The 72,089-nt window shown below is 43.8% G+C and overlaps 1 pseudogene; it reads left to right on the top strand.

Annotated features, from left to right (window-relative positions):
- The first annotated feature begins 12,272 nt into the window (after positions 1–12,272).
- LOC147958068 (uncharacterized) lies at positions 12,273–67,999 on the top strand (annotated as a pseudogene).
- The last annotated feature ends 4,090 nt before the right edge of the window (positions 68,000–72,089 follow it).

The raw sequence follows: 72,089 nt of genomic DNA, 5'->3' as shown, positions 1-72,089 counted from the left end.
CCAAAGAGAGAGAAGAAGCCATCTAGCTAATAACCATGGACCCGTAGGTCTGAAATAAACTACTCACACATCACCGGAGAGGCCATGGAGTTGGTGTAGAGGCCCTCCGTGATCAATGCCCCCTCCGGCGGAGCTCCGGAAAAGGCCCCAAGATGGGATCTCTCGGGTACAGAAGGTTGCGGCGGTGGAATTAGGTTTTCATGGTGCTCCTGGATGTTTGGGGGGTATGTGGATATATATAGGAGGAAGAAGTACGTCGGTGGAGCAACGAGGGGCCCACGAGGGTGGAGGGCGCGCCCAGGGGGGTAGGCGCGCCCCCTGCCTCGTGGCCTCCTCGATTGTTTCTTGACGCCCACTCCAAGTCTCTTGTATCACTTTTGTTGAGAAAATCATGTTCCCGAAGGTTTCATTCCATTTGGACTCCGTTTGATATGCTTTTTCTGCGAAACATTGAAATAGGCAAAAAAAACAGCAATTTGGGTTGGGCCTCCGGTTACTAGGTTAGTCCAAAAAATGATATAAATGTGTAAAATAAAGCCCATTAACATCCAAAATAGATAATATAATAGCATGGAGCAATCAAAAATTATAGATACGTTGGAGACGTATCACGCCGCAAGGCGCCACCGCCCGAGCGCCGCTGTTGCTGCTGCCCCATCTCGCCGTGGCCGCCTCCGCCGACAACCGGCCGCCGGAACCGCCGTGGACCGGTATAAACCAAACCATAGATCGGTTTCCTGGTTTTCTCGGTTTTTCTTTAAAAACCCGGTTTTTATTAGTCTAGTTATTTAGAGAACGTTCGTCGTTTTGACCTCTGTAGCGAACGGTTTTCGTCGGTTTAGGTTCTGTAGCGAGCGTTCGCTCGATAGATTTTTTTCTTTTTCTTTTTAATATTGGCTAGGGACCTAGATGCAATTATTTTATTTACAGTTTAGCCCCTGATCTTTAAACCCTGACTACTTTTTACTCGTTTGTCCAAATTCAACGGAACCAACACCCACTTCTTCGTTATGATCCCCTCTATCTAGTAAAATAACTTAAACATATTTTTGAAAGTTTTAAAATTTGAATTCAAACAGTTTTATATTCAAACTTCGTTTGATCGTAACTCGAGTTTAATAACTCCGATTGAGTTGATTCTTTTTGCAAATTGAAGCTCTTGACCTAAACTTTCTGATAAGGCCAAATTCACATAATTTTGGTGCTGTTAAATTTTTTTTATGTTGCAAGAGTTATTTGCTTGGTTTTGATGTTGTTTGAATTGTCTTCTTCGTTCTTTCCGATCTTTTGAGTGATTGCTTATGTGTGGTTACTATTGCTTGCTTATGATAGATTGACTGGAGTGTGACGAATAGAACTATCAGGAGTTATGAGTGTGAATCATCTAGATCAACAGTACAAGGCAAGTTCACACTTTGATCATATCCCTTTCATACCCAGTTTTTATGCATTAGTTTCACCCTCAAACATTGCATGAGTAGGATTGATAACATGTGGGTATTGGGAAGTAGTTGATGAGGTAGGGACCTATTGTCTTGCATTCAAACCCTGGGATTTACTACGTTATGCTTATTGCCATGCTATGCTCGTAGACGTGGATTGGGTTTGAGTGTATCCATGACAGATGTGGGATTGTTAATTAAGGTTTAACTTAAGGTGGCTACTTTAATACACATCTGGGTGGATTGGTTGGGGCACCCTGGAGTACCCATTGGTTTGCGTGGGGCACCTGGAGAACCCAGTGCTTGCCCAAGGGGATCGCGGAGTACCCATGTGATCACCCTATGGAATGCCACCCAGGCTCAAAGGGATCATAAGATTATTCATGCTAGAAACTTCCGTGTGCAGCCACGCGCTATTATGGGCTCTAGCATAGTGGAGTAAGTTGCATGACCTCTTCCAGTTGTAGGCTAGCAAATGTAGGGGTTGTAGGTTGGTACTGTCTACCCGGGGTTAGAGTTAATGCTTCTGAAAAACTGTGTCTGAGTCATCCTTTTCTCAAACACAATGTAGTGCGAGAAATCCAACGGAGGAGATCGAGTCTTGTGGGGGAAAAGTGCGCAAACCTCTGTAGAGTGTACAAACTAATCATGATTGGCCGTGTCCCCGGTTATGGACATCTTGAGTATCTGGTTCTTGGATTATCATGTTGATCTCCTCACTTTACTTAATTAATTTGTTGGGTTATATTTATTATTTTGGGATTGAGTTGAAGGAACCTTCTCAATGTTTTCAACAAACTTTGTAGTTAAATAAAATATATTCCTTTGTGGTAGGGGAAAATTGGCTTTATGCAAAAACATTATAGCCATAGAGCCTCCACCAGCCAAATATGCATGTAGTGATAGCCATTGTTCATCATCGCTCTTTGGTGTGAATTTGCTAGTACATTCAATGTGCTGACCCTTTGTGGCTGCAACGTCTCATGTTGCAGGATTATCTTACGACGAGTAAGTGGTACGTTAGGGTTATGATTTCTACACTCAACTTTGCCATTGGTGTTGATGGGAATCCACAACCTTGTTTTTACTTCCGCTATTTGGATTGAGGTAATAGTATTTATTTTACTTTATACATGTGATTTACCTCTATTATAAATCCTCGAGTACTGTGTGTGTCAGGATACCGATCCAGGGATGACACTTAAGCACAGAGACTTGATCCATTCGGGTCGGGTCGCTACAAGATGGTATCAGAGCACATGTTGACTGTAGGACGTGACCCCTAGAAACTGGCAAGCCCATAGGAAAGATTTTCTCTACAATTTCATTTTCAAAAAGATCTTTTACCTATCTTCTCTTTTGAGATTATTCAAATATTCCCTTTTAGTGAGACCATACCCCTTTTCCCTTTTTGACCACTCGAAGATTCGACTGATGAGTCCACTCCAAGAAGTACAAGATATCAGACAGCTAAGACCACTTCAGAATGAAGAGGGTTTTACCGTGCATTATACCAATGGAAACTACAATGGATGAAGACTCCAAAGACTAGGAGAATTTGAAGGCTCTAAAGAATTCCCCGATTTGTATGACCTAGGAAGGCTACCATTATGGAACTGGGCAGACTATGGAAGCTGTCAATACCCGAGATCAAGGTGTGTCGGAGAAAGACATGAACATGGAGCATTAAAACTCATAGTTTTGTCAGGAAAATCCTAAGGGAGGAGATATTAACCATGGTGTTATCGGCCTCTTATGCTATTGCCACCATGCTGAGTTAAGCATGCATTTCTTTGGAAGGACTGGATGACAAGAAGGCTGATGGAGCACCTATCAGCAAGACAAAGTTTTAACCTTAGCTGGAGTATTGCCAGGATGTGGAGAATTACATCAAGAAGTTTAAGATGGACCTGTAGGAAATCATATTTTATAAGAAAGTATTTCGTGAAGAACTCGGGACCCAGAAGCTGAAAGTAGCCAAGCTGGAGGATGCAAAACCTCGATAGCGGAGATTCGTCAGTAACTGAAGGACAGCAGGACCAGGGTTCATGCCAAGGATGTTGGAACCCAGAAGTTTGAGCACAACTCTTAAAGGACGTCACGATAGACTTCGCGTCAACAGAAAATGACCTGGCAAAAGAACTTGAGAAGGACAAACACGATCGGAAGAAGTCATCGGAGACATGAGCAAGACTTGAAAAGTTTGGTGACGTTGAAGATTTATTGACCTTTAGAAGACCAAACCCCTATTATATACCTACGTTAGATGCGACATTTGTGAGCTGTCATTTGTTTGGTGTTTTTCCGACAACCACAAATAAAAAACTGTCTTTTCAAAACTATTGTTTGTATTGTGTGTATCCCTCTCTATCTCTCTTATCTCACCCCAAACCCATGGACCCAATAGAGGATGAATGGAGATGAGCTTGTATTTTCTGGACCGGTGAGTCAATTGGAGAAAGACCGATGGATTCAAAACATGGAGGATCACATGGAAAATAACCCTAAAGTTGGAAAGGATATGACCCAACATGCTCCTCAGTGCTTTGAAAGAGATGCTGCTACTTGGTGGAGGATGTACCAAACCATCAATGGATGGCAAGGAGTAACCACTTGGAAAGAACTTAAGTTGACTCTGCTAAAGTCTCATCTTGTGTCCCAGAAGTTGAAGCCTTATGGAAATGATGTGAAGAAACCTTGTTCATGCAAGATTTGTGGAGAAATAGGACACAACCATAACAAACACAAGGATGAATGCCCTCATTGTGAAGAAAGTCACCCAGATAAAGAATGCCCAACTAGGCAGATTACTTGTTTCTTGTGTGAAGGGAATACCCACTACCCTGCTCAGTGTCACATTTACCCCGTGGTTCAACGAACCATCCAACAGAAGCAAGAAGCAATGAAAGGAGCCCTCATGGAAATTTTAGAAGAAACTGTGTTGAAGGAAGAGGTGGAGGACGCACCCAAAGAATAACCAATTAAACCATGCACCAAGTCATGTTATTCATGTGTAGAAGAAGGACACATCTCCCAGAATTGTATGAATGGGGATCTAGTAGAATTCCCGACAGTGGAAGTAGAGTATGACCCACAGGAAATAAAAGCCCAGATTGGAACGGAAAAGTCCAGGAAGAGAATTAAATTGGATGCCAGGAAGGACCTGAGTCATATCACCTGCTACAGGTGCAAGGAATCAGGGCACTACTTCAGCGGTTGCCCAAAAAGGAAACCTCGAGACTTGTCAGAAGTAATATGTTTTTGTTGTAATGAAGCAGGGAACTTTGCCAGAGTTTGTCCCAAGGAGAAGGAGACTTGTGATAATTAGTTGTGTGTTTGTGAGAAGTATAGTAGTAGTAGTGAGAAAATTTTCTTTTATATTGAGGTGTTGAGTTGGGGCATGTAATGGAAATGCAAGAGATTGTAAGAATTTGAGAATCAATAAAGTTAGCATCGTTGGTACTGATTTGGATTTTATGAGTAGTTACTCTATGAAGAAAGATTTTGACCGTTTTCAAGGATATGAGAAATATGGTCTATGGAAGATTTGTGCATTTTAAGGGTGGTAGTACCCTGTGAGGACACTTGACCCATGGAGAGGAGAGTGATATGCCACAGAGTGGATTTCAGACAAAATAATTATGAGTTTTGTCTCGATATGTAGGATATCCCAAGAATATGAAGGGATGAAGTATTATTGGACATAAAGGAGGTATAATGTTGGTAATAAGGAGCAATTGTAACTCCATGATGAGTCTGAGTAATCACGTCTTAGTTTGTACCAATAGAAGGAAGAGAGACAGTGCAATTGGATGGATTTAAGAATGCTAGGAAGCTGAATGTTGGAATAATGATCAGCTGCCCTGATGATGAGTTTAAGGTTTACAAGTGATGAGATGGGCCATAACCCATAGGCCCCATGACCTTCCAAGAAGCAAGCACATTCTTGCTAAAGGAAAAACCCTGGAAGAAGTTACGATTTTATAGGAGTAACGCAAAACCTGAGAGTTGTGAAGAAACGATAGATGTTAGTTTGGCTTGCAAAATCCATGGATTTATCCGAACTTGGTTCTTCGACAAGAAAAATTCTGCAATGCTTGTGAGGATGACCGAGTGTTATAATGCGAGATTCGCTAAACCATGCACAAGGTAATGATTTGGGTGCGGGATGGATTGATCACCATACCGACTTACTCTTATTATTCGCTTTGCTATATGGGATGGTAAATCTGAGTGACTTACCTATAGTAGAGAGACGACGATCAAAAGCTTGTTTAAACCTTAGAATGGTATGCCAATTTTTCGCCTTGTACAAGGCAGCTGTTGCCAATCGTAGGATATACGGTGAGGTTCAGCCAGACCCATTTCCTCTAGGAGAAACCATAAATTGTTGACCACCATGAGATATCGATAGTTTTTCTGTATTGGCGCCAGACCCATCAGCTCAGAAGGCCCAGTCCCAAAAGAACCTTACCAAGATGAAAGGGCAGAAGAATTGAGGAAAAGATTATGCCACCACCAGAAGAGCCCAGAGTAGGAATTTCCCCGAGATCTGAGAAGACCGACACTGTCAACAATAAGGTTGGAGTATATGAGTTTTGATGGAACTGTAACAATGCTTCTAAGGGTGGTAGCACCTGAGACCCCCTGTGATGATCGATGGATTTTGAGGAGACCCCCAAACCCTAACCTATTTCTTGCTAGCTGATACATCTCCAACGTATCTAGAATTTTTGATTGCTCCATGCTATATTCTCTACTGTTTTGTACTATATTGGGCTTTATTTTCCACTTCTATATTATTTTTGGGACTAACCTATTAACCGGAGGCCCAGCCCAGAATTGCTGTTTTTTTGCCTATTTCAGTATTTCGAAGAAACGGAATATCAAACGGAGTCCAAATGGAATAAAACCTTCGGGAACGTGATTTTCTCACCGAACTTGATCCATGAGACTTGGACCCTACTCCAAGGAGTCAAAGAGGTGGTCACGAGGGTGGGGGGCGCGCCCCCTAGGGCGCGCCCCCTGCCTCGTGGGCCCGTCGATGCTCCACCGACATACTCCTTCCTCCTATATATACCTACGTACCCCCAAACGATCAGATACGGAGCCAAAAACCTAATTCCACCGCCGCAACTTTCTGTATCCATGAGATCCCATCTTGGGGCCTGTTCCGGAGGTCCGCCGAAGAGGGCCGTCATCACAGAGGGCTTCTACATCATCATAGCCTCTTCGATGAAGTGTGAGTAGTTTACCTCAGACCTTCGGGTCCATAGTTAGTAGCTAGATGGCTTCTTCTCTCTTTTTGGATCTCAATACAAAGTTCACCCCCTCTCTTGTGGAGATCTATTCGATGTAATCTTCTTTTTGCGGTGTGTTTGTTGTGACCGATGAATTGTGGGTTTATGATCAAGTCTATCTATGAATAATATTTGAATCTTCTCTGAATTCTTTTATGTATGATTGGTTATCTTTGCAAGTCTCTTCGAATTATCCGTTTGGTTTGGCCAACTAGATTGGTAGTTCTTGCCATGGGAGAAGTGCTTAGCTTTGGGTTCGATATTGCGGTGTCCTTTCCCAGTGACAGAAGGGGCAGGAAGGCACGTATTGCATCGTTGCCATCGAGGATAACAAGATGGGATTTATTTCATATTGCATGAATTTATCTCTCTACATCATGTCATCTTGCTTAAGGCGTTACTCTATTTTTAACTTAATACTCTAGATGCATGCTGGATAGCGGTCGATGAGTGGAGTAATAGTAGTCGATGCAGAGTCGTTTCGGTCTACTTTTCATGGACGTGATGCCTATATACATGATCATGCCTAGATATTCTCATGACTATGCTCAATTCTGTTAATTGCTCAACAGTAATTTGTTCACCCACCATAGAATACTTATGCTCTTGAGAGAAGCCACTAGTGAAACCTATGGCCCCCGGGTCTATTCTCATTATATCAATATCCATCACTTTAATCTTGCTTTGCTTTTTTACTTTGCATCTTTATACCAAAAATACCAAAAATATTATATCTATCAGATCTCACTCTTGTAAGTGACCGTGAAGGGATTGACAACCCCTAATTGCGTTGGTTGCGAGTAGCTATCGTTTTGTGCAGGTACGAGGGACTTGAGCGTGGCCTCCTACTGGATTGATACCTTGGTTCTAAAAAACCGAGGGAAATACTTACGCTACTTTGCTGCATCATCCGTTCCTCTTCGGGGAAAACTAACGCAAGCTCAAGAGGTAGCAATAAGGATTTCTGGTGCCGTTGCCGGGGAGGCTCGCGCAAGTCAAGATTTGACTCCCGACAACGAGCCATTTCTGGCGCAGTTGCCGGGGAGGTTTGCGCAAGTCAAGATTTGACTCCCGACAACGAGCCATTTCTGGCGCCGTTGCTGGGGAGACTATGCAAAAAGTCAACATACCAAGTACCCATCACAATTCCTATCTCTCGCATTACATTATTTGCCATTTGCCTCTCGTTTTCCTCTCCCCCACTTCACCCTTGCCATTTTATTCGCCCTCTCTCTCTCTCTCTTTCTCTCTCTATCCTCCCTCTCTATTTGCCTCGTTTGCCCGTTTTCTCTTGTCTTCTCGTGTGCTAGTTTGTTTGCTTGTCGTCATGGCTAGTCCTCTTTCTGCTCCTTTGTCCCCCGAGTTTGAAGTCCTTCACTTCAAACAAAAGCAAGGAGAAAACTTAAAGGATGCTTGGTTTAGAATGATGGAATCTTATCGTAAATGCACCCTAGAAGTAAATTTCAGAATTTTGCTTCGCAACTTTTATGTTGGGCTTAATATGTCTCATAGACAACTTTTGGATTGTGTTTCCAAAGGCAATTTTATTGAAATTGATCCCAGTATCGCGCATGAAATTATAGAAGGTATAGTAGGAACTTTACCTCAACAAAAGGGTCCCATCATACCAAAGAGAAAATGCAAGTTTTTGAGAAAATTTGCGAAGTAACTAAGATTTTATAGAAATCTCTTGAACCTCTTAAGAGCGTTAGCGTAAATCTTCACCGCATGAATATGTTGATTACTCTTTGCAATAAGCGTTTGGATTCTTTAGATCTCAAGATCTCTAAATATGAAGGGAAACATAAGGAACCTCCCGGATTCGAGCATAACATCGCTAAAAGAATTAAGAATCAAGATGACAATACCTAGATCTATCCTAGCTTTTATGCCTAGCTAGGGGCGTTAAACGATAGCGCTTGTTGGGAGGCAACCCAATTTTATTTTTACTCCTTGATTTTTGCTCCTGATTAGTAATAAATAAATTATTTAGCCTCTGTTTTGGTTGTGTTTTTTGTGTTTAATTAGTGTTTGTGCCAAGTAGAACCGTTGGGAAGACTTGGGGAGAGTTTTGTTGAACTTGCTGTAAAAAACAGAAACTTTAGCGCTCACAAGAACTGCTGTCATTTTTATTTGAAGAGTTCTATTTAGTAAATTATTTTTTCAGATGATTAATAGATAAATTCCTCACATACAGCAATTTATTTTAGAATTTTTGGGGTTCCAGATCTTGCGCTAGCTACAGATTACTACAGACTGTTCTGTTTTTGACAGATTCTGTTTTTCGTGTGTTGTTTGCTTATTTTGATGAATCTATGGTTAGTAAAATAGTTTATAATCCATAGAGAAGTTGGAATACAGTAGGTTTAACACCCATATAAATAAAGAATGAGTTCATTACAGTACCTTGAAGTGGTCTTTTGTTTTCTTTCGCTAACGGAGCTCACGAGTTTTCTACTTTAAGTTTTGTGTTGTGAAGTTTTCAAGTTTTGGGTGAATTCTTTTGATGGATTCTGGAACAAGGAGTGGCAAGAGCATAAGCTTGGGGATGCCCATGGCACCCCCAAGATAATCCAAGGACACCAAGCAGTCAAAGCTTGGGGATGCCCCAGAAGGCATCCCCTCTTTCGTACACTTCCATCGGTAATTTACTTGGAGCTATATTTTTATTCACCAACATGATATGTGTTTTGCTTGGAGCGTCTTGTATTATTTGTGTGTTTGTGTCTTAGTATGCCACAATCATACTTGCTGTACACACCTTTTGAGAGAGCCATACATGAATTAAAATTTGATAGAATACTCTATGTGCTTCACTTATATCTTTTGAGCTAAGTAATTTTGCTCTATGTGCTTCACTTATAACTTTTGAGCGTTATAATTTTGCTCTATGTGCTTCACTTAGATATTTTAGAGCACGGTGGTGGATTTGTTTTAAAGAAACTATTGATCTCTCATGCTTCACTTAAATTATTTTGAGAGTCTCTTAATAGCATGGTAATTTGCTTAATAATAATATGCTTGGTATTCAAGATTTGTGAAACTTTCTTTTGAGTGTGTTGAATACTAAGAAAAGATTGAAGCATGATAATTGTTTTGAGATATGGAGGTGATAATATTAAAGTCATGCTAGTTGAGTAGTTGTGAATTTAAAGAGTACTTGTGTTAAAGTTTGTGATTCCCGTAGCATGCACGTATGGTGAACCGTTATGTGATGAAGTCAGAGCATGATTTATTCATTGATTGTCTTCCTTATGAGTGGCGGTCGGGGACGAGCAATGGTCTTTTCCTACCAATCTATCCCCTAGGAGCATGTGCGTAATACTTTGCTTTGATAACTTCTAGATTTTTGCAATAAGTATATGAGTTCTTTATGACTAATGTTGAGTCCATGGATTATACGCACTCTCACCCTTCCACCTTTGCTAGCCTCTCTAATACCGCGCACCTTTCGCCGGTATCGTACACCTACCATATACCTTCCTCAAAACAGCCACCATACCTACCTATTATGGCATTTCCATAGCCATTCTGAGATATATTGCCATGCAACTTTCCACCATATAGTTCATCATGACACATTCATCATTGTCATATTGCTTAGCATGATCATGTAGTTGACATAGTATTTGTGGCAAAGCCACCGTTCATAATTTTTTCATACTTGTCACTCTTGATTCATTGCATATCCCGGTACACTGCCGGAGGCATCCATATAGAGTCATACTTTGTTTTAGAATCGAGTTGTAATCATTGAGTTGTAAATAAATAAAAGTGTGATGATCATCATTTAATAGAGCATTGTCCCAACAAAAAAAGATAGAAAGGCCAAAGAAAAAAAGAAGGCCCAAAAAAATAGAAAATAAATAAAAAGGGGCAATGCTACTATCCTTTTACCACACTTGTGCTTCAAAGTAGCTCCATGATCTTCATAGTAGAGAGCCTCTCATGTTATCACTTTCATATACTAGTGGGAATTTTACATTATAGAACATGGCTTGTATATTCCAATGATGGGCTTCCTCAAATTTCCCTAGGTCTTCATGAGCAAGCAAGTTGGATGCACACCCACTTAGTTTCTTTTTGAGCTTTCATATACTTATAGCTCTAGTGCATCCGTTGCATGGCACTCCCTACTCACTCACATTGATATCTATTGATGGGCATCTCCATAGCCCATTGATACGCCTAGTTGATGTGAGACTATCTTCTCCTTTTTGTCTTCTCCACAACCACCATTCCATTCCACCTATAGTACTATATCACTAGTAGAAAATAGGGCTATGGTCCAGGCCGGGTCAGCCCATTAGTCCCGGTTCAGTCTAGAACCGGGACCAATGTGGGCATTGGTCCCGGTTCGTGAGCCCAGGGGGCTGGCCGGGCCACGTGGGCCATTGGTCCCGGTTCATCTGGACCTTTTGGTCCCGGTTGGTGGGATGAACGGGGACAAATGGTCCTCGCTCCTGGCCCACCACCTTTGGTCCCGGTTGGTGGCTTGAACCGGGACCAAAGGCTCCCCTTTAGTCCCGGCTCATGTCACCAACTGGGACCAATGAGGTGCCTATATATACCCCCTCGCGCAAGAGCAGAGCACACTGCTCTGTTTTTTCTGGCCGAGGGGGAGAGGGCTTTGTGGTGCTCTAGCTCACCTCCTATGCACATGAGGTGTTCGATGGAATGCCCGAGCCACACTACTTAAGCTTTCTCCTCTCGAAGCTCGACCTCCAAGCTCCATTTTCCTCGAGATTTGTCTAGATTTAGCGGTCTGTCACGCCCCGTCCCCGTCTTCACCGCCGTCGATCACCCGCGCCGATCTCATCACCGACACCACCGTGGTGAGCCTCTTGTTCTTATCTTCTTTCTAAAAGGAAAAATATTCTTACTTGTATGTTTAGATAGATACTTGTATCATTTTCTTACATTTATTATTGCATCTTATATAGTGCGATGGTTTGGGTATCCGCCCCTGTCGGCCCTCGTCCTGTCTATGATTCGGATGTGGTATGTATATTATCTTTATAACTATTGGTTCATTTATTGTTTATGAAAATTATGCCGACCAACGTGACATAGATTTTATTTATCTAGGATGTATGTGAATCGGAAATGCCAACCGACCCTATTGTCGAGAGGTTAAATTTAGTTGAAGAAGAAAACAATTTGTTGAAGGAAAAAATAAAAATATTGAGGAGGAGAAGATGATATTGGAGTTGCATGTTGCGGATGTCGTCGATGATCACAAGATCAAGATGGATGCAATGCGCTTGAAGATTAGAAAGATTAGAAAATATGCCATTCATACCGAGGCTTAGTATCATTCTGCCGTTGGATCAATTATAACCTTGGTTGCGATTATGATCGCATTTGTTTTCACATTGAAATGTTTTACATAGTTTCAATGTATGGTTTAATTAATTAGATGCTCTGGAGAGCTATATGTTGTTAGATGAGAACTATGTATGCACTTTGCTTTTAATGTGATGATGAACTTCTATTAATTTGGACACTTAATTATATATAATGCTCGCAGATGAACCAGCAATGGATGTACGGTGACAGACACACCCGCGAGTACATTAAGGGCGTGCATGAGTTTCTCGATGCGGCTGAGGCAAACAAGCAGAATGGTTTTATGTGTTGTCCATGCACTGAATGTGGGAATACGAGGTCTTACTCTAACCGAAAAATCCTTCACTCCCACCTGCTTTACAAGGGTTTCATGCCACACTATAATGTTTGGACGAGGCACAGAGAAATAGGGGTTATGATGGAAGACGGCGAAGAAGAAGACTACGATGACAACTATGTGCCCCCTGAATACGGTGATACTGCAACGGGGGGAGCTGGTGAAGATCAAGAGGAACCAGACGATGTGCCCAATGATGCTGCAACGGGTGAAGCTGCTGAAGATAAAGAGGAACCAGACGATGTGCCCGATGATGATGATCTCCGCCGGGTCATTGTCGATGCAAGGACGCAATGCATTAGTCAAAAGGAGAAGCTGAAGTTCGATCGCATGTTAGAGGATCACAAAAAAGGGTTATACCCCAATTGCGAAGATGGCAACACAAAGCTCGGTACCGTACTGGAATTGCTGCAATGGAAGGCAGAGAATGCTGTGGCTGACAAAGGATTTGAGAAGCTACTGAAAATATTGAAGAAGAAGCTTCCAAAGGATAACGAATTGCCCGACAGTACATACGCAGCTAAGAAGGTCGTATGCCCACTAGGATTGGAGGTGGAGAAGATACATGCATGCCCTAGTGACTGCATCCTCTACCGCGGTGCATACAAGGATCTGAACGCATGCCCGGTATGCGGTGCATTGCGGTATAAGATCAGACAAGATGACCCTGGTGATGTTGAGGGCGAGCCCCCCAGGAAGAGGGTTCCTGCGAAGGTGATGTGGTATGCTCCTATAATACCACGGTTGAAATGTCTGTTCAAAAACGAAGAGCATGCCAAGTTGATGCGATCGCACAGTGAGAACTGAAAGAAAGATGGGAAGTTGAGAGCACCCGCTGATGGGTCGCAGTGGAGAAAAATCGAGAGAAAGTACTGGGATGAGTTTGCAAAGGACCCAAGGAATGTATGGTTTGCTTTAAGCGCGGATGGCATTAATCCTTTCGGGGAGCAGAGTAGCAATCACAGCACCTGGCCCGTGACTCTATGTATGTATAACCTTCCTCCTTGTATGTGCATGAAGCGGAAGTTCATTATGATGCCAGTTCTCATCCAAGGCCCTAAGCAACCCGGCAACGAAATTGATGTGTACCTAAGGCCATTAGTTGAAGAACTTTTACACCTGTGGAATGAAAACGGTGTACGTACGTGGGATGAGCACAGACAAGAGGAATTTAACCTTAAGGCGTTGCTGTTCGTGACCATCAACGATTGGCCTGCTCTTAGTAACCTTTCAGGACAGACAAACAAAGGATACCACGCATGCACGCACTGTTTAGATGACACTGAAAGTATATACCTGGACAAATGTAGGAAGAATGTGTACCTGGGCTATCGTCGATTTCTTCCGACCAACCATCAATGTCGAAAGAAAGGCAAGCATTTCAAAGGCGAGGCAGATCACCGGAAGAAGCCTGCCATGCGCACCGGTGATCATGTGCTTGCTATGGTCAATGATTTACACTACGTAATATTTGGAAAGGGTACCGGTGGACTAGCTATTCCAAATGACACTGAGGGACACGCACCCATGTGGAAGAAGAAATCTATATTTTGGGACCTACCCTACTGGAAAGACCTAGAGGTCCGCTCCTCAATCGACGTGATGCACATGACGAAGAACCTTTGCGTGAACCTGCTAGGATTCTTGGGCGTGTATGGGAAGACAAAAGATACACCTGAGGCATGGGAGGACCTGCAACGTTTGCACGAAAAAGACGGCATGCCTCCGAAGCAGTATAAAGGTCCTGCCAGCTACGCTCTTACGAAAGAAGAGAAAGAAATCTTCTTTGAATGCCTGCTCAGTATGAAGGTCACGACTGGCTTCTCGTCGAATATAAAGGGAATAATAAATATGCCAGAGAAAAAGTTTCAGAACCTAAAGTCTCATGACTGCCACGTGATTATGACGCAACTGCTTCCGGTTGCATTGAGGGGGCCTCTACCGGAAAACGTCCGATTAGCCATTGTGAAGCTATGTGCATTCCTCAATGCAATCTCTCAGAAGGTGATCGATCCAGAAATCGTACCAAGGCTAAGGAGTGATGTGGCGCAATGTCTTGTCAGTTTCGAGATGGTGTTCCCACCATCCTTCTTCAATATCATGACGCACGTCCTAGTTCTTCTAGTCGACGAGATTATCATCCTGGGGCCCGTATTTCTACACAATATGTTCCCCTTTGAGAGGTTCATGGGAGTCCTAAAGAAATATGTCCGTAATCGCGCTAGGCCAGAAGGAAGCATCTCCATGGGCCATCAAACAGAGGATGTTATCGGGTTTTGTGTTGACTTCATTCCTGGCCTTAACAAGATAGGTCTCCCTAAATCGCGGTATGAGGGGAGACTGACTGGAAAAGGCACTCTCGGAAGAGACTCAATAATATGCAGGGACGGATATTCTTGGTCTCAAGCACACTACACAGTTCTACAGAACTCTACCTTGGTGACCCCGTATGTCGATGAACACAAGAACAGTCTGCGCTCCAAACACCTGGAGCAGTGCGACGACTGGATTACATGTGAACACATCAGGACTTTCAGCAGTTGGTTGGAAACACGTCTCAGAGGTGACAACACTGTTTGTGATGAGTTGTACTTGTTGTCCAGGGGACCATCTTTGACTGTATTGACTTACAAAGGATACGAGATAAATGGGAATACATTTTACACGATCGCCCAAGATCAAAAGAGCACCAACCAAAACAGCGGTGTCCGCTTTGATGCAGCAACCGAGAGCGGAAAGGATACATATTATGGTTACATAGTGGACATATGGGAACTTGACTACGGACCTGATTTTAAGGTCCCTTTGTTTAAGTACAAATGGGTCAATCTGTTAGGCGGCGGGGTACAGGTAGACCCACAGTACGGAATGACAACAGTGGATCTGAAAAATCTTGGGTACACTGACGAACCGTTCGTCCTAGCCAATGATGTGGCACAGGTTATCTATGTGAAGGACATGTCTACCAAACCGAGAAAAAGAAAAGATAAGGAAGCGAATACATCATACGATGAGCCAAAGCGCCACATAGTTCTTTCAGGAAAAAGGGATATCCTGGGAGTGGACGGCAAGACAGACATGTCTGAAGATTATGAAAAGTTTCATGAAATTCCTCCCTTCAATGTCAAGGCTGACCCAAGCATCCTGATAAACAATGAAGATTATCCATGGTTACGGCGCAATAAGCAAATGACACAAGCGAAGAAAAAGTGAAGACTTTCTCCCGCACCTATTATGATGATACCATGCCAAATTTGTAACACACGAACATCCTACCATTGTCCGTTTTGTACATGCACATGCTATGTGGGTGAAATTATGATACCATCCCAACTTTCAACTTTTTCAGAGTTCATTTGAAATGCTTTCATGTCTTATGGTTCAAGGTTTTATGTGTTGAGGCAAATGGATCAATATGTCAGGAGGCGGGGTACAGGTAGACCCACAGTATGGTATGAAAATAGTGGATCTAAACAATCTTGGGTACACACACGAACCATTCGTCCTAGCCAATGATGTGGCGCAGTTATTGTCCGAAACTTTGATACTTCGAAAGTGATTGTCCATTTTGTACACGAAGTGCATCAAGTTTTTGTCGTAACCCTCTCTACTTTTTGGAACATGCTATGTGGGTGAAATGATGATACCATGCCAACTTTCAACCTTTTAAGAGTTCATTTTAAATGCTTTCCAATTTCAGGGTCATTTAGCTCAAAGAATGAAATAATAGCAAACAGAATGAACTACAAAACTTTTATGAAAATAAAAACAATCAATTAAAATATTATGTTATGATCAACTAAAATAAAACTATAATATTCTTCAATAGCAAAAAGAATATAAATTTTTGTGACCTAAAATCAAACTATAAGTATTTAATTGTAAGTATAAATAAAAAGTAAATAGCAAAAAAGAAAAAAATTCTATTTTTATAGTAAAGTTATTCATAAACTAGTGATTCACACAAATTTTAAAAAATACAAATTTAAACTATTCAAAATTTTAAAACTAATGGCACTAACAGAAAGTTTATAATTTTTGTGACCTAAAATCAAAAAGAAATCACTAAAAAACTATAAGTATTTAGTTGTAAGTATAAATAAAAAATAAATAGAAAAAAAATTCTATTTTTATAGTAAAGTTATTCATAAACTAGTGATTCACACAAATTTTTAAAAATTCAAATTTAAACTATTCAAAATTTAAAACTAATGGCACTAACAGAAAGTTTATAATTTTTGTGACCTAAAAGCAAAAAGAAATCACTAAAAACTGTAAGTATTTAGTTTTAAGTAGAAATAAAAAAATAAAAAACCAAAAAATTGTAGAAATAAAAAAGAAAAAACCAAAAAAAAGCCACCTACTGGGCCTCCACGGCCTGAATACGACTAGAAACCCTACATGGGCCAGGATTCAGGCCCGCAGAAGGCCCAATAGGCCCACAGGCAGTAGCAAGTTTACGCCCAAAAGCCTGCATAAGAGAGGAGCTCGAATGGGGAGGCACACCAGCGCTTATAAACAAGTGTCGGCGCCCTTCAGCTAGCAAGGTGGGACTAAACTTTTGGGCGCGGGGCAGCACAAGGCCATTGGTCCCGGTTGGTGGCACCAACCGGGACTAAAGGGGGCATTGGTCACGGTTCATGGCACCAACCGTGACCAATGCCCCCCTTTAGTCCCGGTTGGTGGCACCAACCGTGACCATAGGCCTCTCCTTCCCGCCCTTTCGGCTGTTGAAAAGAGACCTATGGTCCCGGTTGGTGGCACCAACCGGGACCAAAGGGGGGCACCAACCGGGACCAAAGGGGGGCATTGGTCACGGTTCGTGCCATGAACCGGGACCATTGCTCTGGGTATATAAGGTAGCACTTGTGAAAATTTCGCCAACCGCTCCCATTCGCCGCGACGCCCCCAGGTCGTTCGTCGTCGTCGTCGCCGCCCTGAGCCCGTCGTCGCCCGCTCCCCGTCGCCGTCGCCCCGCGCCGCTGCAGGCCTTGTCCCCGTCGCTGCTTGCCCCGTCGCCGGCCTCCTCCTCGTCGCTGCGTGCGCCATCTCCGGCCCCGGCCCACGCGCCCCCGTCATCGCCGTCGCCCTGCCCCGCCCCATTCCTCACCGCCGAACGCGCGCCCCCTGCCCCGTCGCCGTCCTCGCCGCCGAACCCGCACCCCTGCCCCTCCCTTGGTCCGGCCGACGCCGCCCCTCCCCTGTTCCTTTTTTTCATATATTATATGCTTGTTTTTTTTAGATTATATATATATATATATGTATATATGTTTGTATGTTCTCTGTGTATATATGTATATATGTTTTGCTTTTTGCTTTTTCATATATTATATGCTTGTTTTTGCTTCAGACTATATATATATATGTATATATGTTTGTATGTTCTCTGTGTATATATTATATGCTTGTATTTTTCTTTTTTATAAAAATGTATATATGTTTGTATGTTCTCTGTGTATATATGTTCATATATGCAAAAAAGTTAGATTTATATATTTAGAAAAGGAGTATCTATATATGTTCTCTGATTTAGTACATTTTAGGTTAGTTTCATTTTTAGAAAAAAATTATATATTTAGGATAGGAAAAGGAAAATAAGAAGAGGAAAAAGGAGAAGAAGAGGAGAGGAAGAAAAGGAAGAGGAGAAGAAGAAAGGAATAGAGGAGAAGAAGAAAAAATAGAAAAAATTTCTATTTTTTCTTCTTCTCCTCTATTCCTTTCTTCTTCTCCTCTTTTTTTTCTTCTTTTTTTTCTTCGATCTTCTCCTCTATTCCTTTCTATATGCAAAAGTTACAATTTTAGAAAAGTTTTATATATGAAAAAGTTACAATTTTAGAAAAAGAAGGATAGGAAAGAAGAAAATAAGAAGAGGAAAGAAAGAAGAAGAGGAGAGGAAAATAAGAGGAGAAATAAATAATTAAGAAGAAGAAAAAAGAAGAAAGAGAAGAGGAGAAGAAGAAAGGAATAGTGGAGAGGAAGAGAAAATAGAATATTCTATTTTCTCTTCCTCTCCACTATTCCTTTCTTCTTCTCCTCTTTTTTTTTCTTCTTTTTTTCTTCGATCTTCTCCTCTAGCTATTCCTTTCTTCTTCTCCTCTTCTTATTCTTCTTCTTCTTAATTTTTATCGGGAACGAGCGTGTCGAGGATCGCCGAGGGGTCGCGGGTCGGGAACTAGGGTAGAGGGTCGAGGGTCGTTAAGGGGTCGAGGGTCGAGGGTTTCAGGGTCGAGGGTTCGAGGGTTCTATAGGGTCTAGGGATCGAGGGTCGAGGGTTCCAGGGTCGTCTAGGGGTCGAGGGTTCCAGGGTCGTCGAGGGTTCGAGGGGTCGAGGATCGCCGAGGGGTCGGGAAAGGTTTCCTAGTGTCAAAGTATTGAAGAAATCCATGGCTTCATCATTAGCCGGAAGTAACCAGGGCATGACGAAGTCCTCCAAAGTTATTTTGGAATGGTGTCCCGGATAGGATAATTTGCCTTTTTGTATGAATTTCAGCAAAGGCCTTCCAAATAACGATATTTGGAAGGTGTTCCTGAACTTTGTACCAAAAAGCGAATTATCTTATCTGGGACTCCGTTCCAAAATAACTTTGGAGAGCTTCGTACCATCATGCACATGTTACTTTCGCCTAATGATGAAGACATGGTTTTGTTGAATCCTTTGACACTAGGCAACCTTCCGACCCCTATTCTTTCTCCTCTATTCTTTCTTCTCCTCTATTGTCGAACATGAGAGGAAGAACAGGATAAAAAAAAAGAGGAAGAAGAAAAAAAAGAGGAGAAGAAAGAATAGAGGAGTTCTTCTCCTCTATTCTTTCTTCTCCTCTTTTTTTCTTCTTCTTCCTCTTTTTTTATCGGGAACGAGGGTCGTCGAGGGACATATAGATGTAGTGTCGTCGTTGTCGATATATACCCCCTCCCGATAGCTTCAACACGTGGGGGGGGGGGGGGGGTCGAGGCCACTAATTAATATATATGATTCCTTACTATGATTAGGTAGCTAGTTCTACGTTTGGCACTAATATATCCATCTGTCATGTTTGAATAATAATTGCCATGTTGTAAATATTTGTAGAAACTATGGACACCGCCCTAGACGACACTGCAAAAGAAGTGTTGTTGAGGGACATAATCGCAGAAGGAAGTGATGTCGTCTCGTTATTTCTCAATGACACTGATGGTCTGGAAGGAGAGGGTGAACAAGCTGGCTACGGTGACCTAATGCCGGTGCAAGAAGAAGAACATGAGGACGGCTCCGGTGACCCAATGCCGGTGCAAGAAGGAGACCGTGATGATGGCTCCGGTGACCGAACCGAGTCCGGCCAGGTATATATATTAGTTAAGCCTGTGCTGACTAGCTGATTGATGCGTTCTTTGTTTTGGTATGTACACATATTAATTAAGTCTTTGTTCTTTTTTCTAGCCCTCCGGACCGAGCACAACTTCGGTAAAGAGACGAGGCCCGAAGAAAAAGTTGAGCTCGGATGAAAAGTTTGAGATGATAGCAATCGCGCCCGACGGCCAACCGATTGAACCCCTCCGGACAAAGAGCGCATTTGTTGCTCAGTGCGGGGTTCTGATTAGGGACAAGACCCCGATAAGCATCCAGCAATGGTTTAAGCCGGCTACAGAAGACCCTGAGGTGTCTTATGTCAATGATATGCAGAAAAATGATCTTTGGACTGAGCTGAAGTCAAATTTCACCCTACCGCCAGAGGATAATCCAGAGAACCCAGTTAAAGAGCGATTAATCAAGTCTTTCGTTCTTAAGAGGATGGCAGAACTATTCAGGAGGTGGAAGAAAGAGCTGAATAAGTTTGTCGAAAATAATGAGACACCAGAATTCAAGGGCAGATATGAGAAGATCAGAGATCACTGGCCCACATTTGTGGCCCACAAGACATCGGAAAAGAGTAAGAAGATGTCGGCGACAAACAAGCAAAATGCTGCGAAGACGATGCTTCACCATCACACGGGGTCAGGTGGCTACCTCGTAGCCCGGCCTAAGTGGGCCAAGACTGAGAATGATCTGGTTGATAAAGGGATCGAACCAGAGATAATTAGCTGGCCAGACCGTTGCCGGACTTGGTTCTTCGGGGCTGGCGGAACCTTGGACCCTGTAACAGGGAAGTGCATTTGGACGAACGATCAAATGGACATACCAGTCAGGAAGCTTAAGCAGTATATCGAAGCAGCGCAGCAAGGGAAGTTCCTTCGAAACAGAGAGAACGACAAGCTCACAATGGCCCTCAGGAATCCTGAGCACCCTGGACGGACACGAGGCACGCCAGGCTCCATTCCGTGGAAGGTTGGGTTTCCGGACGCAGGCGGTTACAAATCCCATGAGAGGAGGAAAAAAGTGCAGCAGACCCAAATGCAGGCGCTGCAAGCAAGGGTACAAGCGATAGAGGAACGAGAAGCAAATCGTGGCAAATGAACTGCCGAAGCTTCCCCCGAAGCTACCCCGCCATCTCAGTGGAGAAGCATCGTGGCTTCCACCGAGCTGCTTCAGCCGGAGCATGCCTTGATGGCTCCTGCCAGCTATCCCGTGGATGCTATCATAGAGTCTCAAAATTGCCACCTTATGACGCAATGGATTAATATGAAGGTCAAGGCGGCTGTTGGCTCTGTTTATCCTACTGAACCCGGCGCAACTTTTCACTGCTGGCCGATTCAAGAAGGATATGCTAGGGTGATGGTGGATGAAATAACGGAGGGATTTGAGGACCTCCAGATTGACCACCCTACCGATGAAGGGGAGACTCGGCTGGGGTCTGCTCTGAAGACTCCATGCCTATGGCGGAAGGAGCTCATCAACCTTCCGAACTGGACGCCTCCGCCTCCTTCTCCTCCTCCGGCGAGTCAGGGCACTCCGCCTCCTCCACCGCCTCCTCCTCCGGCGAGTGACGATCAGGGCCCTCAGCCGGCTCCTTCTCCGGCGCGTGGCGGCACTCCGCCTGCGCCGACGCGCCCGAGCAGCCAGCCTCCTCCTTCTCCGCCACGTCAGCAAGGGCGGAAGAGACCTGCCGCCGCTCCAGCTGCTCCGGCGCGTCATAGTCCTTCTCCTCCGCCTCGGAAGCAAGTAAAGAAGACAACCGCTCCGTCTGCTCGGTTGGTGTCTAGCAGTACAACCAAAGGCGGGAGGACATACAGATTCGGTCCTTCTCTAAAGACTCCAGAGAAGTTACCATATGAGAGGACCCCGGAGGAGAACGCCGAGATCGCGCGAACCGAAGTGGATGATTGGTTTCAAGGGTTGAGAGCAAAGAGACATCCTCCGGAGGAGGAGAAGGTAGATCCGGTGAAAGTGAAGCGCACTCTGGCTGCCCTGGCAAAACCACCCAAGTCTCCGCCGAAAGGCAACTATGAGCGCATTATTGCAAAGACATGGGCCGAAGCGGAGCGGTCAGGAAGTACAGTCAGTGATCAAAGGCTGAAAGAACGACGAGCAGCTGGGAAACAAATTGCCCAGCTCGGCGAACAAGCGAAGCAATCGTGCCCCCCCCCTCAAGGTGCCTAGCGACATCGTCGATCCGAGGATGGTGCCTGGTTATGGCAATGTTGACGATTACCTGCCCGACGATGTACATTATGATACCATGGAGGTGCAGATACACAGATACAAGTACGGGAAGCCTCTCGTCAAAGATAAAAAATCTTTAACAACGATGATGCGAAGATTACATGATTGGTACTTGAAAATCTGCAGAGAGTCTGGGGGGAGGAGTACTTTGTATGCGAGAGTTAAACCGGAGCATGACCTCGTTGGAATTGAACTGTTGCCTATTCCATTTGAGGAGTTCTATCAGTTTTTCAATCAATTGGCCCTCGATAAAACAACGATCACCTGCTACTGTCTGTAAGTACTACTACTTCTGTCATTAAGTCTCTCTATATAGCTCATCTCTTTCATTGCATGTATTTATAATTATCCTCACTATATTATGCAGAATGAAGATCGCCGAATTGAAGAAAAGACAAATCGGTGATATTGGGTTCGTTAACACATATCTCATAGATGCAACTGAGGTTCAACATCTTCCCTGAGATACCGAGGCCAACTTGCTACGATCATTCAAAAAAAATGAAAACAAAGATATAATACTCTTTCCTTACAACTTCAAGTGAGTGTTACTGTCTTGTGCATATTCGGTTTCCCTTATATATTAGTCCAGGTTATAGTAATGTAATTGATGAGTTATGCATGTGTGTGCAGTTTCCACTATATTCTCCTAGAGATTAGGCTTGAGCAGGGAGTAGTAACCATCTTGGACTCTAAACGAAAAGATCCCCAGGAGTATGCGGACATGACTGAAATCCTCAAGAAGTAAGTTAAATCGATCATTATCCACCATATCAGCAACTTTGTTCATTTCCTGATATCAAGTAATTGTTTTCTTTGTCCGGCAGGGTTTGGAGAAAATTCACCAGAACAGTTCCGGGACTGCCGAAGGAGCTGGAATTTAGACAGCCGAAAGTAAGTACTATAGTAGCATGTTCCGCGCATCTCCTAGTGATTCAAGCGCTAGTTTCATCAATACCATTTAGCATTCTTGCTTATCAATTTGATTGACCTCTATTTCTTGTAAAGTGGTTGTGGCAGGAAAAAGGGAATGATTTCTGTGTATACTACGTCTGTGAGTCCATCCGCCACATGACCTGTGAGCGGGGCGGGTACTCTGACGAACAATATGAAGTACGTAAATAACAACATTCACAATTTTATTTTATTACCATCATTTGTATTGAGTTTCATTCATTCATATACATATATATATATATATGTATGTATTGACCCCCTTCTTCAAATTAGATGTTTCGGAAGCGGGATGAACTCCTAGCACCAGCTCGCATGCGAGCAATTCAAGAGGAATTGGCGGCATTCTTTCTTGACCAAGTGATCGCTGAAGACGGAGAATACTATGTGGACCATGAGTCTGTATGATTATATTTGTAAGAGATAATTATTGTATATATGTAGCCGGTAGTGTCGGATAGATATACGAGAACTTGTTGTTCGACCAATCTCTCGGAGAAGGAGAGGTGGTCGATATCACTTCTCTCTGTATGCATATATGTTCATGATGATCTTATGTTTCCTTTGTTTGCTTACTAGCTAACTAGCGTGTCTAGTCCTCTCTATACGTATGTATAGTACGTAGCGTCGACCAAGAACGGACGTAAGAGAGGACACTTCTCTCTATTAATTATACCTAGCTAACACAATATATGAAACACCTAAATTAACCCCCCAAAACCCCCAAACCCCCCCCCCTTTCAAAAAAAACAAAATCCCCAGCCATAGAAATGCTGACGCGTGGATGCCTATTGGTCCCGGTTGGTGCCACCAACCGGGACCAAAGGGTCTCCTGCCTGGGCTCTGCGCACTGCCCACGTGGAGGCCCATCAGGCCCGATTCTGGATTGAACTGGGACTAAAGGTACAGGGCATTAGTACCGACACTTTAGTCTCGGTTCAGGAACCGGGACTAAAGGCCCTTACGAACCGGGACTATAGGCCCTTTTTCTACCAGTGTACCCATGGCTCACGCTCATGTATTGCGTGAAGATTGAAAAAGTTTTGAAAAAGTTAGAGTATGAAACAATTGCTTGGCTTGTCATCGGGGTTGTGCATGATTTAAATACTTTGTGTGGTGAAGATAGAGCATAGCCAGACTATATGATTTTGTAGGGATAACTTTCTTTGGCCATGTTATTTTGAGAAGACATAATTGCAGTAGTAGAAAAAGGGCCTGTTGTCCCAGTTCATAACGGCCTTTTGTCTCGGTTCCTGAACCAGGACTAAAGGGTCGGTACTAATGCCATGTCCCTTTAGTCCCGGTTCAATCCAGAACCGGGACAGATGGGCCTCCACATGGCATGTGCGCGGAGCCCAGGCAGGAGGGCCTTTGGTCCCGGTTGGTGGCACCAACCGGGACCAATAGGCATCCACGCGTCAGCATTTCTGTGGCTGGGGTTTTTGTTTTTTTTGAAAGGGGGGAGGGTTTTGTTGGAAATATGCCCTAGAGGCAATAATAAATTAGTTATTATTATATTTCCTTGTTCACGATAATCGTTTATTATCCATGCTAGAATTGTATTGATAGGAAACTCAGATACATGTGTGGATACATAGACAACACCATGTCCCTAGTAAGCCTCTAGTTGACTAGCTCGTTGATCAATAGATGGTTACGGTTTCCTGACCATGGACATTGGATGTCGTTGATAACGGGATCACATCATTAGGAGAATGATGTGATGGACAAGACCCAATCCTAAGCATAGCACTAGATCGTGTAGTTCGTATGCTAAAGCTTTTCTAATGTCAAGTATCATTTCCTTAGACCATGAGATTGTGCAACTCCTGGATACCGTAGGAGTGCTTTGGGTGTGCCAAACGTCACAACGTAACTGGGTGGCTATAAAGGTACACTACGGATATCTCCGAAAGTGTCTGTTGGGTTGGCACGAATCGAGACTGGGATTTGTCACTCCGTGTGACGGAGAGGTGTCTCTGAGCCCACTCGGTAGGACATCATCATAATGTGCACAATGTGATCAAGGAGTTGATCACGGGATGATGTGTTACGAAACGAGTAAAGAGACTTGCCGGTAATGAGATTGAACAAGGTATCGGGATACCGACGATCGAATCTCGGGCAAGTATCGTAGCGCTAGACAAAGGGAATTGTATACGGGATTGATTAAGTCCTCGACATCGTGGTTCATCCGATGAGATCATCGTGGAACATGTGGGAGCCAACATGGGTATCCAGATCCCGCTGTTGGTCATTGACCAGAGAGTCATCTCGGTCATGTCTGCATGTCTCCCGAACCCGTAGGGTGTACACACTTAAGGTTCGGTGACGCTAGGGTTATAGAGATATTTGTATGTGGTTACCGAATGTTGTTCGGAGTCCCGGATGAGATCCCGGAAGTCACGAGGAGTTCCGGAATGGTCCGGAGGTAAAGATTTATATATGGGATGTCCTGTTTTGGTCACCGGAAAGGTTTCGGGGTTTATCGGTAACGTACCGGGACCACCGGGAGGGTCCGGGGGTCCACCAAGTGGGGCCACCAACCCTGGAGGCTTGCGTGGGCTAAGTGTGGGAGGGGACCAGCCCCAGGTGGGCTGGTGCGCCCCCAACAAGGGCCCAAGGGGCCTAAGAGGTGGAAAGGGGGCAAACCCTAAGGGGGTATGGGCCTTAGGGCCCATCCTGGTGCGCCTCCCTCTCCCCTCCCCTCTTGGCCGCCTCCCCTTTTCCCATCTAGGGCTGCCGCCCCCCCTAGGGGTGGGAACCCTAGAGGGGGCGCACCCTCCTCCCCTCCTCCTATAAATAGTGAGGCCTAGGGGCTGCCCAACACATGATTTGATCTCTCCCTGTTGGTGCAGCCCTCCCTCTCTTTCTCCTCATATCCCGTGGTGGTTGGCGAAGCCCTGCAGGATTGCCACACTCCTCCACCACCACCACGCTGTTGTGCTGCTGCTTGATGGAGACTTCCTCAACCTCTCTGTCTCTCCTTGCTGGATCAAGGCATGGGAGACGTCACCGGTCCGTACGTGCGTTGAACGCGGAGGTGCCGTCCGTTCGGCACTAGGATCTTCGGTGATTTGGATCATGACGAGTACGACTCCATCAACCCCGTTCTCTTGAACGCTTCCGCTTAGAGATCTACAAGGGTATGTAGATGCACTCTCCTTCCCCTCGTTGCTGGTCTCTCCATAGATAGATCTTGGTGACACGTAGGAAAATTTTGAATTTCTGCTACGTTCCCCAACAGTGGCATCATGAGCTAGGTCTATGCGTAGTTTCTATGCATGAGTAGAACACAAAGTAGTTGTGGGCGTTGATTTTGTTCAATATGCTTACCGTTACTAGTCCAATCTTGATTCGGCGGCATTGTGGGATGAAGCGTCCCGGACCGACCTTACACGTACTCTTACGTGAGACTGGTTCCACCGACTGACATGCACTAGTTGCATAAGGTGTCTGTCTCTCCCACTTTAGTCGGATCGGATTCGATGAAAAGGGTCCTTATGAAGGGTAAATAGCAATTGGCATATCACGTTGTGGTTTTTGCGTAGGTAAGAAACGTTCTTGCTAGAAACCCATAGCAGCCACGTAAAACATGCAAACAACAATTAGAGGACGTCTAACTTGTTTTTGCAGGGTATGCTATGTGATGTGATATGGCCAAAGGATGTGATGAATGATATATGTGATGTATGAGATTGATCATGTTCTTGTAATAGGAATCACGACTTGCATGTCGATGAGTATGACAACCGGCAGGAGCCATAGGAGTTGTCTTAATTTATTTATGACCTGCGTGCCAACATAAACGTCATGTAATTACTTTACTTTATTGCTAACCGTTAGCTATAGTAGTAGAAGTAATAAGTTGGCGAGACAACTTCATGGAGACACGATGATGGAGATCATGATGATGGAGATCATGGTGTCATGCCGGTGACAAGATGATCATGGAGCCCCAAGATGGAGATCAAAGGAGCTATATGATATTGGCCATATCATGTCACTATTATTTGATTGCATGTGATGTTTATCATGTTTATACATCTTATTTGCTTAGAACGACAGTAGTAAATAAGATGATCTCTCATTAAAATTTCAAGAAAGTGTTCCCCCTAACTGTGCACCATTGCGACAGTTCGTTGTTTCGAAGCACCACGTGATGATCGGGTGTTAGATTCTTACGTTCACATACAACGGGTGTAAGACAGATTTACACACGTGAAACACTTAGGTTGACTTGACGAGCCTAGCATGTGTACAGACATGGCCTCGGAACACAGAAGACCGAAAGGTCGAGCATGAGTCGTATAGAAGATACGATCAACATGAAGATGTTCACCGATGTTGACTAGTCCGTCTCACGTGATGATCGGACACGGCCTAGTTGACTCGGATCATGTAATCACTTAGATGACTAGAGGGATGTCTATCTGAGTGGGAGTTCATAAGATGAACTTGTTTATCCTGAACATAGTCAAAAGGATTCTGCAAATTATGTCGTAGCTCGCGCTTCAGTTCTACGTTTTAGATATGTTCCTAGAGAAAATTTAGTTGAAAGTTGATAGTAGCAATTATGCGGACTAGGTCCGTAAACTGAGGATTGTCCTCACTGCTTCATACAAGGCTTATGTCCTTAATGCACCGCTCTGTGTGCTGAACCTCGAACATCGTCTATGGATGTTGCGAACATCTGACATACACATTTTGATAACTACGTGATAGTTCAGTTGAACGGTTTAGAGTTGAGGCACCGAAGACGTTTTTGAAACGTCGCAAAACATATGAGATGTTTCGAGGGATGAAATTGGGATTTCAGGCTCGTGCCCACGTCAAGAGGTATAAGACCTCCGACGATTTTCTTAGCCTGCAAACTAAGGGAGAAAAGCTCAATTGTTGAACTTGTGCTTAGATTGTCTGAGTACAACAATCATTTGAATCAAGTGGGAGTTGATCTTCCAGATAAGATAGTGATGTTTCTCTGAAGTCATTACCACCAAGCTGCTAGAGCTTCGTGATGAACTATAATATATCAGGGACATATATGATGATCCTTGAGATATTCGCGATGTTTGACCACAAAAGTAGAAATCAAGAAGGAGCATCAATTGTTGATGGTTGGTGAAACCACTAGTTTCAAGAAGGGCAAGGGAACAAAGGGATACTTCATGAAACGGCAATTCAGCTGCTGCTCTAGTGAAGAAACCCAAGGTTGAACCCAAACCCGGGACTAAGAGCTTCTGTAATAAGGGGAACAGCCACTTGAGCAGAATTACCCTAGATACTTGGTAGATTAGAAGGCTGGCAAGGTCGATAGAAGTATATTGGATATACATTGTGTTGATGTGTACTTTACTAGTACTCCTAGTAGCACCAGGGTATTAGATACCGGTTCGGTTGCCAAGTGTTAGTAACTCGAAATAAAAAGCTACGGAATAAACGGAGACTAGCTAAAGGTGAGCTGACGATATGTGTTGGAAGTGTTTCCAATGTTGATATGATCAAGCATCGCACGCTCCCTCTACCATCGAGATTGGTATTAAACCTGAATAATTGTTATTTGGTGTTTGCGTTGAGCATAGACATGATTGGATTATGACTATCGCAATACGGTTATTCATTTAAGGAGAATAATGGTTACTCTGTTTATTTGAATAATATCTTCAATGGTCTTGCACCTAAAATGAATGGTTCATTGAATCTCGATCGTAGTGATACACATGTTCATGCCAAAAGATAGTAATGATAGTACCACCTACTTGTGGCACTGCCACGTAAGTCATATCGGTATAAAACGCATGAAGAAGCTCCATGTTGATGGATCTTTGGGCTCGCTCGTTTTTGAAAAGTTTGAGGCATGCGAACCATGTCTATTGGTGTATATGCATGAAGAAACTCCATGCAAATGGACCGTTTGGACTCACTTGATTTTGAATCACTTGAGACATGCAAATCATACCACATGGGCAAGATGACTGAAAGCCTCGTTTTTAGTAAAATGGAACTGGAAAGCAATTTGTTGGAAGTAATACATTTTGATGTGTGCAGTCCAATGAGTGCTGAGGCATGTAGTGGATATCGTTATGTTCTTACTGCACAGATGATTTGAGTAGATGTTGAGTATATTTACTTGATGAATCACGAGTCTAAATTATTGAAAGGTTCAAGTAATTTCAGGGTGAAGTTGAAAGATCGTCGTGACAAGAGGATAAAATATCTATGATATGATCATAGAGATGAATATCTGAATTACGAGTTTGGCACAGAATTAAGACATTGTGGAAATTGTTCCACAACTAATACAGCCTGGAACACCATAGTGTGATGGTGTGTCCGAACATCATAACTGCACCCTATTGGATATGATGCATACCATGATGTCTCTTATCGAATTACCACGATAGTTTATGGGTTAGGCATTAAAGACAACCACATTCACTTTAAATAGGGCACCATGTAATTCCGATGAGATGACACCATATGAACTATGGTTTAGAGAAACCTAAGCTGTCATTTCTTAAAAGTTTGGGGCTGTGACGCTTATGTGAAAAAGTTTCAGGCCGATAAGCTCAAACCCAAAGCGGATAAATACATCTTCATAGGACACCCAAAAACAGTTGGGTATACCTCCTATTTTAGATCCGAAAGCAATAAGGGATTGTTTCTAGAATCGGGTTCTTTCTCGAGGAAAAGTTTCTCTAGAAAGAATTGAGTGGGAGGATGGTGGAGACTTGATGACGTTATTGAACCGTCTCTTCAACTAGTGTGTGGCAGGGCACAGGAAGTTGTTCCTGTGGCACCTACACCAATTGAAGTGGAAGCTTATGATAGTGATCATGAAACTTCAGATCAAGTCACTACCAAACCTTGTAGGATGACAAGGATGTGTACTACTTCAGAGTGGTGTGTAATCCTGTCTTGGAAGTCATGTTGCTAGACAACAATAAACCTACGAGCTATGGAGAAGCGATGGTGGGCCCGTATTCCGATAAATGGCTCGAGGCCATAAAATCCGAGAGAGGATCCATGTATGAAAACAAAGTGTAGACTTTGGTAGAACTGCTCGATGGTCGTAAGGCTGTTGAGTGCAGATGGATTTTAAAAGGAAGACGGACAATGATGGTAAATGTCACCATTAAGAAAGCTCGACTTGTCGTTAAGAAGTTTCCGACAAGTTCAAGGAGTTGACTATGGTGAGACTTTCTCACTCGTAGCGGTGCTAAGAGTCTGTTGGAATTATATTAGCGATTACCGCATTATTTATGAAATCTTGCAGATAGGATGTCAAAACATTGTTTCCTCAACGTTTTTGAGGAAAGGTTGTATGTGATACAAACCGGAAGGTTTTGTCAATCCTGAAAGATGCTAATAAGTATGCAAAGCTCCAGCAATCCTTCTAAGGACTGGAGTAAGCATCTCGGAGTTGGAATGTATGCTTTGATAAGATGATCAAAGTTTTGGGTGTATACAAAGTTTATGAGAAACTTGTATTTCCAAAGAAGTGAGTGGGAGCACTATAGAATTTCTGATGAGTATATGTTGTTGACATATTGTTGATCAAAAATGACGTAGAATTTCAGGAAAGCATATAGGGTTATTTGGAAAGTGTTTTTCAATGGAAAGCATGGATTAAGCTACTTGAACATTGAGCATCAAGATCTATAAGGATAGATCAAAACGCTTAATGGTACTTTCAAATGAGCACATACCTTGACATGATCTTGAAGGTGTTCAGGATGGATCAGTCAAAGAAGGAGTTCTTGCCTGAGTTTTAAGGTATGAAATTAAGATTTAAAGCTCGACCACGGCAGAATAGAGAGAAAGGACGAAGGTCGTCCCCTATGCTTAAGACGTAGGCTCTACAGTATGCTATGCTATGTACCGCACCTGAAGTGTGCCTTGCCATGAGTCAGTCAAGGGGTACAAGAGTGATCCAAGAATGGATCATAGGACAGCGGTCAAAGTTATCCTTAGTAACTAGTGGACTAAGGAATTTTCTCGATTATGGAGGTGATAAAGAGTTCGACGTAAAGAGTTACGTCGATGCAAGCTTAACACCTATCCGGATAGCTCTGAGTAGAGATGCGGATACGTATAATGGAGCAACTATTTAGAATAGCTCCAAGTTTAACAGTTATTTGGAATAGCTCCAAATAGAACGTGGTAGCTACATCTAGGAGATGACATAGAGATTTGTAAAGCACACACGGATCTGATAGGTTCAGACCCGTTGACTAAAACCTCTCTCACAAGCAACATGATAAAACCCAGAACTCTGTGAGTGTTAATCACATGGCGATGTGAACTAGATTATTGACTCTAGTGCAAGTGAGAGACTGTTGGAAATATGCCCTAGAGGCAATAATAAATTAGTTATTATTATATTTCCTTGTTCATGATAATCGTTTATTATCCATGCTAGAATTGTATTGATAGGAAACTCAGATACATGTGTGGATACATAGACAACACCATGTCCCTAGTAAGCCTCTAGTTGACTAGCTCGTTGATCAATAGATGGTTACGGTTTCCTGACCATGGACATTGGATGTCGTTGATAACGGGATCACATCATTAGGAGAATGATGTGATGGACAAGACCCAATCCTAACACTGGTAGAAAAAGGGCCTATAGTCCCGGTTCGTAAGGGCCTTTAGTCCCGGTTCCGGAACCGGGACTAAAGTGTCGGTACTAATACCTCCCCCCTTTAGTCCCGGTTCAATCCAGAACCGGGACTAAAGGCCCTCCACGTGGGCATTGCGCAGAGCCCAGTCAGGAGACCCTTTGGTCCCGGTTGGTGGCACCAACCGGGACCAATAGGCATCCACGCGTCAGCACTTCTGTGGCTGGGGTTTTTGTTTTTTTAAAAGGGGGGGGGGGTTGGGGGTTTTGCGGGGTTAATTTAGGTGTTTCATATATTGTGTTAGCTAGTTATAATTAATAGAGAGAAGTGTCCTCTCTTATGTCCGTGCTTGGTCGACGCTACGTACTATACATACGTATATAGAGAGGACTAGACACGATAGCTAGCTAGTAAGCAAACGAAGGAAACAGAAGATCGTCATGAACATATATGCATATATACAAAGAGAAGTGATATCGACCACCTCTCCTTCTCCGAGAGATTGGTCGAACAACAAGTTCTCGTATATCTATCTGACACTACCGGCTACATATATACAATAATTATCTCTTACAAATGTAATCATACGGACTCAGGGTCCACATAGAATTCTCCGTCTTCAGGGATCACGTGGTCAAGAAAGAATGCCGCCAATTCCTCTTGAATTGCTCGCATGCGAGCTGGTTCTAGGAGTTCATCCCGCTTCCGAAACATCTAATTTGAAGAAGGGGGTCAATACATATATATATATATATATATATATATAAATGAATGAAACTCAACACAGATGATGGTAATAAAATAAAATTGTGAATGTTGTTATTTACGTACTTCATATTGTTCGTTAGAGTACCCGCCCCGCTCACAGGTCGTGTGGCGGATGGACTCGCAGATGTAGTATCCACAGAAATCATTCCCTTGTTCCTGCCACAACCACTTTACAAGAAATAGAGGTCAATCAAACTGATAAGCAAGAATTCTAAATGGTATTGATGAAACTAGCGCTTGAATCACTAGGAGATGCGCGGAACATGCTACTATAGTACTTACTTTCGGGTGTCTAAATTCCAGCTCCTTCGGCAGTCCCGGAACTGTTTTGGTGAATTTTCTCCAAACCCTGCCGGACAAAGAAAACAATTACTTGATATCAGGAAATGAACAAAGTTGCTGATATGGTGGATAATGATCGATCTAACTTACTTCTTGAGGATTTCAGTCATGTCCGCATACTCCTTGGGATCTTTTCGTTTAGAGTCCAAGACGGTTACTACTCCCTGCTCAAGCTTAATCTCTAGGAGAATATAGTGGTAACTGCACACACATGCATAACTCATCAATTACATTACTATAACCTTGACTAATATATAAGGGAAACCGAATACGCACAAGACAGTAACACTCACCTGAAGTTGTAAGGAAAGAGTATTATATCTTTGTTTTGATTTATTACGAACGATCGTAGCAAGCTGGCCTCGGTAGCTGCGGCATGAAGTTTAACCTGAGTTGCATCTATGAGATATGTGTTAATGAACCCAATATCACCAACTTGTCTTTTCTTCAATTCGACGATCTTCAATCTGCATAATATAGTGAGGATGATTATAAATACATGCAATGAAAGAGCTAAGCTATATAGAGAGACTTAATGACAGAAGTAGTACTACTTACAGACAGTAGCAGGCGACCGTTGTTTTATCGAGGGCCAATTGATTGAAGAACTGATAGAACTCCTCAAATGGAATAGGCAACAGATCAATTCCAACGAGGTCATGCTCCGGTTTAACTCTCGCATACAAAGTACTCCTCCCCCCAGAGTCTCTGCAGATTTTCAAGTACCAATCATGCAATCTTCGCATCATCGTTGATAGAGATCTTTCATCTTTGACGAGAGGCTTCCCGTACTCGTATCTTTGTATCTGCACGTCCATGGGTTCATAATGTACTTCGTCGGGCAGGTAATCTGCAAGATTGCTATAACCGGGCACCATCCTCGGATCATTATCGACGTTGTGGCTAGGCACCTTGAGCGGGGGGCACGATTGCTTCGCTTGTTCGCCGAGCTGGGCAATTTGTTTCCCAGCTCGTCGTTCTTTCAGCCTTTGATCACTGACAGTACTTCCCGACCGCTCCGCTTCGGCAAATTCCTTTCCAATAATGCGGTCATAGTTTCCTTTCGGCGAATCAGACTTCGGTGGTTTTGTCAGGGCAGCCAGAGTGCGCTTCACTTTCACCCGATCTACCTTCTCCTCCGGAGGTGGATGTTTCTTTGCTTTCACCCCTTCAAAGAATTTCTTCACTTCTTCTCGCGCGATCTCGGCGTTCTCCTCCTGGGTCCTCTCGTATGGTAACTTCTCTAGAGTCTTCAGAGAAGGACCGAATCTGTATGTCCTCCCGCCTCTGGTTGTACTGCTAGACGCCGACCGAGCAGACGTAGCGGTTGTCTTCTTTACTTGCTTAAGAGGCGGAGGAGAAGGACTACGACGCGCCGGAGCAGCTGGAGCGGCGGCAGGTCTCTTCCGCCCTTGCTGACGAGGCGGAGAAGGAGGAGGCTGGCTACTCGGGCGCGTCGGCGCAGGCGGAGAAGAAGGCGGAGTGCCGCCGCGCGCCGGAGAAGGAGCCGGCCGAGGGCCCTGATCGTCACTCGCCGGAGGAGGAGGCGGTGGAGGCGGAGTGCCCTGACTCGCCGGAGGAGGAGGAGGAGGCGGTGGCGTCCAGTTCGGAAGGTTGATGAGCTCCTTCTGCCATAGGCATGGAGTCTTCAGAGCAGACCCCAGCCGAGTCTCCCCTTCACCGGTAGGGTGGTCAAGCTGGAGGTCCTCAAATCCCTCCGTTATCGCATCCACCATCACCCTAGCATATCCTTCTGGAATCAGCCGGCAGTGAAAAGTTGCGCCGGGTTCAGTAGGAAAAACAGAGCCAACAGCCGCCTTGACCTTCAAATTCATCCATTGCGTCATAAGGTGGCAATTTTGAGACTCTGTTATAGCATCCACGGGATAGCTGGCAGGAGCCGTCAAGGCATGCTCCGGCTGAAGCAGCTCGGTGGAAGCCACGCTGCTTCTGCGCTGAGATGGTGGGGTAGCTTCGGGGGAGGCTTCGGCAGTACGTTTGCTGCGATTTGCTTCTCGTTCCTCTATCGCGTCTACCCTTGCTTGCAGCGCCTGCATTTGGGTCTGCTGCACTTTTTTCCTTCTCTCATGGGATTTGTAACCGCCTGCGTCCGGAAACCCAACCTTCCACGGAATGGAGCCTGGCGTGCCTCGTGTCCGTCCAGGGTGCTCAGGATTCCCGAGGGCCATTGTGAGCTCGTCGTTCTCTCTGTCTGGAAAGAACGTCCCTTCCTGCGCTGCTTCGATATACTGCTTAAGCTTACTGACTGGTATGTCCATTTGATCGTTCGTCCAAATGCACTTCCCTGTTACAGGGTCCAGTGTTCCGCCAGCCCCGAAGAACCAAGTCCGGCAACGGTCTGGCCAGTTAATTGTCTCTGGTTCGATCCCTTTATGAACCAGATCATTCTCAGTCTTGGACCACTTAGGCCGGGCTACGAGGTAGCCACCTGACCCCGTGCGATGGTGAAGCTTCTTCTTCGCAGCATTTTGCTTGTTTGTCGCCGACATCTTCTTACTCTTTTCCGATGTCTTGTGGGCCACAAATGCGGGCCAGTGATCTCTGATATTCTCATATCTGCCCTTAAATTCCGGTGTCTCATTATTTTCGACAAACTTATTCAGCTCTTTCTTCCACCTCCTAAATAGTTCTGCCATCCTCTTCAGAGCAAAAGACTTGATTAATTTCTCTTTAACTGGGTTCTCTAGATTATCCTCAGGCGGTAGGGTGAGATTTGACTTCAGCTCAGTCCAAAGATCATTTTTCTGCATATCATTGACATAAGAGACCTCAGGGTATTCTGTAGCCGGCTTAAACCATTGCTGGATGCTTATCGGGATCTTGTCCCTAACCAGAACCCCGCACTGAGCAACAAATGCGCTCTTTGTCCGGAGGGGTTCAATAGGTTGGCCGTCGGGCGCGATTGCTATGATCTCAAACTTTTCATCCGAGCTCAACTTTTTCTTCGGGCCTCGTCTCTTTACCGAAGTTGTGCTCGATCCGGAGGGCTAGAAAAAAGAACAAAGACTTAATTAATATGTGTACCTACCAAAACAATGAATGCATCAATCAGCTAGTCAGCATAGGCTTAACTAATATATATACCTGGCCGGACTCGGTTCGGTCACCGGAGCCGTCCTCATGTTCTTCTTCTTGCACCGGCATTAGGTCACCGTAGCCAGCTTGTTCACCCTCTCCTTCTAGACCATCGGTTTCGTTGAGAAACAACGAGATGGCATCACTTCCTTCGGCGATTATGTCCCTCAACAACGCTTCTTTTGTTGCTTTGTCTAGGGCGGTGTCCATAGTTTCTACAAATATTTACAACATGGCAATTATTATTCAAACATGATAGATGGATATATTAGTGCCAAACGTAGAACTAGCTACCTAATCATAGTAAGCTATCGGGAGGGGGTATATATCGACAACGACGACACTACATCTATGTCCCTCGACGACCCTCGTTCCCGATAAAAAAAGAGGAAGAAGAAGAAAAATAAGAGGAGAAGAAAGAATAGAGGAGAAGATCTCCTCTATTCTTTCTTCTCCTCTTTTTTTCTTCTTCCTCTTCTTTTTTTATCCTCTTCTTCCTCTCATGTTCGATAGGATCGCCAAGGGGTCGGGAGGTTGCGTAGTGTCTCAGGATTCAACAAAACCATGTCTTCATCATTAGGCGAAAGTAACATGTGCATGATGGTACAAAGCTCTTCAAAGTTGTTCTGGAACGGACTCCCAGATAGGATAATCCGCCTTTTGGTACAAAGTTCAGCAAGAGCCTTCCGAATATCGCTATTTGGAAGGCCTTTGCTGAATTGGTACCAAAAGGTGGATTATTCTATCCGGGACTCCATTCCAAAACAACTTTGCAGAACTTCGTACCAACATGCCCTGGTTACTTCCGGCTAATGATGAAGGCACGGATTTCTTCAATACTTTGACACTAGGAAACCTCTCTCTACTTCCGGCTAATAAGAATAAGAAGAAGAAGAAGAATAAGAAGAAGAAAAGAAGAAAAAAAAGAGGAGAAGAAGAAAGGAATAGTGGAGAAGAAGAGAAAATAGAATATATTCTATTTCCTCTTCTTCTCCACTATTCCTTTCTTCTTCTCCTCTTCTTTTTCTTCTTTTTTCTTCTTCTTATTTATTTCTCCTCTTCTTTTCGGTAGAGGAAACCCTAAATAGCTAGCAAGTTTCGTGGGTGTGAGATACATGTGGCCTTCGGTGTCGGACACTACATCCACGTCCCACAAGTGACGTGGGCGTCGAAGCCCGCGCCACTTGTGGGATGTGGGTGTAGTGTCCGACACCGACGGTACATGTATCTCACACCGACGATACTTTCTATTTAGGGTTTCTCCTCTACCGCTCCTTGACCTCTCGACGACCCTCGTTCCCGATAAAATAAAGAGGAAGAAGAAGAAGAAGAAGAAAAAAGAAGAAAAGAAAGAATAGAGGAGAAGACTTCCTCTTCTTCCTCTCCTCTTCTTCTCCCTCTTCTTCCCCTTCTTTTTTCTTCTTCTTATTTATTTCTCCTCTTCTTCCTCTCCTCTTCTTCTTCTTATTTACTTCTCTCGACCCCTCATCCCTCTCTCGACCCCTCGATGATCCTCGTCCCTGATAACATATTTTTTCTCCCCTCGACACCTCTCGACCTCTCGTCCCACTCTCGACCCCTCATCATCATCTATCACCCCCCCTCGTTTTCTTTAGCATATATCCATGAACAAAATAGAGGAGAAGATCGAAGAAAAAAAAAGAAGCCTTCCTCTTCTTATTTTCCTTTCCAAACTCCTTCCTTTTCTTCTTCTTCTTCTTCCTTCTTCCTCTTTTCTTCCTTTTCCATATTTTACTTTTTCCTCTACACTAACCTAAAATCGATATCTACTAATTAACAACCTAAATAAAAAAATGAATACATATATGAAAAAAAAACATCATATAAAAAAACATTTTTGACATATTTAGCATATTCTGATCCATAGTTCAAAATTTTCAAATTTCATTCAAATGAAATTTGAATCGGATTCAAATAACTTGTTGAAAACCTATTCTAAACCTCTCCAAAAATTCTGAAATTTTGCCATCGCCTTTGTCTTGCATCAGTACCTCACCACAATTTTTTTTTAAAATTCCAAAAATGCCCAAAGCCATCTAGTATTTCATCAAACACCTTCTATATGGACAAAAAAATTCCTCATGTTCCAAAAAATTCAGAAAAGTGGACAGCGCGTTGCTGCTGCTCCACTTATCCTCTCCTCTACTTCTCCTCGGGCGCTCGGGGCCGGCGGAGCAGGGGCGGAGCAAGGGCGCAGGGGCGGAGCTGGGGCGCTCGGGCGGCGGCGACCATGGAGCAGGGGCGGAGCAAGGGCGCTCGGGTGGCGCAAGAGTGGCACTCGAGAGGGGGGCTCACTTTGAGGGGGGCGGCGACGGCTGGAGTCCGGCGACGAGGACGGCCGGCTCAGGGACGCGGTGACGGGGACGGTAGCCGGGGCGGCGGGCGTCGGGCAAGGGGCCGGCGCGGGCGACGGCGAGGGCGGGACGGGGCGGTGCGCGTCGGGGCAGGGACGAGGGCGACGGCGACGGGGGCGGGCCGTGGCGGCGCGTGTCGCGGGCGACGGCGACGATGGGGGCGGGGCAGCGTCGGGGCAGCCTGGCGGCGTCAGGGGCGACAACTGCAAGATGAGAATGAAAAATTCCAAAGTGTGGCCTTATATAGAAGAGGCTTTAGTCTCGGTTCGTGGCAGCAACCGGGACTAAAGGTGGGCATTAGTCCCGGTTGGTGCCACAAACCGAGACCAATGGCCTCTTTTCGGCAGCCCAAAGGGCGGGAAGCGAAGCCCATTGGTCCCGGTTGGTGGCACCAACCGGGACTAAAGGGGGGCAATGGTCACGGCTGGTGCCACCAACCGGGACCAATGCCACCTTTAGTCCCGGTTAGGGCCGCCAACCGGGACCAATACCCTTGTGCTGCCCCGCGCCCATAAGTTTAGTCCCACATCGCTAGTTGACAGCGCCCAACACCAGTTTATAAGCTCTGCTGCCTCCTCCCTCTCGAACTCCTCTGAACAGCAGGCCTATGGGCCTAATTTGACACTGCTTTGCCTGTGGGCCTATTGGGCCTTCTGCGGGCCTGAATCCTGGCCCATGTAGGGTTTCTAGTCGTATTCAGGCCGTGGAGGCCCAGTAGGTGGCATTTTTTTTGGTTTTTTCTTTTTTCTTTTTTATTTCTATATTTTTTTGGTTTTTTATTTTTTTATTTCTACTTAAAACTAAATACTTACAGTTTTTTAGTGATTTCTTTTTGCTTTTAGGTCACAAAAATTATAAATTTTCTGTTAGTGCCATTAGTTTTAAATTTTAAATAGTTTAAATTTGAATTTTTAAAAATTTGTGTGAATCACTAGTTTATGAATAACTTTACTATAAAATTAGAATTTTTTTTCTATTTATTTTTTATTTCTACTTAAAACTAAATACTTACAGTTTTTTAGTGATTTCTTTTTGCTTTCAGGTCACACAAATTATATTCTTTTTGCTATTGAAGAATATTATAGTTTTATTTTAGTTGATCATAACATAATATTTTAATTGATTGTTTTTATTTTCATAAAAGTTTTGTAGTTCATTCTGTTTGCTATTAATTCATTCTTTGAGCTAAATGACTCTGAAATTGGAAAGCATTTCAAAATGAACTCTGAAAAGGTTGAAAGTTGGCATGGTATCATCATTTCACCCACATAGCTTGTTCCAAAAAGTAGAGAGGGTTACGACAAAAACTTGATGCACTTCGTGTACAAAATGGACAATCACTTTCGAAGTATCAAAGTTTCGAACCATAAGACATGAAAGCATTTCAAATGAACTCTGAAAAAGTTGAAAGTTGGGATGGTATCATAATTTCACCCACATAGCATTTGCTTATTGCGGGAGAAAGTCTTCACTTTTTCTTCGCTTATGTCATTTGCTTATTGCGCCGTAACCATGGATAATCGTCATTGTTTATCAGGATGCTTGGGTCAGCCTTGACATTGAAGGGAGGAATTTCATGAAACTTTTCATAATCTTCAGACATGTCTGTCTTGCCGTCCACTCCCAGGATGTCCCTTTTTCCTGAAAGAACTATGTGGCGCTTTGGCTCATCGTATGATGTATTCGCTTCCTTATCTTTTCTTTTTCTCGGTTTGGTAGACATGTCCTTCACATAGATAACCTGTGCCACATCATTGGCTAGGACGAACGGTTCGTCAGTGTACCCAAGATTTTTTAGATCCACTGTTGTCATTCCGTACTGTGGGTCTACCTGTACCCCGCCACCTAACAGATTGACCCATTTGCACTTAAACAAAGGGACCTTAAAATCAGGTCCGTAGTCAAGTTCCCATATGTCCACTATGTAACCATAATATGTGTCCTTTCCGCTCTCGGTTGCTGCATCAAAGTGGACACGGCTGTTTTGGTTGGTGCTCTTTTGATCTTGGGCGATCGTGTAAAATGTATTCCCATTTATCTCGTATCCTTTGTAAGTCAATACAGTCAAAGATGGTCCCCTGGACAACAAGTACAACTCATCACAAACAGTGTTGTCACCTCTGAGACATGTTTCCAACCAACTGCTGAAAGTCCTGATGTGTTCACATGTAATCCAGTCGTCGCACTGCTCCGCGTGTTTGGAGCGCAGACTGTTCTTGTGTTCATCGACATACGGGGTCACCAAGGTAGAGTTCTGTAGAACTGTGTAGTGTGCTTGAGACCAAGAATATCCGTCCCTGCATATTATTGAGTCTCTTCCCAGAGTGCCTTTTCCAGTCAGTCTCCCCTCATACCGCAATTTAGGGAGACCTATCTTGTTAAGGCCAGGAATGAAGTCAACACAAAACCCGATAACATCCTCTGTTTGATGGCCCATGGAGATGCTTCCTTCTGGCCTAGCGCGGTTACGGACATATTTCTTTAGGACTCCCATGAACCTCTCAAAAGGGAACATATTGTGTAGAAATACGGGCCCCAGGATGACAATCTCGTCGACTAGATGAACTAGGACGTGCGTCATGATATTGAAGAAGGATGGTGGGAACACCAGCTCGAAACTGACAAGACATTGCGCCACATCACTCCTTAGCCTTGGTACGATTTCTGGATCAATCACCTTCTGAGAGATTGCATTGAGGAATGCACATAGCTTCACAATGGCTAATCGAACGTTTTCCGGTAGAAGCCCCCTCAATGCAACCGGAAGCAGTTGTGTCATAATCACGTGGCAGTCATGAGACTTTAGGTTCTGAAACTTTTTCTCTGGCATATTTATTATTCCCTTTATATTCGACGAGAAGCCAGTCGTGACCTTCATACTGAGCAGGCATTCAAAGAAGATTTCTTTCTCTTCTTTCGTAAGAGCATAGCTGGCAGGACCTTTATACTGCTTCGGAGGCATGCCGTCTTTTTCATGCAAACGTTGCAGGTCCTCTCGTGCCTCGGGTGTATCTTTTGTCTTCCCATACACGCCCAAGAAGCCTAGCAGGTTCACGCAAAGGTTCTTCGTCACATGCATCACGTCGATTGAGGAGCGGGCCTCTAGGTCTTTCCAGTAGGGTAGGTCCCAAAATATAGATTTCTTCTTCCACATGGGTGCGTGTCCCTCAGCGTCATTCGGAACAGCTAGTCCACCGGGACCCTTTCCAAAGATTACGTAGTGTAAATCATTGACCATAGCAAGCACGTGAACACCGGTGCGCATGGCGGGCTTCTTCCGGTGATCTGCCTCGCCTTTGAAATGCTTGCCTTTCTTTCGACATTGATGGTTGGTCGGAAGAAATCGACGATGGCCCAGGTACACATTCTTCCTGCATTTGTCCAGGTATATACTTTTAGTGTCATCTAAACAGTGCGTGCATGCGTGGTATCCTTTGTTTGTCTGTCCTGAAAGGTTACTGAGAGTGGGCCAATCGTTGATGGTCACGAACAGCAACGCCTTAAGGTTAAATTCCTCCTGTCTGTGCTCATCCCACGTACGTACACCGTTTCCATTCCACAGCTGTAACTGTTCTTCAACTAATGGCCTTAGGTACACATCAATTTCGTTGCCGGGTTGCTTAGGGCCTTGGATGAGAACTGGCATCATAATGAACTTCCGCTTCATGCACATCCAAGGAGGAAGGTTATACATACATAGAGTCACGGGCCAGGTGCTGTGATTGCTGCTCTGCTCCCCGAAAGGATTAATGCCATCCGCGCTTAAAGAAAACCATACATTCCTTGGGTCCTTTGCAAACTCATCCCAGTACTTTCTCTCGATTTTTCTCCACTACGACCCGTCAGCGGGTGCTCTCAACTTCCCATCTTTCTTTCGGTTCTCACTGTGCCATCGCATCAACTTGGCATGCTCTTCGTTTCTGAACAGAAGTTTCAACCGTGGTATTATAGGAGCATACCACATCACCTTCGCAGGAACCCTCTTCCTGAGGGGCTCGCCGTCAACATCACCAGGGTCATCTCGTCTGATCTTATACCGCAACGCACCGCATACCGGGCATGCGTTCAGATCCTTGTATGCACCGCGGTAGAGGATGCAGTCATTAGGGCATGCATGTATCTTCTCCACCTCCAATCCTAGAGGGCATACGACCTTCTTTGCTGCGTATGTACTGTCGGGCAATTCGTTATCGTTTGGAAGCTTCTTCTTCAATATTTTCAGTAGCTTCTCAAATCCTTTGTCAGCCACAGCATTCTCTGCCTTCCACTGCAGCAATTCCAGTACGGTACCGAGCTTTGTGTTGCCATCTTCACAATTGGGGTATAACCCTTTTTTGTGATCCTCTAACATGCGATCGAACTTCAGCTTCTCCTTTTGACTAATGCATTGCGTCCTTGCATCGACAATGACCCGGCGGAGATCATCATCATCGGGCACATCGTCTGGTTCCTCTTGATCTTCAGCAGCTTCACCCGTGGCAGCATCATTGGGCACATCGTCTGGGTCCTCTTGATCTTCACCAGCTCCCCCCGTTGCAGCATCACCGTATTCAGGGGGCACATAGTTGTCATCGTACTCTTCTTCTTCGCCGTCTTCCATCATAACCCCTATTTCTCCGTGCCTCGTCCAAACATTATAGTGTGGCATGAAACCCTTGTAAAGCAGGTGGGAGTGAAGGATTTTCCGGTTAGAGTAAGACCTCGTATTCCCACATTCAGTGCATGGACAACACATAAAACCATTCTGCTTGTTTGCCTCAGCCGCATCGAGAAACTCATGCACGCCCTTAATGTACTCGCGGGTGTGTCTTTCACCGTACATCCATTGCCGGTTCATCTGCGTGCATTATATATAATTAAGTGTCCAAATTAATAGAAGTTCATCATCACATTAAAACCAAAGTGCATACATAGTTCTCATCTAACAACATATAGCTCTCCAGAGCATCTAATTAATTAAACCATACATTGAAACTATGTAAAACATTTCAATGCAAAAACAAATGCGATCATAATCGCAACCAAGGTAACAATTGATCCAACGGCATAATGATACCAAGCCTCGGTATGAATGGCATATTTTCTAATATTTCTAATCTTCAAGTGCATTGCATCCATCTTGATCTTGTGATCATCGACGACATCCGCAACATGCAACTCCAATATCATCTTCTCCTCCTCAATTTTTTTTATTTTTTCCTTCAACAAATTGTTTTCTTCTTCAACTAAATTTAACCTCTCGACAATAGGGTCGGTTGGCATTTCCGATTCACATACATCCTAGATAAATAAAATCTATGTCACGTTGGTCGGCATAATTTTCATAAACAATAAATGAACCAATAGTTATGAAGATAATATACATACCAAATCGGAATCATAGACAGGACGAGGGCTGACGGGGGCGGATACCAAAACCATCGCACTATATAAGATGCAATAATAAATGTAAGAAAATGATACAAGTATCTATCTAAACAGAAAAGTAAGAATATTTTTCCTTTCAGAAAGAAGATAAGAACAAGAGGCTCACCACGGTGGTGTCGGTGATGAGATCAGCGCGGGTGATCGACGGCGGTGAAGACGGGGACGGGGCGTGACGGACCGCTAAATCTAGACAAATCTCGAGGAAAATGGAGCTTGGAGGTCCAACTTCGAGAGGATAAAGTTTAAGTAGTGTGGCTCGGGCATTCCATCGAACACCTCATGTGCATAGGAGGTGAGCTAGAGCACCTCATGTGCATAGGAGTGCTCTGCTCGCGGGCGAGGGTATATATAGGCACCTCATTGGTCCCGGTTTGTGGCAAGAACCGGGACTAAAGGGGAGCCTTTGGTCCCGGTTCAGGCCACCAACCGGGACCAATGGTGGTGGGCCAGGAGCGAGGCCCATTGGTCCCGGTTCGTCCCACCAACCGAGACCAAAAGGTCCAGACGAACCGGGACCAATGGCCCACGTGGCCCGGCCGGCCCCCTGGGCTCACGAACCGGGACCAATGCCCACATTAGTCCCGGTTCTACACTGAACCGGGACTAATGGGCTGAGCCGGCCTGGACCATAGCCCTGTTTTCTACTAGTGTAAGCATAGCACTAGATCGTGTAGTTCGTATGCTAAAGCTTTTCTAATGTCAAGTATCATTTCCTTAGACCATGAGATTGTGCAACTCCCGGATACCGTAGGAGTGCTTTGGGTGTGCCAAACGTCACAACGTAACTGGGTGGCTATAAAGGTACACTACGGGTATCTCTGAAAGTGTCTGTTGGGTTGGCATGAATCGAGACTGGGATTTGTCACTCCGTGTGACGGAGAGGTGTCTCTGGGCCCACTTGGTAGGACATCATCATAATGTGCACAATGTGATCAAGGAGTTGATCACGGGATGATGTGTTACGAAACGAGTAAAGAGACTTGCCGGTAACGAGATTGAACAAGGTATCGGGATACCGACGATCGAATCTCGGGCAAGTATCGTACCGCTAGACAAAGGGAATTGTATACGGGATTGATTAAGTCCTCGACATCGTGGTTCATCCGATGAGATCATCGTGGAACATGTGGGAGCCAACATGGGTATCCAGATCCCGCTGTTGGTTATTGACCAGAGAGTCATCTCGGTCATGTCTGCATGTCTCCCGAACCCGTAGGGTCTACACACTTAAGGTTCGATGACGCTAGGGTTATAGAGATATTTTTATGTGGTTACCGAATGTTGTTCGGAGTCCCGGATGAGATCCCGGATGTCACGAGGAGTTCCAGAATGGTCTGGAGGTAAAGATTTATATATCGGAAGTCCTGTTTCGGTCACCGGAAAGGTTTCGGGGTTTATCGGTAACGTACTGGGACCACCGGGAGGGTCCCGGGGGTCCACCAAGTGGGGCCACCAACCCCGGAGGCTTGCGTGGGCTAAGTGTGGGAGGGGACCAGCCCCAGGTGGGCTGGTGCGCCCACCCACAAGGGCCCAAGAGGCCTAAGAGGTGGAAAGGGGGCAAACCCTAAGGGGGTATGGGCCTTAGGGCCCATCCTGGTGCGCCTCCCTCTCCCCTCCCCTCTTGGCCGCCTCCCCTTTTCCCATCTAGGGCTGCCGCCCCCCCTAGGGGTGGGAACCCTAGAGGGGGCGCACCCTCCTCCCCTCCTCCTATAAATAGTGAGGCCTAGGGGCTGCCCAACACATGATTTGATCTCTCCCTGTTGGTGCAGCCCTCCCTCTCTTTCTCCTCATATCCCGTGGTGCTTGGCGAAGCCCTGCAGGATTGCCACACTCCTCCACCACCACCACGCCGTTATGCTGCTGCTGGATGGAGACTTCCTCAACCTCTCCCTCTCTCCTTGCTGGATCAAGGCATGGGAGACGTCACCGGTCCGTACGTGATTTGGATCATGACGAGTACGACTCCATCAACCCCGTTCTCTTGAACGGTTCCGCTTAGCGATCTACAAGGGTATGTAGATGCACTCTCCTTCCCCTCGTTGCTGGTCTCTCCATAGATAGATCTTGGTGACACGTAGGAAAATTTTGAATTTCTGCTACGTTCCCCAACAGGTTTGGGGGTTTTGGGGGGTTAATTTAGGTGTTTCATATATTGTGTCAGCTAGCTATAATTAATAGAGAGAAGTGTCCTCTCTTATGTCCGTGCTTGGTCGACGCTACGTACTATACATACGTATAGAGAGGACTAGACACGCTAGCTAGCTAGTAAGCAAACGAAGGAAATAGAAGATCGTCATGAACATATATGCATACAGAGAGAAGTGATATCGACCACCTCTCCTTCTCCGAGAGATTGGTCGAACAACAAGTTCTCGTATATCTATCCGACACTACCGGCTACATATATACAATAATTATCTCCTACAAATATAATCTCCTAACATACGGACTCATGGTCCACATAGTATTCTCCGTCTTCAGCAATCACGTGGTCAAGAAAGAATGCCGCCAATTCCTCTTGAATTGCTCGCATGCGAGCTGGTGCTAGGATTTCATCCCGCTTCCGAAACATCTAATTTGAAGAAGGGGGTCAATACATATATATATATATATATGAATGAATGAAACTCAACACAAATGATGGTAATAAAATAAAATTGTGAATGTTGTTATTTATGTACTTCATATTGTTCGTCAGAGTAGCCCTGCTCACAGGTCGTGTGGCGGATGGACTCGCAAACATAGTATCCATAGAAATCATTCCCTTGTTCCTGCCTCAACCACTTTACAAGAAATAGAGGTCAATCAAACTGATAAGCAAGAATGCCAAATGGTATTGATGAAACTAGCGCTTGAATCAATAGGAGATGTGCGGAACATGCTACTATAGTACTTACTTTCGAGTGTCTAAATTGCAGCTTCTTCGGGAGTCCTGGAGCTTTTTTGGTGAATTTTTTCCAAACCCTGCCAGACAAACAAAACAATTACTTGATATATCAGGAAATGAACAAAGTTGCTGATATGGTGGATAATGATCGATTTAACTTACTTCTCGAGCATTTGAGTCATGTCTGCATAGTCCTGGGGATCTTTTCGTCTTGAGTCTAAGACAGTTACTAGTCCCTGCTCAAGCTTAATCTCTAGGAGAATATAGCGGAAACTTCACACGCATGCATAACTCATCAATTACATTACTATAACCTTGACTAATATATAAGGGAAAACGAATACGCACAAGACAGTAACACTCACTTGAAGTTGTAAGGAAAGAGTATTATATCTTTGTTTTCATTTATTACCAATGATCGTAGCAAGTTGGCCTCGGTATCTGCGGCATGAAATTTAACCTCAGTTGCATCTATGAGATATGTGTTAATGAACCCAATATCACCGACTTGTCTTTTCTTCAATTCGGCGATCTTCAATCTGCATAATATAGTGAGGATAATTATAAATACATGCAATGAAAGAGCTGAGCTATATAGAGAGACTTAATGATAGAAGCAGTACTACTTACAGACAGTATCAGGTGACCGTTGCTTTATCGAGGGCCAACTGATTGAAAAACTGACAGAACTCCCCAAATGGAATAGGCAACAGTTCAATTCCAACAAGGTCATGCTCCTTTTTAACTCTCACATACAAAATATTCCTCCCCCCAGACTCTCTACAGATTTTCAAGTACCAATCATGCAATCTTCGCATCATCGTTGATAGAGATCTTTCATCTTTGACGAGACGCTTCCCGTACTCGTATCTTTGTATCTGCACCTCCATGAAATCATAATGTACATCGTCGGGCAGGTAATCGCCAAGATTGCTATAACCGGGCACCATCCTCGGATCATTAGCGACGATGTCGCTAGGCACCTTGAGCGGGGGGAACGATTGCTTCGCTTGTTCGCCGAGCTAGGCAATTTGTTTCCCAGCTCGTCGTTCTTTCAGCCTTTGATCACTGACAGTACTTCCCGACCGCTCCGCTTCGGCAAATTCCATTCCAATAATGCGCTCATAGTTTCCTTTCGGCGGAGACTTGGGTGGTTTTGTCAGGGCAGCCAGAGTGCGTTTCGCTTTCATCGGATCTACCTTCTCCTCCAGAGGTGGATGTTTCTTTGCTTTCACCCCTTCAAAGAAGTTCCTCACTTCTTCTCGTGCGATCTCGGCGTTCTCCTCTGGGGTCCTCTCATATGGTATCTTCTCTGGAGTCTTCAGAGAAGGACCGAATTTGTATGTCCTCCTGCCTCTGGCTGTACTTCTAGACGCCGGCAGAGCAGACGGAGCGGTTGTCTTCTTTACTTGCTTACGAGGCGGAGGAGAAGGACTACGACGCGCCGGAGCAGCCGGAGCGGCGGCAGGTGTCTTCCGCCCTTGCTAACGAGGCGGAGAAGGAGGAGGCTGGCTGCTCGGGCACACCGGCGCAGGCGGAGAAGGAGGCGGAGTGCCGCCACGTGCTGGAGAAGGAGCTGGCCGAGTGCCCTGATTGTCACTCGCCGGAGGAGGAGGCGGTGGAGGAGGCGGAGTGCCCTGACTCGCCGGAGGAGGAGGAGGAGGCGGAGGCATCCAGTTCGGAAGGTTGATGAGCTCCTTCCGCCATAGGCATGGAGTCTTCAGAGCAGAACCCAGCCGAGTCTCCCCTTCACCGGTAGGGTGGTCAAGCTAGAGGTCCTCAAATCCCTCTGTTATTTCATCCACCATCACCCTAGCATATCCTTCTGGAATCGGCCGGCAGTGAAAAGTTGCACCGGGTTCAGTAGGAAAAACAGAGCCAACAGCCGCCTTGACCTTCATATTAATCCATTGCGTCATAAGGTGGCAATTTTGAGACACCGTGATTGCATCCACGGGATAGCTGGCAGGAGCCGTCAAGACATGCTCCGGCTGAAGCAGCTTGGTGGAAGCCACGATGCTTCTCCACTGAGATGGCGGGGTAGCTTCGGGGGAAGCTTCGGCAGTTCGTTTGCCACGATTTGCTTCTCGTTCCTCTATCGCTTGTACCCTTGCTTGCAGCGCCTGCATTTGGGTCTGCTGCACTTTTTTCCTCCTCTCCTGGCGTTTGTAACCGCCTGCGTCCGGAAACCCAACCTTCCACGGAATGGAGCCTGGCGTGCCTCGTGTCCGTCCAGGGTGCTCAAGATTCCCAAGGGCCATTGTGAGCTCGTCCTTCTCTCTGTCTGGAACGAACGTCCCTTGCTGCGCTGCTTCAATATACTGCTGAAGCTTCTTGACTGGTATGTCCATTTGATCGTTCGTCCAAATGCACTTCCCTGATACAGGGTCCAAGGTTCCGCCAGCCCCGAAGAACCAAGTCCGGCAACGGTCTGGCCAGTTAATTGTCTCTGGTTCGATCCCTTTATCAGCCAGATCATTCTCAGTCTTGGCCCACTTAGGCCGGGCTACGAGGTAGCCACCTGACCCCGTGCGATGGTGGTGCTTCTTCTTCGTAGCATTTTGCTTGTTTGTCGCCGACATCTTCTTACTCTTTTCCGATGTCTTGTGGGCCACAAATGCGGGCCAGTGATCTCTGATCTTCTCATATCTACCCTTGAATTCTGGTGTCTCTTTATTTTCGACAAACTTATTCAGCTCTTTCTTCCACCTCCTGAATAGTTCTGCCATCCTCTTAAGAGCAAAAGACTTGATTAATTGCTCTTTAACTGGCTTCTCCAGATCATCCTCTTGCGGTAGGGTGAAATTTGACTTCAGCTCAGTCCAAAGATCATTTTTCTGCATATCATTGACATAAGATACCTCAGGGTCTTCTGTAGCCGGCTTTAACCATTGCTGGATGCTGAACGGGATCTTGTCCCTAACCGAAACCCCGCACTGAGCAACAAATGCGCTCTTTGTACGGAGGGGTTCAATCGGTTGGCCGTCGGGCGTGATTGCTATGATCTCAAACTTTTCATCCGAGCTCAACTTTTTCTTCAGGCCTTGTCTCTTTACCAAAGTTGTGCTCGATCCGGATGGCTAGAAAAAAGAACAAAGACTTAATTAACATGTGTACATACCAAAACAATGAATGCATCAATTAGCTAGTCAGCAGAAGCTTAACTAATATATATACCTGGCCGGACTCGGTTCGGTCACCGGAGACGTCATCATGGTCTCCTTCTTGCACCGGCATTGGGTCACTGGAGCCGTCCTCATGGTCTCCTTCTTGCATCGGCATTACGTCACCAGAGCCATCATAATCACAGCTAGCTGCTTCCAGACCATCCGTGTTGTTGAGAAACAACGAGCAGACGGCATCACTTCCTCGTGCGATTATGTCCCCCAACAACTCTTCTTGTACTTCGTCTCGGGCGGTGTCCATAGTTTCTACAAATATTTACAACATGGCAATTATTATTCAAACATGACAGATGGATATATTAGTGGCAAACGTAGAACTAATATTAATTAGTGGCCTCGACGCTGCTTCTCTAGGGTTTGGGGTGGCCTCGACGCTGCTTCTCTAGGGTTTGGGGTGGCCTCGACAACGCTTCAAGGATAAAAATAGAAGAGGAAGAAGAAAAAAATAGGAGAAGAAAGAATAGAGGAGTAAGAACTCCTCTATTCTTTCTTCTCCTCTTATTTTCTTCTTCTTCCTCTTTTTTTATCGGGAACGAGGGTCGTCAAGGGTCACCGAGCGGTAGAGGAAACCCTAAATAGCAAGTATCATGGGTGTGAGATACATGTGGCCGTCAGTGTCGGACACTACATCCACGTCCCACAAGTGACGTGGGCGTCGAAGCCCGCGTCACTTGTGGGACGTGGATGTACTGTCCGACACCGACGGCCACATGTATCTCACATCGACGATACTTGCTATTTAGGGTTTCCTCTACCGCTCAGCGACCGTGACCCTCGACAACCCTCGTTCCCGACAAAATAAAGAGGAAGAAGAAGAAAAAAAGAGAAGAAGAAATCTTTCTTCTCCTCTTTTTTTCTTCTTCTTCCTCTTTTTTTTATCGGAAACGAGGGTCGTCGAGGGTCGCCGAACGGTAGAGGAAGCCCTAAATAGCAAGTATCGTGGGTGTGAGATACATGTGGCCGTCGGTGTGGGACACTACATCCACGTCCCACAAGTGACGTGGGCGTCGAAGCCCGCGTCACTTGTGGGACGTGGATGTACTGTCCGACACCGACGGCCACATGTATCTCACACCGACGATACTTGCTATTTAGGGTTTCCTCTACCGCTTGGCGACCCTCGACGACCCTCGTTCCCAATAAAAAAAGAGGAAGAAGAAGAAAAAAAAGAGGAGAAGAAAGAATAGAGGATAAGAACTCATCTATTCTTTCTTCTCCTCTTTTTTTTTCTTCTTCCTCTTCTTTTTTTATCCTCTTCTTCCTCTCATGTTCGACGACCCTCGACCCCTCGGCGACCCTAGACCCCCTCTCGACCCTCGACCCCTCGGCCCGTCGACCCCCTCTCGACCCTCGACCCCTCGGCGACCCTCGACGACCCTCGTTCCCGATAAAAAAAAGAGGAAGAAGAAGAAAAAAAAGAGGAGAAGAAAGAACAGAGGAGAAGAACTCCTCTATTCTTTCTTCTCCTCTTTTTTTTCTTTTTCCTCTTATTTTTTTATCCTCTTCTTCCTCTCATGTTCGGCGACCCTCGACGACCCTCGTTCCTGATAAAAAAAAGAGGAAGAAGAAGAAAAAAAGGAGAAGAAAGAATAGAGGAGATCTCCTCTATTCTTTCTTCTCCTCTTTTTTTCTTCTTTCTCTTCTTTTTTTATCCTTTTCTTCCTCTCATGTTCGACGACCCCCTCTCGACCGTCGACCCCCTCTCGACCCTCATATATAAAACATTTTCTTCCTTCTTCTTCCTTCTATTCCTTCTTCCTAAATATATAAAACTTTTTTTAAAATAAAACTAACCTAAAATGTACTAAATCAGAGAACATATATAGATAAAAAAATTCTAATTAAAAATCTAACTTTTGCATATAAGTATTTTTAAAACATCATTACAATTGAAAAAATACATACATACAAAAAACATGTAAAAAATACATACATACATATATGAACATACATCAAAAAATACATATATCTAAAAAAATACATACATACATACATATATATATATATGTGAAAATCTAAAAACATGTAAAAATAGCATGTATAATAAAAAATTGCACGGCGGCGGGGGGGCGGCAGACGTGCGGTGCTCACAGAGGCGGCGACGCGTCGGGGCAGGGGACGGCGGCACGGCGACGGCGACGGGGCAAGGGCGGCGCGCATCGGGGCAGGGTACGGTGGCGCGCGGCGACAGTGTCGGCCGAGGGCGCGGGCGACGGCGCGGGCGACGGCCAGGGAGGGCGCTTGCGACGGCGACTCGGGGCGCGGGCGACGGCGACGGCGACGGCGGGGGCGGCGGGCGGCGTTGGGGCAGCGTGGCGGCGTCGATGTGCTCGGCGTATTCGGTGGCAACTGCGAGGGAAATGTGAAAATTTCCTAAGTGCTGGCTTATATAGCAAAGGCATTGGTCACGGTTCGTGGCACAAACCGGGACCAATGCCTCCTTTAGTCCCGGTTGGTGCCACCAACCGGGACCAAAGGCCTCTTTTCAGCAGCCCAAAGGGCGAGAAGCCTGCTACCAACCGGGACTAAAGGGGGGCATTGGTCACGGTTTGTGTCACGAACCGTGACCAATGCCCCCTTTAGTCCCGGTTGCTGGCACCAACCAGGACCAAAGGTTGTGTGCTAGAACTAGCGCAGTGCGGTGGGATGTTTAGTCCCACCTCGCTAGCCGAGAGGGGCTTGGAGTGGTTTATAAGCTCTGCTGAGCCGACCACTTCGAGCTCCTCTCTATTGCAGGCTTACGAGCCTAAATCCACTGTATGTGCCTGTGGGCCTACTGGGTCTCCTGCGGGCCTGAATCCTGGCCCATGGTAGGGGCTCAGTAGGAAGCACTTTTTTTGTTTTTTTGTTTTCTTTACTTATTGTTGCTATTTTTAATTTTTTTTCCAATTTTTTTGTTTTTCTTTCTGCATTATTTATTTTCTTTTGTTTTTTGCTTTATTTTTTAATTCTTTTTGCTTTTAGTTTTAGAAAAAATATAAACTTTCTGTTAGTGCCATAAGTTTTCAAATTTGAAAACACTTTTTTTGTTTTTTTGTTTTCTTTACTTATTGTTGCTATTTTTAATTTTTTTTTCCAGTTTTTTTGTTTTGTTTTCTGCATTATTTATTTTCTTTTGCTTTTTGCTTTATTTTTTTAATTCTTTTTGCTTTTAGTTTTAGAAAAATTATAAACTTTCTGTTACTGCCATTAGTTTTCAAATTTGAAAACACTTTTTTAGTTTTTTTTTTTGCTTTTAGTGCCTATTTTTTTCCAGTTTTTTGTTTTGTTTTCTGCATTATTTATTTTCTTTTGTTTTTTGCTTTATTTTTTAATTCTTTTTGCTTTTAGTTTTACAAAAATTATGAACTTTCTGTTGGTGCCATTAGTTTTCAAATTTGAAAACACTTTTTTAGTTTTTTTGTTTTCTTTGTTGCTTTATTTATTTTATTTTGTTTCTACTTACAACAAAATTCTTATTGTTGCTATTTTTCCAGTTTTTTTGTTTTGTTTTCTGCATTATTTATTTTCTTTTGTTTTTTTCTTTGTTTTTTTATTCTTTTTGCTTTTAGTTTTAGAAAAATTATAAACTTTCTGTTAGTGCCATTAGTTTTCAAATTTGAAAACACTTTTTTAGTTTTTTTGTTTTCTTTGTTGCTTTATTTACTTTATTTTGTTTCTATTTACAAAAAAATACTTATTGTTGCTATTTTTTGTTTTCCAGATTTTTTGTTTTGTTTTCTAGATTATTTATTTTCTTTTGTTTTTTGCTTTATTTTTTATTTCTTTTTTCTTTTAGGTCAGCAAAATTGTAAGCTTTCTGTTAGTGCCATTAGTTTTAGAAAAATCATAAACTTTTTGTTAGTGCCATTAGTTTTCAAATTTGAATAGTTAAAATTTGAATTCTTTGAAATTTGTGTGAATCACAAGTTTGTGATTAACTTTACTAGAAAAATGAACATAGATGCACCTATAGAGAAAATTCGACATAAATTCATAGTTTTCAAATGAACTCTGAAAAAGTTGGCATAGCATACTCGTGTGTTACAAAGTTGGCATGGTATCATCATAATAGTTGCGGGAGAAAGTCTTCACTTTTTCTTCGCTTGTGTCATTTGCTTATTGCGCCGTAACCATGGATAATCTTCATCGTTTATCAGGATGCTTGGGTCAGCCTTGACATTGAAGGGAGGAATTTCATGAAACTTTTCATAATCTTCAGACATGTCTGTCTTGCCGTCCAGTCCCAGGATGTCCCTTTTTCCGGAAAGAACTATGTGGCGCTTTGGCTCATCGTATGATGTATTCGCTTCCTTATCTTTTCCTTTTCTCGGTTTGGTAGACATGTCCTTCACATAGATAATCTGTGCCACATCATTGGCTAGGACGAACGGTTCGTTAGTGTACCCAAGATTTTTCAGATCCACTGTTGTCATTCCATATTGTGGGTCTACCTGTACCCCGCCGCCTAACAGATTGACCCATTTGCACTTAAACAAAGGGACCTTAAAATCAGGTCCGTAGTCAAGTTCCCATATGTCCACTATGTAACCATAATATGTGTCCTTTCCGCTCTCGGTTGCTGCATCAAAGCGGACACCGCTGTTTTGGTTGGTGCTTTTTTTATCTTAGGCGATCATGTAAAATGTATTCCCATTTATCTCATATCCTTTGTAAGTCAATACAGTCAAAGATGGTCCCCTGGACAACAAGTACAACTCATCACAAACAGTGTTGTCACCTCTGAGACGTGTTTCCAACCAACTGCTGGAAATCCTGATGTGTTCACATGTAATCCAGTCGTCGCACTGCTCCGGGTGTTTGGAGCGCAGACTGTTCTTGTGTTCATCGACATACGGGGTCACCAAGGTAGAGTTTTGTAGAACTATGTAGTGTGCTTGAGACCAAGAATATCCGTCCCTGCATATTATTGAGTCACTTCCAAGAGTGCCTTTTCCAGTCAGTCTCCCCTCATACCGCGATTTAGGGAGACCTATCTTCTTAAGGCCAGGAATGAAGTCAACACAAAACCCGATAACATCCTCTGTTTGATGGCCCATGGAGATGCCTCCTTCTGGCCTAGCGCGGTTACGGACATATTTCCTTAGGACTCCCATGAACCTCTCAAAGGGGAACATATTGTGTAGAAATACGGGCCCCAGGATGACAATCTCATCGACTAGATGAACTAGGACGTGCGTCATGATATTGAAGAACGATGGTGGGAACACCAGCTCAAAACTGACAAGAAATTGCGCCACATCACTCCTTGGCCTTGGTATGATTTCTGGATCGATCACCTTCTGAGAGATTGCATTGAGGAATGCACATAGCTTCACAATGGCTAATCGGACGTTTTCTGGTAGAATCCCCCTCAATGCAACTAGAAGCAGTAGCGTCATAATCACGTGGCAGTCATGAGACTTTAGGTTCTGAAAAATTTTCTCTGGAATATTTATTATTCCCTTTATATTCGACGAGAAGCCAGTCGTGACCTTCATACTGAGCAGGCATTCAAATAAGATTTCTTTCTCTTCTTTCGTAAGAGCGTAGCTGGCAGGACCTTTATACTGCTTCAGATGCATGCCATCTTTTTTGTGCAAACATTGCAGGTCCTCCCGTGCCTCAGGTGTATCTTTTGTCTTCCCATACACGCCCAAGAAGCCTAGCAGGTTCACGCAAAGGTTCTTCGTCACGTGCATCACGTCGATTGAAGAGCGCACCTCTAGGTCTTTCCAGTAGGGTAGGTCCCAAAATATAGATTTCTTCTTCCACATGGGTGCGTGTCCCTCAGCGTCATTCGGAACAGCTAGTCTGCCGGGACCCTTTCCAAAGATTACGTGTAAATCATTGACCATAGCAAGTACGTGATCACCGGTACGCATGGCGGGCTTCTTCCGGTGATCTGCCTCACCTTTGAAATGCTTGCCTTTATTTCGACATTGATGGTTGGTCGGAAGAAATCGACGATGGCCCAGGTACACATTCTTCCTGCATTTGTCCAGGTATATACTTTAAGTGTCATCTAAACAGTGCGTGCATGCGTGGTATCCTTTGTTTGTTTGTCCTGAAAGGTTACTGAGAGCGGGCCAATCGTTGATGGTCACAAACAACAACGTCTTTAGGTTAAATTCCTCCTGTCTGTGCTCATCCCACGTACGTACACCGTTTCCATTCCATAGCTGTAAAAGTTCTTCAACTAATGGTCTTAGGTACACATCAATGTCGTTGCCGGGTTACTTAGGGCCTTGGATGAGAACTGGCATCATAATGAACTTCCGCTTCATGCACATCCAAGGAGGAAGGTTATACATACATAGAGTCACGGGCCAGGTGCTGTGATTGCTGCTCTGCTCCCTGAAAGGATTAATGTCATCCGCGCTTAAAGCAAACCATACATTTCTTGGGTCCTTTGCAAACTCATCCCAGTACTTTCCCTTGATTTTTCTCCACTGCGACCCGTCAGCGGGTGCTCTCAACTTCCCATCTTTCTTTCGGTTCTCACTGTGCCATCGCGTCAACTTGGCATGCTCTTCGTTTATGAACAGACGTTTCAACCGTGGTATTATAGGAGCATACCACATCACCTTCGCAGGAACCCTCTTCCTGGGGGGCTCGCCGTCAACATCACCAGGGTCATCTCGTCTGATCTTATACCGCAATGCACCGCATACCGGGCATGCGTTCAGATCCTTGTATGCACCGCGGTAGAGGATGCAGTCATTAGGCATGCATGTATCTTCTCCACCTCCAATCCTAGAGGGCATACGACCTTCTTTGCTGCGTATGTACTGTCGGGCAATTCGTTATCCTTTGGAAGCTTCTTCTTCAATATTTTCAGTAGCTTCTCAAATCCTTTGTCAGCCACAGCATTCTCTGCCTTCCACTGCAGCAATTCCAGTACGGTACCGAGCTTTGTGTTGCCATCTTCGCAATTGGGGTACAACCCTTTTTTGTGATCCTCTAACATGCGATCGAACTTCAGCTTCTCCTTTTGACTTTCACATTGCGTCCTCGCATCGACAATGACCCGGCGGAGATCATCATCATCGGGCAAATCGTCTGGTTCCTCTTGATCTTCAGCAGCTTCACCCGTTGCAGCATCATTGGGCACATCGTCTGGTTCCTCTTGATCTTCACCAGCTCCCCCCGTTGCAGCATCACCGTATTCAGGGGGCACATAGTTGTCATCGTACTCTTCTTCTTCGCCGTCTTCCATCATAACCCCTATTTCTCCATGCCTCGTCCAAACATTATAGTGTGGCATGAAACCCTTGTAAAGCAGGTGGGAGTGAAGGATTTTCCAGTTAGAGTAAGACCTCGTATTCCAACATTCAGTGCATGGACAACACATAAAACCATTCTGCTTGTTTGCCTCAGCCGCATCGAGAAACTCATGCACGCCCTTAATGTACTCGCAGGTGTGTCTGTCACCATACATCCATTGTCGGTTCATCTGCGTGCATTATATATAATTAAGGGTCCAAATTAATAGAAGTTCATGATCACATTAAAACCAAAGTGCATACATAGTTCTCATCTAACAACATATAGCTCTCCAAAGCATCTAATTAATTAAACCATACATTGAAACTATGTAAAACATTTCAATGCGAAAACAAATGTGATAATAATCGCAACCAAGGTAACAATTGTTCCAACGGCATAATGATACCAAGCCTCGGTATGAATGGCATATTTTCTAATCTTTCTAATCTTCAAGCGCATTGCATCCATCTTGATCTTGTGATCATCGACGACATCCGCAACATGCAACTCCAATATCATCTTATCCTCCTCAATTTTTTTTATTTTTTCCTGCAACAAATTGTTTTCTTCTTCAACTAAATTTAACCTCTCGACAATAGGGTCGGTTGGCATTTCCGATTCACATACATCCTACATAAGTAAAATCTATGTCACGTTGGTCGGCATAATTTTCATAAACAATAAATGAACCAATAGTTATAAAGATAATATATATACCACATCCAAATCATAGACAGGACGAGGGCCGACGGGGGCGGATACCAAAACCATCGCACTATATAAGATGCAATAATAAAAGTAAGAAAATAATACAAGTATCTATGTAAACATACAAGTAAGAATATTTTTTCCTTTCGGAAAGAAGATAAGAACAAGAGGCTCACCACAGTGGTGCCGGTGATGAGCTCGGCGCGGGTGATCGACGGCAGTGAAGACGGGAACGGGGCGTGACGGACCGCTAAACCTAGACAAATATTGTGGAAAATGGAGCTTGGAGGTCGAGCTTGGAGAGGAGAAAGCTTAAGTAGTGTGGCTTGGGCATTCCATCGAACACCTTGTGTGCTTAGGAGGTGCGCTAGAGCACCACCAAGCCCTCTCCCCCTCGGCCAGAAAAAAACAGAGCAGTGTGCTCTGCTCTTACGCAAGGGGGTATATATAGGCACCTCATTGGTCCCGGTTGGTGGCATGACCCGGGACTAAAGGGGAGCCTTTAGTCCCGATTCAAGCCACCAACCGGGACCAATGGTGGTGGGCTAGGAGCGAGGCCCATTGGTCCCGGTTCGTCCCACCAACCGGGACCAAAAGGTCCAGATGAACCGGGACCAATGGACCACGTGGCCCGACCGCCCCCCTGGGCTCACGAACCGGGTCCAATGCCCCCATTGGTCCCGGTTCTGGACTGAACCGGGACTAATGGGCTAACCCGGCCTGGACCAAAGCCCTGTTTTCTACTAGTGTTGCTTTGTTAGTATGCTTGAAGTATTATTATTTTTATGTCAATATAAACTTTTGTCTTGAATCTTTCGAATCTGAATATTCATATCACATTTAAGAAGATTTGCATTGAAATTATGCCAAGTAGCACTCCGCATCAAAAATTCTCTTTTTATCATTTACCTACTCGAGGACGAGCAGGAATTAAGCTTGGGGATGCCTGATACGTCTCCAACGTATCTATAATTTTTGATTGCTCCATGCTATATTATCTACTGTTTTGGACTATGGGCTTTATTTTCCACTATTATATTATTTTTGGGACTAACCTATTAACCGGAGGCCCAGCCCAGAATTACTGTTTTTTGCCTATTTCAGTATTTCGAAGAAACGGAATATCAAACAGAGTCCAAACGGAATAAAACCTTTGGGAACGTGATTTTCTCACCGAACGTGATCCAGGAGACTTGGACCCTACTCCAAGGAGTCAAATAGGCGGTCACGAGGGTGGGGGGCGCGCCCCCCTCTAGGGCGCGCCCCCTGCCTCGTGGGCCCCTTGATGCTCCATCGACGTACTCCTTCCTCCTATATATACCTACCTACACCCAAATGATCAGATACGGAGCCAAAAACCTAATTCCACCGCCGCAACTTTCTGTATCCACGAGATCCCATCTTGGGGCCTGTTCCGGAGCTCCGCCGGAGAGGGCCGTATCACGGAGGGTTTCTACATCATCATAGCCTCTCCGATGAAGTGTGAGTAGTTTACCTCAGACCTTTGGGTCCATAGTTAGTAGCTAGATGGCTTCTCTCTTTTTGGATCTCAATACAAAGTTCTCCCCCTCTCTTGTGGAGATCTATTCGATGTAATCTTCTTTTTGTGGTGTGTTTGTTGAGACCGATGAATTGTGGGTTTATGATCAAGTCTATCTATGAATAATATTTGAATCTTCTCTGAATTCTTTTATGTACGATTGGTTATCTTTGCAAGTCTCTTCAAATTATCCGTTTGGTTTGGCCAACTAGATTGGTAGTTCTTGCCATGGGATAAGTGCTTAGCTTTGGGTTCGATCTTGCGGTGTCCTTTCCTAGTGACAGAAGGGGCAGCAAGGCACGTATTGCATCATTGCCATCGAGGATAACAAGATGGGGTTTATTTCATATTGCATGAATTTATCTCTCTACATCATGTCATCTTGCTTAAGGCGTTACTCTTTTTTTTAACTTAATACTCTAGATGCATGCTCGATAGCGGTCGATGAGTGGAGTAATAGTAGTAGATGCAGAATCATTTCGGTCTACTTGTCACAGACGTGATGCCTATATACATGATCATGCCTAGATATTCTCATAACTATGCTCAATTCTGTCAATTGCTCAACAGTAATTTGTTCACCCACCGTAGAATACTTATGCTCTTGAGAGAAGCCACTAGTGAAACCTATGGCCCCCGGGTCTATTCTCATTATATCAATCTCCATCACTTTAATCTTGCTTTGCTTTTTTACTTTGCCTTTACTTTTTACTTTGCATCTTTATACCAAAAATACCAAAAATATTATATCTATCAGATCTCACTCACGTAAGTGACCGCGAAGGGATTGACAACCCCTAATCGCGTTGGTTGCGAGTAGCTATCGTTTTGTGCAGGTACGAGGGACTTGAGCGTGGCCTCCTACTGGATTGATACCTTGGTTCTCAAAAACTGAGGGAAATACTTATGCTACTTTGCTGCATCATCCCTTCCTCTTCGGGGAAAACCAACGCAAGCTCAAGAGGTAGCACTAGCCACTCCGAATCTCGAGGACGAGATTCATTTTAAGGGTGGTAGGTTTGTAACATCCCAAAATTTTAAATTTTGGAATGTTATATTAAATAGATAGTTCTGATTGATTGTTTGATTGCTGGGGTGAAATTGAGTGAAATTTGAAACTTTTTGAAAGTTAAGTGAGAGGGAATAAAAGGACTTTCCCACACTTTCATTTTGCATTTATGATCTCCATGAATTCAAATGCATTTCAAACACAAAACCCTAGAGAGAAGATGATATGACTCCTCCGCCGCCGCCGCTACACATCGTCGCCCTCACACTTCCCACGTCGCCGCCGCTGCACTTCTCCGCTGCCCTGCGCTGCACGCCGCCCCTGCGCAGCGCTACAAGCTGCCGCCGCCCGAGCGCCGCCGCCGCTGCTGCCCCGTCTCGTCGTGGCCGCCGCCGCCAACGACAGGCCGCCGGAACCGCCGTGGACCGGTATAAACCAAACCCTAGATTAGTTTCCTGGTTTTTCTCGGTTTTTCTTTAAAAACCTGGTTTTTATTAGTCTAGTTATTTTTAATTTCGGCCAGGGACCTAGATGCAATTATTTTATTTACAGTTTAGCCCCTGATCTTTAAACCCTCACTACCTTTTACTCGTTTGTCCAAATTCAACAAAACCAATGCCCACTTCTTCGTTATGATCCCCTCTACCCAGTAAAACAACTTAAACATATTTTTAAAAGTTTTAAAATTTGAATTCAAATAGTTTTATATTCAAACTTCGTTTGATCGTAACTCGAATTTAATAACTCCGATAGAGTTGATTCTTTTTGCAAATCGAAGCTCTTGACCTAAAATTTCTGATAAGGCCAAATTCACATAATTTTGGTGATGTTAAAAATTGTTTTATGTTGCAAGAGTTATTTTCTTGGTTTTGATGATTTCCGAATTGTCTTCTTCATTCTTTCCGATCTTTTGAGTGATTGCTTATCTGTGGTTACTATTGCTTGCTTATGATAGATTGACTGGAGTGTGACGAATAGAACTATCAGGAGTTATGAGTGTGAATCATCTAGATCAACAGTACAAGGCAAGTTCACACTTTGATCATATCCCTTTCATACCCAGTTTTTATGCATTAGTTTCACCCTCAAACATTGCATGAGTAGGATTGATAACATGTGGGTATTGGGAAGTAGTTGATGAGGTAGGGACCTATTGTCTTGCATTGAAACCCTGGGAGTTACTACGTTATGCTTATTGCCATGCTATGCTCGTAGGCGTGGATTGTGTTTGAGTGTATCCATGACAGATGTGAGATTGTTAATTAAGGTTTAACTTAAGGTGGCTACTTTAATACACATCTGGGTGGATTGGTTGGGGCACCATGGAGTACCCAGTGGTTTGCCCGGGCACCTGGAGAACCCAGTGCTTGCCCAAGGGGATCCCGGAGTACCTGTGTGATCACCCTATGGAATGCCACCCAAGCTCAAAGGGATCATAAGGTTATTCATGCTAGAAACTTCCGTGTGTAGCCACAAGCTATTATGGGCTCTAGCATAGTGGAGTAAGTTGCATGACCTCTTCCAGTGGTAGGCTAGCAGATGTAGGGGATTTAGGTTGGTACTGTCTACCCGGGGTTAGAGTTAATGCTTCTGAAAAACTGTGTCTCGGTCATCCGTTTCTCAAACACCATGTAGTGCGAGAAATCCAACAGAGGAGATCGAGTCTTGTGGGGAAAAGTGCGCAAACATCTGTAGAGTGTACAAACTAATAATGATTAGCCGTGTCCCCGGTTATGGACATCTTGAGTATCTGGTTCTTGGATTATCATGTTGATCTCCTCACTTTACTTAACTAGATGATACCACGCACGTTGTTGCGGGAATATTATGCAACACATTTCAGTGTGATTCATTGTACATAACATGAATATTTGAAGCAATAATATAAAAGGCTAAAACTAAAAATACATATAATTTATTATGTTTGATTACTATATAAATGTAAAATGTATAAATAGCATAATAGAATGAAAATTCTCATGTCCGTTTGCATGTTGAGATGTGTCTTTTTTCATGCATATTTCACGATCAAGTGACATGCTTGCATGTTAAAAGACATATGATAGTGGGGGTGGGCCTTTTTCTCATGCATGTTGTGTGATGATGTGGCATGCTTGCATGTTGAGAGCAATAGTTAGTGGGGGTTAGCTATTTAGATATAGAAGATTAATTTGTTGGGTTATAATTATTATTTTGGGATTGAGTTGGAGGAACCTTCTCAATGTTTTCAACAAACTTTGTAGTTAAATAAAATATATTCCTTTGTGGTAGGGAAAAATTGGCTTTACGCAAAAACATCATAGCCATAGAGCCTCCACTAGCCAAATATGCATGTAGTGATAGCCATTGTTCATCATCGCTCTTTGCTGTGAATTTGCCAGTACATTCAATGTACTGACCCTTTGTGGCTGCAACTTCCCATGTTGCAGGATTATCTTACGACGAGTAAGTGGTATGTTAGGGTTACGATTTCTACACTAAACTTTGCCATTGGTGTTGATGGGAATCCACAACCTTGTTGTTACTTTCGCTATTTGGATTGAGGTAATAGTATTTATATTACTTTATACATGTGATTTACCTCTGTTATAAATCCTCGAGTACTGTGTGTGTCAGCATACCATTCCAGGGATGATACTTAAGCACAAAGACTTGATCCATTCGGGTCGGGTCGCTACAACAGGTGCACTAGTTCAGCGAAGAGAAGGTGATACAAGTGTAATATGGATAGTAGATATTGATTTTTGTAATAAGAACAATAAAAAATAGCAAGGTAGCAACTGATAAAACGGAGCACAAACGGTATTGCAATGCTTGAAAATTAGGCCTAGGGTCCGTACTTTCGCTAGTACAATCTCCCAACAATGCTAATATAATTGGATCATATAACCATCCCTCAACGTGCGATGAAGAATCACTCCAAAGTTCCTATCTAGCGAAGAACATAAGAAGAAATTGTTTGTAGGGTACGAAACCACCTCGAAGCTATTCTTTCCGATCGATCTATCAAAGAGTTCGTACTAAAATAACACAAAATAACTTCAGATTCATAATACTCAATCCAACATAAAGAACCTCAAAGAGTGCCCCAAGATTTTTACCAGAGAAACAAAGACAAGAACGTGCATCAACCCCTATGCACAGATTACCCCAATGTCACCTCAGGAATCCGCGAGTTGAGTGCCAAAACATGCGTCAAGTGAATCGATATGATACCCCATTGTCACCTTGGGTATTCATAGCAAGACATACATCAAGTTCTCTCAAATCAATAAAAGTATTCAATCCGATAAAACAAAATCTCAAAGGGAAAACTCAATTCACAACAAGATAGAGAGGGGAAAACACCATATGATCCGACTATATTAACAAAGAACCGCGATACATCAAGATCATGACATCTCAAGAACACGAGAGAGAGAGAGAGAGAGAGATTTAAACACATAGCTACTGGTACAAGCCCTCAGCTCCAAGGGTGGACTACTCCCTCCTCATCATGGTGCCCGCCGGGATGATGAAGATGGCCACCGGTGATGATTTCCCCCTCCGGAAGAGTGCCGAAACGGGGTCTAGATTAGTTTTTGGTGGCTATAGAGCCTTGCGGCGGTGGAAATTCTGATCTGGAGTTACCCCCGAGGGTTTTGGAATATTTGGAAATTTATAGGGCGAAGAGGGGGTGCGGGAGGCCACCGAGGTGGGCACAACCACCTGGGCGTGCATGGGCCCCCAGGCGCGCCCTGGTGGGTTGCGCCTCCCTCGGGGCACCCCCAGGTGCTGCTCTGGCCCACTGGTGGTCTCCTAGTCCATAAAAAATCCACAAAAAGTTTAACGGTGTTTGGACTCCGTTTGATGTTGATTTCATGCGATGTAAAAAAACAAGCAAAAAACAGCAATTGGCACTGGGCACTGGGTCAATAGGTTAGTCCCAAATAATGATATAAAGTTGCTATAAAAATATTGTAAAACATCCAAGAATGATAATATAACAGCATGAATACTTCATAAATTATAGATACATTGGAGAAGTATCAATGAGGATAATCCTTAGATCACAGACCCAGTCCGCATCATTGCTACTATCATCTTTCAACTTATTTTTTTCTCTAGGAACATATCAAAAATAGGGGAGCTATATTGTGAGCTATTGATCTACAACATAGATAAGCAAAAACTATTAAGACTAAGTTCATGATAAATTTAAGTTCAATTAATCAAATTACTAATGAACTCCCACTTAAATTAACATCCCTTGAGTTATTTAAGTGATACATGATCCAAATCAACTACCCATGTCCGATCATCATGTGAGATGTGGTAGTCATCAATGGTGAACACCTCTATGTTGATCATATCTACTATATGACTCATGTTCGACCTTCGGTCTCCAGTGTTCCAAGACCATGTCTGTACATGCTAGGATTGTCAAGTTTAACCCAAGTATTCTGCATGTGTAAAACTTTTTTACACCATTGTATGTGAACGTAGAGTCTATCACACCCGATCATCACATGGTGTCTCGAAACGACAAACTGTAGCAACGGTGCATACTCAGGGAGAACACTTTAATCTTGAAATTAAGTGAAGGGGTCATTTTATAATGCTACCACCGTTCTAAGCAAAATAAGATGCATAAAGGATAAGCATCACATGCAATCAAAACATGTGACATGATATTGCCATCATCATCTTGTGCTTTTGATCTCTATCTCCAAAGCATCGTCATGATCTCCATCGCCACCGGCTCGACACCTTGATCTCCATCATAGCGTCGTTGCATCGAGGTCCTCACACCAACTATTGCTTCTACAACTATCACTAACGCATAGTAATAAAGTAAAGCAATTACATGGCGCTTGCACTTCATACAATAAAGAGACAACCCTAAGGCTCCTGCCGGTTGTCGATATTACAAAACATGATCATCTCATACATCAACATATATCACATCATATCTTGACCATATCAGATCACAACATGCCCTGAAAAAACAAGTTAGACGCCCTCTACTTTGTTGTTGCAAGTTTTACATGGCTACTACGGGATTCTAGCAAGAACCGTTCTTACCTACGCATAAAAACACAACGGTGATTCATCAAGTTTTCTGTTTTAACCTTCTTCAAGGACCGGCCGCAGTCAAATTTGATTCAACTAAAGTAGGAGAAATAGACACTCACCAGCCACCTTTATGCAAAACTAGTTGCATGTCAGTCGATGGAACCGGTCTCATGTGCGTGGACATGTAAGGTTGGTCCGGGACGCATCATCCCACAATACCGCAGAATCAAATAAGATGTTGGTGGTAAGCAGTATGACTATCACCGCCCACAACTCTTTGTGTTCTACTCATGCATATTATCTACGCATAGACCTGGCTCGGATGCCAATGTTGGGAATCGTTGCATGGAAAACAAATTTTTTTCTATGCACACACAATGATCTATCCATGGAGATGCATAACAACGACGGGGAGAGTATGTCTACGTACCCTCGTAGACCGTAAGCAGAAGCATTTCACAACTAGGTTGATGTAGTCGAACTTTCTTCGCACTCCAACCGATCTAGTAGCGAACGCACGACACCTCTGCGTTCTGCACACGTTCAGCTCGGGGACGTCCTACACCTTGTTGATCCAGCAAGACGGCAAAGTAGTAGATGAGTTCCGTTAGCATGACGGTGTGGTGACGGTGATGGTGATGTGATCTCCACAGGGCTTCGCCCAAGCACTACGAAGATATGACCGAGGGAGTAAACGGTAGACGGGGGCGCCGCACACGGCTGAGACATTGGTGTCCTTGTGTGGTGCCCCTCCCCACATATATATATATATATAGGTGGGAGGGGAGGGGAGGCAGCCAGGAGCGCCCTAGGGCTGGCTACCAGCCCCCTAGGGGCCCTGCCTTACCCTGCGCCCCCAACCACGTTTTCCCGAGGGGGAAGGACAGAGGGGGGAGAGGGAAGGAAGGGAGAGTCCTACTCCACACTTTCCTTTCCGTCCCCTCTTTACTTCTCCACCTAGGCCAGCCTACTATGGGGCGCACCATCCCCTTATGGCTGGTGTGTTTCCTCTCTTGGCCCATAAGGCTCATATCTTTGTCGGGGGTGTCCGAAACTCCTTTCCGGTGACCTGATAAGTACCCGATACTCCCCGAAACACTTCCGGTGTCCGAATACTATCGTCCTATATATCAATCTTTACCTATTGACCATTTCAAGACACCTCGTCATGTCTGTGATCTCATCCGATACTCCGAACAACATTCGTTCACCAAATCACATAACTCATATAACACTATATCGTCAACGAACGTTAAGCGTGCCCACCCTACTGGTTCGAGAACTATGTAGACATGACCAAGACACCTCTCCGGTCAATAACCAAAAGCGGAACCTAGATGCCTATATTGGCTCCTACATATTCTACGAAGATCTTTATCGGTCAAACCGTTATGCAACATACGTAATTCCCTTTGTCCATCGGTATGTTACGTGCCCGAGATTTGATCGTCGGTATCTCTATACCTAGTTCAATCTTGTTACCGGCAAGTCTATTTAATTGTTCCATAAGACATCACCTTGTGACTAACTCCTTAGTCATTTTCTTGCAAGCTTATGATGTGTATTACCGAGAGGGCCCAGAGATACCTCTCCAAAACTCGGAGTGACAAATCCTATTCTTGATCTATGCCAACTCAACAAACACCTTCAGATATACCTATTACATTGTGATATTTGATAGCACACAAGGTATTCCTCCGGTATCCGGGAGTTTCATAATCTCATAGTCGAAGGAAATATGCATTTGACATGAAGACAGCAATAGCAGTAAACTGAATAGTCATTATGCTAAGCTAACGGATGGGTCTTGTCCATCACATCATTCTCCTAATGATGTGATCTCGTTATCAAATGAAAACACATGTCTATGGTTAGGAAACCTTAACCATCTTTGATCAATGAGCTAGTATAGTAGAGGCTTACTAGGGACAAGGTATTTGTTCATGTATTCACACATGTATTTATGTTTTCGATTAATACAATTATAGCATGAATAATAAACTTTTATCATGAACAAGGAAATATAAAATAACAACTTTATTATTGCCTTTAGGGCATATTTCCTTCACAATCACCCAGATAGATCCAACATCAATCCACTCACCGCCTCCACGCACCGACTCGCCCAAGCCGTCGCTCCCAGATTGATCCACCAGCGTCCACCAGCATCCCTCGATAGTCGCACCCTAGTATCTTGCTACAACGTTGGGCGTTGCTCCTCTTGCTCTGTCGTCCCCAAACCGTCATCTGCCACCGCCTGGTAAGCATGCTATTCTCCGACTTTCGTGTTGATAGTCATGGGGAACATCATCTGGTACACTCATGCTCCGCATGTGACCCACTTCCACACGATTCTGTCACGGAATAAGCCTCACCCTCCGCTCCAGTTGGCTGCTCAGAAATTGTTTGGTTGCTTCCTTGTTTCTTTTTTCATATTGTCGCCATACCAAGCCAAGGACAACTTCTCAAGACAAGAACTCGGTAACTAATCTCTTACCTAGGAATACCGTCCAATAGCGCATTTGCTGAGTTACTAAGGAACTACAAGTTGGATGGATCCAATTTCACTGTTTGGAAAAGGAACATCAATGTTTTATTCACCGTTGAAAATATTGATTATGTGATTGCTACTGCTAAACCCGATGAACCTGCTGATGATGCTTCGGATGAGGAGAAGGAAAAATTTGCAGAAGAGATGAAGGACTGGACACAGGATAATAAGGAAGCAAGAGTTTTTATTCTTGTATCAATGTCTGATTCTTTAGCTGGAGAATAAGAGTTAGAGAAAGCAACTTACAAAATAATGAGAAGTTTATAGGGGGATTTTGGTGAGGTCTCTCTTATTAAAGTGCTTAGCTTAGTTAATAGATATTTGACTATAAAGATGTCTGATGGTAGCTCCGTGAATGAACATATGAACAAACTTTTTTTTCTAAGTGAGAACTTAAAGATTGTTGAATACCCTTTCAGGAGGAAGTTTTGGTGATGGTAGCCTTAAACTCACTACCAAAATTATGGGAACAATTTAAAATCTCTTTTTTCCATACCGGTCATACTATGAACATGCGCACCTTGAGGCACCATCTTCTTACGGAAGAAGAATGGAAGAAATCTCAAGGGAAGGAAATGAATTCATATGCAGTTGAACTTCACCTTGGTGAGTACAAGAACTAAAGGAATAAAAGGAATTTTGAGAGGAAAAGTATGGCACTGATTTGAGAGAGAAGATTAATAGGAAAAGAGATAGGGGCTATAGAAAGGAAAGTGATGGCAGGCGTGACAAGGGTGATTGCTGGAAAGATCACTCAAACCAAAATTTTGAATTCATTCGTGCTCCGTATGTGAAGAGAATGTGGACACTTCAAGTTTGAATGAAGCAAGAGGAAGAAGCCAAATGACCGGAAGGGTAATTCTAATGACTAAGAGAACCGCAAGGGGACTCAATCCCCTGAAGGTATACCTAATGCTTATGTTTGTACGGAAGCTTTATTTACTAGTACTACTTTTCAACATAGTTGGGTTGTTGATTCAGGGAAAACAACACACATAACTAGAGATTGTAAATCATTCTTGGCTTTAAAAACTATTCCAAAAGGATCTAGGCATGTCTAGCTAGTTAGGAACAATGGCTAAGGCAGACATACTTGGGATAGGATATTACATTCTCAAACTCCCTGGTGGAGGAAAGCTAATACGAAATGATACCCTGTACTCACTCCATATGAGAAGGAACCTAGCTAGTTTATGTGTCTAAACTAGAAACCATCGGATATAAAACATTGTTTGGTGATGGGAAAGTAAAATTGCTACTAAATGGAAAATTTGCACATTCAGGAATTGGTCATGAAGGATTATATTTTCTTAATGACATCACTGAATATAACTCTCCTGATTGTTTAGTGGGAGAGGAACCAAAGTCCACTATGAGGAATACTAGTGAAACAAACAATTGCTCAGAATCTTCCTTCTGACACCTTAGGCTTGGTCATATCTCCAAGAATAGAATTATAAGATTGATTAGTTATGGAATATTAAATTTTAAGTGGGAAGATTATGGTGTCTGTGAAGCTTGCAATCTGGGAAAGATGACTAGGTCCCCTTTTCCTAAGACTAACGGATCTACTGAACCACTTGCGATAGTTCATTCTGATATTTGTGGAGAATTTTCTACTCCTACATTGGGAGGCCAAAACATTTATTTCATCACTTTCATAGATGACTAATCTCTCTTTGGATATGTTTATGTTCTTAAACACAAGTTATAGGGATTTGAGATGTCTAAGACTTATAAAGCTCAAGTGGAAAATCAATTAAATAGGAAAATCAAGATACATAGAACTGATCGTGGTGGAGGGTACACTTCGGGAATACTTGATGAATTTTGGGAATTGTCCACCACTATACCTTGCCTTATACTCCACAATAAAATTGGGTGGTAGAAAGAAGGAATAGGACTTTAATGGACATGGTTAGATCAATGACGGCTTATTTTGATTTGCCATTATCTTTTCGGGGAGAAGCTTTACACACAACAATATATTTACCTAATCACTAACCATCTAAGGCAGTGAACACCTTATGAACTGTGGAAAGGGAGGAAACCCTCACTGCGCCATTTGGTAGTTTGGGGGTGTAATGCACGAATAAAGGTGCCAAGTCAACTCCGCACCAAATTGCATCTTAAAAGCAATGCATGAATATTTATTGGGTGTTCTTCAAGATCAAATGGCTACTGGTTTTATGACCCTGAGAAGAAGAAATTGGTTGAAAGTGGTGATGCTATTTTCTTAGACCGGGACACACCTCGCCATGCTAAACATGCTAGAGTGGAATTATTAGTGGAACCCCTAAACACTAATCCAACTGAACTTGATCTTGAGCATGAACATCCGGTTCAGGAAAATATTGACACCGACATGAACCAAATAGACACTCCCTTAACTAGTATAGCTAGGAACAGTGGGAGGAATACTAGATTGCCTTCACATTTGATTGATTATTATGTGTTTCTGGGGGAAGTGCACTCTATGGTTTCTATTCTAGAGGAAGAACCTATAACATATAAGGATGTAGTGGTGTATTCTGAATCCAAATTTTGGATAAATGCCATGAAAGAAGAATTAGATTCTACGAGGGAACATGGTGTTTGGGAATCGGTTGATCAACCAAATAACCGAAAGCCTGTAGGGTACAAATGGGTTTTTAAAAGAAAAATTAATGCATCTAGACTAGTGAAAAAATACAAAGCCAGGCTGGTTGCCAAGGGCTACACACAAAAGGAAGGAGTCAACTTTGTGGAAACTTTCTCACTTGTAGCTAAATTTACATCCATAATGATCATCAGTGCTTTAAACACTTACTATGATCTGGAATTGCATCAAATGGATGTTAAATAGCTTTTCTAAATGGAAATCTAAAAGAAGAAATCTATATGTGTCGGCCATATATGGTTTTATAGAAAAAGTAAATGAAGGGAAAGTTTGCAAATTTAAAGTATCCATTTATGGTCTTAGGCAGGCTTCACGTGAGTGGTATATTTTGCTTGATAATGCAATAACATCATACGAATTCTCTATGACAGAAGGAGATCATTGCATTATTGGAAACTCATAGGAGATAAATTTGTGCTTTTGTCTGTTTATGTAGATGATATTTTGATAGCATCTAACAATAAATTTACGCCTATGGAAGTTAAGGCCTGGTTGTCTTCTAAGTTTTACATGAAAGGTATGTGGGAAGATTTTTAATTGTTAGGAGTGGAAATACATAGAGATCAGAAAAGGAAAGTACTTAACTCAGAAGTCATATCTCAAAACAATACTGAAAAGATTCTTTATGGAAGATTGCAAACCCATGAAAATACCTATATTTAAGGGAATTAAACTCAACGAGGAAATGTGTCCTAAAACTCCTGAGGAAAAGAAGAAAATGAGTGAAATTCCATACCCATCTGCCTTGGGTTCTTTAATGCATGCTATGCTCTTTTCTAGGCCTGATTTATGCCATCCTGTTGGAATTTTGAGTAGATACCTAAGGAATCCAGGGGGAGAACATTGGAAGCAAATAAGAAATACTTTGCATTATGTCAAAGGAATGATGGATTATTTCTTATGTTCTAATGGTCATAATCTCCGGCCGCAGGGCTTTACTGATGCCGATTGGCAGGGTGATCCTGATGACCGTAGATCGATATCTGGCTATCTGTTTACATTGGCTGGAGGTGTTGTTTCATGGAGGAGCAAGAAGCAGGAATCTATGGCCCCATCATCTGTGGAGGCTAAGTATATAGCAGCTTCAGAGGTAGTGAAAGAAGGTGTTTGGCTGAGGAGTTTCTTGCATCACTCAAGTTCATGGAAAGGGCATTCGACCAAGTCACTATTTATTGTGATAACCAAGCGGTGATCAAGGTAGCAAAGGATCCTAAATTTCATAGTAAGACTAAGCATATAGAAGGTAGATATCACTATATATGTGATGTGATAAATCGTTTGAAGACGGTCTGGTTAGATTATTTCCCCGCATTGATATGGTTGTTGATCCACTAACTAAAGCTCTTAGTCAGGAGTTTTTTTAAACATGTCAAGAACATGGGTCTTTGTTTTTGGAACTAAATATTTTAGGAAAGTGGTAGATGTTGAAATATTCAGTATATGTGTGTGTGTGGCTTACAACATTTATTTTACTTCTATTTTTATCTCCTGGAAATTGTTGATGTAGAACTGAAAGCATCATATACGTGTACTGTGTACATGGAAACTTGAACGGAAATTAGTCGGGGGAAGTCGGTACTTCATGCTAGAAGTACAGTACATGTGTACTGGAAATAACCTTTGTTTATATAACCCGAGCATAACATGATGGAATGA

The sequence above is a fragment of the Triticum urartu genome, chromosome 7A, assembly GCF_056163025.1.
Source record: "Triticum urartu cultivar PI428250 chromosome 7A, HENAU_Tu73, whole genome shotgun sequence".
Lineage (NCBI taxonomy): Eukaryota > Viridiplantae > Streptophyta > Magnoliopsida > Poales > Poaceae > Triticum > Triticum urartu.
This window is presented reverse-complemented; position numbering and strand designations above follow the sequence as displayed.